This window comes from Eutrema salsugineum, unplaced genomic scaffold, assembly GCF_000478725.1.
Source record: "Eutrema salsugineum unplaced genomic scaffold, Eutsalg1_0 scaffold_3, whole genome shotgun sequence".
Lineage (NCBI taxonomy): Eukaryota > Viridiplantae > Streptophyta > Magnoliopsida > Brassicales > Brassicaceae > Eutrema > Eutrema salsugineum.
In genome coordinates, this window is record NW_006256756.1 from 13,765,625 (window position 1) to 13,837,713 (window position 72,089).

At 38.2% G+C, this 72,089-nt stretch overlaps 5 protein-coding genes across 7 annotated transcripts; 2 read left to right on the forward strand and 3 right to left on the reverse strand.

Moving 5' to 3' along the window:
• Positions 1-52: 52 nt before the first annotated feature.
• On the reverse strand, positions 53-2,634 carry LOC112085458 (uncharacterized protein At3g43530-like). Its single transcript, XM_024154672.1, has 5 exons — positions 2,527-2,634; positions 1,453-2,169; positions 1,100-1,261; positions 548-1,019; positions 53-66 (listed from the first exon to the last, which is right to left on the reverse strand). Exons 1-5 carry the CDS (start codon positions 2,632-2,634, stop codon positions 53-55), a joined length of 1,473 nt encoding a protein of 490 aa, XP_024010440.1.
• A 762-nt stretch (positions 2,635-3,396) lies between these two features.
• On the forward strand, positions 3,397-5,768 carry LOC18014813. Of its 3 annotated transcripts, none has more exons than XM_006397236.2 (3): positions 3,397-3,540; positions 4,090-4,232; positions 4,721-5,768. In XM_006397236.2, exon 3 carries the CDS (start codon positions 4,721-4,723, stop codon positions 5,543-5,545), a length of 825 nt encoding a protein of 274 aa, XP_006397299.1. In that variant the 5' UTR covers positions 3,397-3,540; positions 4,090-4,232; the 3' UTR covers positions 5,546-5,768. The 3 variants fall into 3 exon arrangements, with proteins under 3 accessions (XP_006397299.1, XP_006397300.1, XP_006397298.1); XM_006397235.2 differs by having other exon boundaries at positions 3,420-3,540; positions 4,101-4,232; XM_006397237.2 differs by lacking the exon at positions 4,090-4,232 and having other exon boundaries at positions 3,407-3,540.
• A 22,872-nt stretch (positions 5,769-28,640) lies between these two features.
• LOC112085459 lies at positions 28,641-30,248 on the reverse strand. Its single transcript, XM_024154673.1, has 3 exons — positions 29,652-30,248; positions 28,989-29,540; positions 28,641-28,931 (listed from the first exon to the last, which is right to left on the reverse strand). Exons 1-3 carry the CDS (start codon positions 30,246-30,248, stop codon positions 28,641-28,643), a joined length of 1,440 nt encoding a protein of 479 aa, XP_024010441.1.
• A 5,387-nt stretch (positions 30,249-35,635) lies between these two features.
• On the reverse strand, positions 35,636-36,357 carry LOC18014814. Its single transcript, XM_006397238.1, has 2 exons — positions 35,776-36,357; positions 35,636-35,737 (listed from the first exon to the last, which is right to left on the reverse strand). Exons 1-2 carry the CDS (start codon positions 36,355-36,357, stop codon positions 35,636-35,638), a joined length of 684 nt encoding a protein of 227 aa, XP_006397301.1.
• Positions 36,358-45,130: 8,773 nt separating this feature from the next.
• On the forward strand, positions 45,131-46,996 carry LOC112085460. The gene has a single exon (XM_024154674.1). It carries the CDS (start codon positions 45,131-45,133, stop codon positions 46,994-46,996), a length of 1,866 nt encoding a protein of 621 aa, XP_024010442.1.
• Positions 46,997-72,089: the final 25,093 nt, after the last annotated feature.

The following is a 72,089-nucleotide window of genomic DNA, read 5'->3' on the forward strand; positions in this document are numbered from 1 at the left end:
GTAGTTTTAACTAAAACCTGTTTCACCAAACATAAAAAACCTCCTACTAGTTTCAACCTAAACCATCTACAAGTTTCACCAAAAACCAATAACTAGTTTCAACAAAAACAAAAAAAAACTTGTTTCTTCTACTTCTTTTTTTCAGCCTCTCGTTTCTTCCTTTCTCCTGGTGCCCTTTCTCCTATTCCTAATGAGCTCAGCCGTCCTTTTAGCCTCAGCACTCTTCCGCATACATATTTTGTAGCGTGGTTTCACTCTTCCGCATACATATTTTGTAGCGTGGTTTCTTTGCTGGTGGTTCAGGAGTCTCCGCAGGTACAGGTGTAGGTGCGTTTGTGGTCTCCACTGCAGGTGCAGGTACGTCTGTGGTCTCCTCCGCAGGTACAGGTGCAGGTGCGTCCCTGGTCTCCTACGCAGGTACAGGTGCAGGTGCGTCCCTGGTCTCCTCCGCAGGTACAGGTGCAGGTGCAGGTGCGTCCCTAGTCTCCTAATTTTGTTTTTGAACATACACTTATGAGCGAGGAAAGAAATAAATATCTTTTTTTACCTCTTGCATTTGATCCTCCACCTGTTTCATACACTCTCCCCACATCTTCATACTGAAAATCCATAAAATCTGAATCTCTCCTTTGATCAGCTATTTTCATTTCTACAGACTTCAGTCTTGTGTCCATCTCATGAACCTTCTCATTAATCTTCCTAAACCCTTCTTCCATTTTCTCGTTAATCTTTATAAACCCTTCTTCCATCTTCTTCAACACATCCTCACTTCCTGCCGCTTCAGTATCTGTCGGTTTGGGCAATGGCTGGTCTTCTCGGGATTTAACATCTAATAGGTACAGATCCTTCAAGTGTATCTTCTTCTTTTGCTGGACTAAAATCGTGTGCCAACTATCAACAACAGGGTCAGAAACAGCATCATCCTCTCCTACTTTGAAGTCATCCCATACATGCTCGTCTAGGATGTCAAGCAAGAGTTTGGCTTCTCCATCTTCAGGTACCAAGATACTGATAATATCCTGTTTAACGAAAAACAAAAATTAAATTAAACTAAATCTCTAATAATGTATAAATATAAAATGAAAGGAGACTCCTAAACCTTTGTATCTCCAAGCACTTCATAAATATCAGCTAAAGAAAATCCTGTTTTGCCTGTTCTCTTAAACTTCCACTTGCACATTTTTGGACAATCACCATCTGCATTCCCAACTTTTTCTTGAAATGCTGCTTTTAGAACCGGGATAGATTCAAACGCCAAAATCTGCACATATAATCGTACTAGTTATGCCAGTTCTACCAATAATACCAGTTCAACTAGTTGTACCCGAAACACGAGTTGTACCAATACTACTACCTATACACTATATCAAGTTGAACCAAGAATACTAGTTGTACTAATACTACGATTTTTAGTTTTACAAGTTATACTGAATTTAAAACATATAACATTACCTCTAAAGGCAATATGAACCCCGGAAAAGTCCAATTCCCTCGAACAGATCCTCCAAAATGATCCACCAGATGTGCAACCTCAGCTAAGACGTCATCAAAAGTGAAACGACCCCAGGGAAACGTTTCACACAGATCCAGATCATCCACCACTCGGAGAATGAATGGGTCTATGGATCCACCATATTTCTTGGACTTTCCTTTGATGACAGTTGCTAAGAAGAAAAGTACAACCATCTTCAACCGATCAGTACAACCTTCAATGAAATCCATTGATTCCAGCTTCTCACGCACCTCTTTGACCTCAATATTGGTCTTTCCAAACTGCTCCTCCACAAAATACATACTCCCTAACTGCTCATAGTCGGCTGGATAATGGTGGCAGAATAATCCTGAAAGAAGGCCGTGTTCTCTGATTGAATACCGAACAGGCACACCATTCACAACAAACCAACACTGCCGCTGCTTGTCTGTCACTGCTGTTCGGAGAAGCAACATCCACATTCCCATTAACATTCTATTCTTCTGGATAAACATGTGGACAATATGCTTGAATTGTGGGTGGTTCTCAAACCAGTTTCTCTCTGAGATATCAAGCCTCTTGAAGACTTCCATGAAATTAAAGGTTTCACACCTTGATTGAAGCTTCGGGTATAACCGATACTCGCTTTGCTTGAAGAATAAACCTCGAGGTTCCATCGGTATTGAGACGTCCTCTTGCTGCAATCAAAACGCATAGGATAAGTGAATATAAGTGTATTGGTACAACTAGTATTCTTGGTACAACCAAAACCAAAAAATAAGTTGTACGCGATAATTCCAGTTGTACTAAACTACATTTCGTTCAACCACAAGCAAAAATCAGTTGTACGCGATAATTCCAGTTGTACTAAACTACATTTCGTTCAACCACAAGCAAATATCAGTTGTACGCGATAATTCCAGTTGTACTAAACTACATTTCGTTCAACCACAAGCACAAATCAGTTGTACGCGATAATTCCAGTTGTACTAACCGGTAGACCACAAGCAAAACTCAATTATACACGATAATTCTAGTTGTACTAAACTACATACCGGTTGTAATGGATCAACATTTGAGTTTGAACCCAATCCTTCTTCTGATGCAGTAGCATACTCAGCCTCAGATCTCTCTGGTTGAGAAGGTGAACCCCTAGTCGACATCCTCCAAAAATTCTGAAACAAAAAATCAGAAATCAGTTGGGGTTTAGGGTTGAGGGAAGAAAATCATAAATTCAGGTTTTAATTACTCTTAAGCCTAGAAGATACCTGTTCGGCGATGACGGAAGTGTGAAACGGCGGTGGTGGCAAGCCTAAAACGGCGACGGCGACGACCCTAAATCTGAAGGGTGAAGAGTGGAGAGTGAGTGCGAGTGAGTGGCGGTGAGCGAAGAGTGTGGGGATTTAATCGAAGAGGAAGAAGATGATGGAAGAAGACGAAAATGATGGAAGAAGATGATGAATCGAAGAGTCCGAAAATGATGGAGTATGGAGATAATGGAATCGATCGAAGAAGGGAGACGAAGGAGGCGGGAATAGATCCGGTTTTGGAGGGGGTGGGGTTTAGGTTTAGGTTTGCTTTCTGGTTTAATTAAATTGGTTGGTTTAAAGGTTAGTTTAAAATAATTAAATTGGTTTAATTTAATCATTTCGGTTAATTAAATTGGATCTGGTTTGAGTCCAGTTGGATATGTAATTTGGTTATTCATTAATGGTTTTTTTGTCTTTTTATACCCTTTTGTATTAAAAAGAAAATCAAAAACAAAATATAAAGATAGAAAGAGTATATGAGAATTTCTTATAAGGGAGAGGAATATGTGAGGTTAAGCTCCATTAACCAGAGACTCTACCAAACCCAAGTATCGGGCCTACTACCCCAGAATATTAAATGGGCCTATAACATCTCAAACATCGCCGAAATAGAATAGGCCTTATTAAAACACTGAAATCTCTCGTCGTCAGATTTACACTATCGCTACCGTTGAGACCGCCGCTTAGGGCGTCTCCTCCGCTATCGCCGTAATCAAGCAACCCCTCATCCGTCGGAATCTATCGCTTCCGATTCTCCGGGTATACTCCATATATAAGATACTCGATCTAGTATATTGTCGATCTGTTTCTAGTGAGTTCTTGGGAGTTATTCTTTTATCGTCTTTGTCTTGTCTCGATCTTTCTTCTAAGAGTAGTGTTACAATGATTTGAGTTATCGCTTAATCTTTTCTAATGGTTTTATTGCTTTTGCTTTTTTTTTTGGGTTATACATTCACGCGATCCTTACTTTGTGCCTTTTGTTTTCTCGTTGTTTAATCATTCTGATAGATTGGCCTCTTTGTTTATCTGAGATTTGTGTAGCATTTGCTCTCTTTCTTCTTGCGTTTATGTTTGTATCGTTGGATTATTTGATTAAGAATACTGTTTAATACTGTTGAAATTCTGAGCATTTGCTCTCTTTCAATTAATCGATCATTCAGATCAAAATTATTGTCAAGTGGAGAAATTTGGGTTAGTTAAGAGTTTAAAAATGAGACCAGGATCACTTTTTTTAGGAATCCTGTTTGTTTTCGGATTCTTATTTCTTGTGTGACGTCTGAATTGTCCAAAATCTTATTTTGTTCGAAGTTCATGAGCAGGAAAATCCTGCAGACTTTGCTTGAGCCTATGCTGTCGGTGAGAATCTTGAAAGTTGTGGTTTGTTATCCGCCGTTAAAGCTCTGCTGGCATTAAGATGGGGTGGGTTTGGGTAGGGTGGTGTTTAGGGAAAGGTAAGGATGCTTCACTTACTAAAGAATCATTTAGAATCGTGTTCCTTCATTTGGGTCCAAATGTGTTTTCTTTGGCTTATCGCATCTGCATTGATTAAGGTCTCTTGTAGGATTAGAAGCATTTTTGCCATTCTTTGAACATGATATATTTACGTTACTGTCTTGGATTAGTTTCTGGTTGTTGTGGTACAATTATACTATCTGAGGTTTAACTCCCTTATGGTGGTTTTTGGATCATGATCAAAGATGTGAAACTCTTAGAACTGTCTTATTAGGTCAGGATGTCAGAAATATGCTGATTCTGCAGGATACCCTCTGAGTCCAGCAGAATCATTGAATCATTTCAGAAACAATACTCGTATTTGATGAGTGTTCTAAGTTTGTCATTTGTAATTTTTTATATGAATGTTGATTACTCGAGAAGAGTATTGTAAAGTATATTCTCAATTCTATTTCTTAATATATCTTATAATATTTTATGTTGTCAGATGGGGAGAGTGAATGCAGATGGAGTCCATTATCGGTCTGGAGACAGCCCTTACGCTCTAAACAAAATTAAAAAGGCTATTACCAAAGGAAGCCAGGAGAAGCGACATAGGAAGACTTTGAAAGGAAAAGCTTGGAAGGGTGTGACATGCCCTGTCTGTCTTGAGATCCCTCACAACTCAGTTGTCCTCCTATGCTCATCTTACCACAAAGGATGCCGTCCTTACATGTGTGCCACGGGAAACAGGTTTTCAAACTGTCTAGAGCAGTACAAAAAAGCGTATACTAAGGATGAGAAAAGCGACAAACCACCAGAGCTGTTGTGTCCACTTTGTAGGGGAGAGGTGAAAGGTTGGACTATTGTGGAAGATGCCCGGAAGTATCTGAATTCGAAGAAAAGGGCATGCATGAAAGACAATTGTTCGTTTTTCGGAAACTATAGACAGCTCAGGAAACATGTCAAGTCTGTTCACCCAAGAGCCAAACCAAGAGCCATAGACCCTGTGCTTGAGGAGAAATGGAAGAAGCTTGAAGTTGAGAGAGAGAGGAGTGATGTGATTAGCACAGTCATGTCGTCAACACCTGGGGCTATGGTTTTTGGAGACTATGTGATCGAACCGTACAATGGTGTTTATGGTGATGACCTTGAGTCGGATGATTCTTTGGAAGGTGGATACTTTGATTTGGGATCGCTTGGAGCATTTGACATGGGTCGTCTTCAACCGCGTTCGGTTGCAGCCATCTCGAGCAGGGGACTTCGCAGTTACTTCATGAGCAACCACCGATACCGGAGCAGAGGTGGGCACAGAAGGCGGCAAGCACAATGACTGATACTGGATGATTCTGTGCCTTCCGACCAAAATTAAGCTTTGAGCTTTATGCAGCCGTGATGGGAAGGGCAAGTGGAAACAAAAACAAAGGGTGACTTTATGAGTTAGAGGTTTTGAAGATTGAGTAGGGTCTTGTTCCCTTGACCATTGATTTAAAGAAACGTTTCATATGCTTTGGATACTTTTGTTTCACCCATAAAAATCTCCAGTGGTTTCGTTCTTTAGCTCCTTCATTTTTCTGTGGTTTTAAAATTGGATAATTATTATTTTATTTTCTTGGAAAAAAACATTTTAACTAGACAGTACTAACCAGGTTTAAAATTATACTTGAAATTTGGATTGAAATTTGTTGCTTTTTCTAATATTTTTTAATTGTTTTCACTAAACCTGTATTACATCGTTGAGAAAATTTTGATGAATCAATACCACATTCTCTTCATCAATGTTAATTCTTTTCGTTAGTTTAACTTATTGATGTTAACTTCTTCGAGAATCTAACTAAGAAGTATGGAAAAACGGTTATTAGTACTTTGAACTAGTGGCGGAGCCAAAATATAAATATTCATAATAATGTTTTGATTTAAAAATAATTGTACCTCAAAAGGTAAATATAATCTATTATATTAAAACAAAAACACTTTTAGTACTTGCTTTCAAACATTCTTAAAGTTTTTTTTATGATATTTTATTTTATATTTATATTTAATTTCTGAAAATTAGTTATTAATTTAGATATTTTTATGTTTCCTAAAATCTAGATTATCTTTAACTTAAATTTCCAATTATTGAAAATTTATGATAATTAAATTTAATTAAAAAAATATGTATTTAAATTAATTTAAATTCAAAAAAATCAACAAAAAATATCATTAAATTTTATTACGAAAATTTAGATAATAATTTTAATACTTTAAAATTCCTTAAATACAAGTTAGAATTAATTTTAAATTTTAAATTTAAATAATATTTTTATAATACTGCATAGTAAATAAATATTTTATCATACTTTATCATAATCAATCGGTCTAAAATATCAAATATTTTAGATTAATAAATATTTATATTATACAATAATATGATTGAGCTGATTAGAGTTATATATATATATATATATATATATATATATAAATACATAAGGTTTATGAGTTAATTTATAAAAACATGTAAGATATTAAGATGATTTGAGACAATTAAACTAACAAGTTAGCCAGTTTATATATATACATATACACATTTTTTAATAGCATAAATAGTAAATAAATATTTTATTATATTTTTTCATAATTAATTGGTCTAAATATTCAATATTAGTAAATATTTATAGGGTTATACATTTATAATTATAGTTTTATAGTTTAGTTTGTCAAAACATGTAAGATATTAAAAATGATTTTAGACAACTAAACGGACGGGTTAGCAAATTCATAGATATATAAATTATTTATGTGTAAATCTAAATTCACATAATAACAAAGTTTATAATTAACATTAAATCAATGTATACTTAATTAACGCATACTCTTATTCTACTAATATACAAATTTTCACTGCTTAAAATTAAAACATGATAACAATTTTTTGATTTAAAAAAATAAATAACAAAAACTAATTATATCTAAACAAAAAATTAATGCAACCTATATTAGAAATAAAAAATTCTGTTGCGGACGCACGGAGTTAAAATCTAGTTGTAACTTAAATTGTTGTATCTTAAATAATTGTACCTAAAAATAATCTCTTCTGTTTCGACGCGATTTAACTACTCCAACGAATTGGTACTTGTTCTCACAATGTCGACAAAATGGTACTTCTCCTGACAATGTCGACGAAATGTTCAATCTGATTTTCGATATTATTCTCCATTATTGCTTACATGGGCTAAAATTATAAACTTTTACTGGACTTCTATGTGTGTGGCTCTTTAGAAATAGGGATTTCCCTAAACGTTTTTGGGTTTGTAATATTTTTATTTCTCTTGTCTTAAATATGAAAGCCTTTTCTAAAAAAAATAATTGTATAAATTTTGTTTAAAAATAAAAAAATATGACCTTGAATTCACTCATGTTTTTTAATCATTTTATTAGTGGTTAAATTCAAGCATCTGGTTGTTAATAAAACAATCACTTATAAATGCATCACTAACACTATTACTCTAGGTAATCTTCATAATATTCATTGCAGAGAAGAACGATTGTGATCACAACAGGTAAAATTAAAACATAGCTTCTAAAAATCAATACACTTAATCGTCGTTGAGGTGTCGGCTTCACATGGAATTTTTAAAGCGTTTTGCTTACGTGTTATTATTTAGAAAACCTTTCCTGAATTTTGCTTACATATAATAATTTAACTTAAAATTAACCGATTTAAATTTAAAAACAGAACTGAAAATTAGATTTAACAGTCTCAAATTATTTGGTATGAAATTTACTTAAAACGTACCAGATTTATTTAAACTGAACCAGAATCGTAATGAACCAACCTTATTATAATTTTTATTAGATCAAAATTCACTTAAAACGAACCGAATTTATTTAAACCGAACAAAATCGTAACAAACTGAAATCAGTTTTTTGGATTGGTTTGATCTCCAATCGGAATACCAATTATCGATTTCTTATGATTTTTAACTTATACCGATAATTCTTTTTTTTTGGAGGGCTGGCCGATTTAAGTATTTAGGAAAGAAAAAAAAATAGCTGAAAACCCTAACTTAGTTTGTGGGTATAAACATAGGTTTTATCCTCCACATTTTGTGTCTCGAAGTACCTTCTTCTTTGTTTTATGTTGTTAGAGTTTTTCTTAATATTGGTTGTCAATTATATATACTAGGTGAATATCCGCACGTAACGTGCAGATTTTTCTTTTCAATTATTTCAAATTTATATTTTTGTAAAAGTAAATATAACCATCATTTGTTAGTATGTTATTATAAATTAAAATTTGATTTAAAATATATACTGAATATTATTAAATAATTTAGAGTATATAAAATTAAATTAAAATCCATCGATATTGTTAAATAATTATAACATAAATTCTCTTATTTAACATTTATATAAATGTTATTTAAAAATTAATTAATTTACATAAATAACATTTTAAATGTATATGTTTCATTCTTTTTATTGCTGATGTGTTAGAAAACTGGAGAGAGTTGGTTATCTTTTATATATAAGATATTTTTTACGTTCTTGCATCTTCGCTTGGTTTTTAGTGTAGTTCATTTTTTCTGCTAAAAAATTGACTGATTTTGTTTTTTGTTTTTTTATCGTGTATGTGGCTTTGATTCTAGATATGTTGACTCGAGGTTTTTTATCCACTGCGCCGAGTTTGAGTATGACCGCTAGCTTTTTTTTTTGTTTTTGGTCTCAATTTTATTTCATTAATCTACGTCTCTCCTATTTGATTTCTTTTTTTAAAAAAAATATATCACACTCTTATAGTTTTAATTTGATATATGATATTAGGGAAGAAAATTACTTAAATAATCTATTTTAAAGAAATTAAGACAAAAATCAAAATTACAATGCAAAAGTAAATCGTTCAAATTAAAAATATAAAATTATCAATGTCATAATGTTGAAAGATTTAAATTCAAATGTTGAAAGGAAAAATTTATTAGAAATTTTTCAAAATTATATTATTCAAAAACTTTAAAAATCATAAAATCATTAGCGGGGAAGAACGCATGATGTGGGCAAATACTATTGGTTCGATAAAGGTTTTAATAATGTTAATTAAGGTATATTAAGAGAACATATATAGAAACTGAATAAAAAGATGAACATACATGTGAGTTTTGACCAGTGAAGAAATTGGAGGATATTGATTTCATATTGGTGAATGGATACATAATATGTAGTTGTACTATTCTTTAGAACATAATTATGTGTGAAAGAAGGTGACAAAGGGAGTTTGCCAATAGTAAAGACATTAACAGTGAATGTAAACTGTAAAAAGAAACAAAAATAAAAGGATAAGAAGAAGCATAAGAAGGAAGAGAAAGATTGATAATACAAATAGTAAAGATGTAATATGGTAATAAAGAGAAGATTTATAAGATATACTGGATATCAAGTACAAGAAAATAGTAATAAAGACGTCAGTCCGCTGAACAAAATTAGATTATTTAGATAAAATAAGATATAATAAGTGAAATCAGAACGTCAAGTTTTTTTTTTTTTTAATTTTGTAGCATCATTATCGGGTTGAATGACTCTTTCAGCTCTGTCTCACTTTTAAACATATATATCACAAACCAAAACAACTAAGATAATGAATCACCATAAAGCAAACTAAAATGTTAGATGTTCAGATTTACTAAATTTGACACAAAATGTTGTTGGAATCCAATATTAATAAGTATTTGGATTTGTAATATTGAGTTTGTGTGTGAATAAAAAAAGAAGTTTAATAAGTAAATAGGCCTTATAAGTTCATTTGAGATTTGGGTATGAGCCTATGGAAATGAAATGTTCTCATTAGCTATAACTAAAAGTGGAAATGCATTTATCCCACATTGCTTAGCAAGAAGAGAAAACTCTTGTATATATATGGCCTTATCGCAATAAGGGCCAACAGCATTGTGGAAGTAAAAAGGCATTATACAAAAACACCTACGCGCGCCGCTGCCGCCACCGTCGCCGGTGCCGGTACCGGGCTCGGGCTCGGGCTCGTGCTCGTTGCTTTTTTTAGTTGGCTCTTGAGCTCTTGGGCTCTATATAGCTGGGTGTGGGTCGTAGGCTTCTTAGTTCCTGCGAAATAATTTTTGCATATTCAAAAGATAAATTTTAGGAAATAAAAGATTGTGTCCATATACTAACGGAAGATTTCCGAATCTTTTTACTTGCGAGAAAAAGAAAATATCTCGTGAATATCCCTTTTCGCCAAAGCTTATTCCTTGCGGATCAAACTTAACCTTCCAGTATAAATAGACGCCCTTTTCTCTCATTCTAGATCATCGAATTCTCGAATACACCAAACACACAGCAAATAATTCTTTCCAGAAAATTCCTCTCGTCTTAATATCGTAAATGTCTCGAGAGCTATATCATAGTATTATTTCAGTTTGCAGATTCTATTATGGGTGTTGCATAATAGTCTCATCACGGTTGTATCCTGGAATTCAAAAGTCGCACCATACGGTCACACATTACTAGCGATTTATTGAATTAAGGAAAAAGATCATATCTCGACTCCGTGTTTTCATCTGTTTTCAATTGGTTTTTCAAACTTTCGTTTTAATCTCTTACCTTAACATATCGTATAATATTGCTATTTTCTATTCGTGATTTCAATTGGATTTTTGCGGTCTTACAATCCTAACTTAATAAATCCTTTTCCTGCTTATCGCTTGAATCGGATTGAATATTGCGAAACAGTTTTTATAAACGGTTTTTTGAAAAAACGAGTTTTTCAAATCGATCTACAAAGTCTCTGCGAAAGTTTCTTAGCTATTTCGTAGAACTTTTGATCAGTTGAAAGACGAATCTTCTGAAACGGTTTATGCAGCAGTCATAGACAGGTCCACAAAACGTGTTAGGGTTTAAGAACGTCTTCAAAAGACAATTCTGGGAACACCTATTTTCGAGTTCTAAGAATACCTATTGGTAATATCTGTGGAAACTCAAAGCGAATCATTTTCAGAAAATGCTGTTCATAGCGACTTAAACATTTAATCGCTGATCTGAATCTTGGTTCTCAACACTAACTTTGGTTATTTTCTGTGAACAGATTCAACTATGACTAACGGTGATGTCAACATGACTACCAATGGAAGCTCGGGTGAAGCCAGGATGCCAGCGTCGGTAGCCGCAGGACTTCAGCCCGACAAGTTCGATGGTTCGAACTTTAAGCAGTGGCAAGAAATGATGCACTTCTTTCTGTCGTCAATGCAGCTGAGCAAGTACCTCACAGAGAATCCCTAAGTGGTGCCAGAAGGAAACACAGATGCTATGATTCTGGCTACCGTTTAAGGATGGAAGCATTCAGGCTTCCTATGCAAAGGGCACATCAAAAATCGCCTGGTGGACCAGCTGTTCGATGTGTACAGCGAGGTCAAAACTTCCAAAAAACTTTGGGATGCTTTGGAGAAGAAGTACAAGTCGTACAATGTCGGCTCTGGGAAATTTGCTAGAGCGAAACTCCTCAAGTTTGAGATGGTGGATTCTCGTCATATCATGCCACAAGTGCACGAGCTGGAACTAATCTATCAAGAGATTAGGACTGAAGGAATGAAGCTGTGTGAGACATTCACGGTGAACTGCTTCATTTTGAGAAGCTACCTCCAAGTTGGGCAGACTTCTAAAACTATCTTGCTTACAAGCAAAAGGCCCTGTCTCTGGCAAATCTGATCTCCAGATTGCAGAATGAGTAACTAAAACGTGTCAGAGTTGGAAAAGAAGACTGTCAGATCATGACCCTTGATGCAAACGTGGCTGAATACCGAAAAATGGCAAAGGCAAACCATCCAACAAGGCTGTGCCTAACAAGTTTCCTCCACGAAACAACACTAGCTTCAAGAAGCAAGGTCAAGCACCCTGAAGAACAAGTTCAATGGGGAGTGCAACTACTGCTACAAACTTGGACATAAGTCTTCAGAGTGTCGTCGAAAGGCTAAGTCTAAGAACAACCACGCTCATCTGACCGAAGCAGACCTGTGTGCAATGGTTACAGAGGCTAACTTAGTGGAAGAGAACCCCAATGCGTGGTGGTATGACACAGGTGCTACCACACACATCTGTATTGACAGAGAGATGTTCAGTACCTATCAGAAGTGCAAGACTGATGATCAACTGAAGATGGGAAACATCTCCCAATCCAGGATTGAAGGTACTGAAAAGTTGTGTTGAAAATGACTTCAGGCATGGAGGTTACTCTCAACAACGTGAAGCATGTTCCAGACATGAGGAAGAACATGATCTCTGGTACTCTGATGAGCAAGCATGAATTTGCAATCAACTTTGAGTCTGACAGCTGATACTTAGGAAGAATGATGTTTTCATAGGAAAAGGTTATGTTAAGTCAGGATTGATCAAAATGTCTGTAATGACAATCCTGAAGAAAAACAAAGTTGTACCTGATTCCAAAGATTTTATTAATAAGAATCCAGTTGCTTATGTGGTTGAGTCTTCTAATATTTGGCATGAACGTTTAGGACATGTTAATTACAAGTCTATTCAAAGACTGATGAATTTGAACATGATTCCAAAATGAAAAATTAGCAAAGACAAATGTGAAATTTGTGTCCAAGCAAAGCTCACAAAAACACTATCACCTCATGTTGAACGAACAACAGAACCTCTTGGATTAATCCACACTGATCTGTGCAATTTAAAATATCTACCATCATGAGGTGGTAAAAAGTATTTTGTAACTTTCATTGATGATTGTATAAGGTACTGCTACGTGTACTTGCTGCGTAGTAAAGATGAAGTCTTGGACAAATTCAAAGAGTAAAAACTCGAAGTTGAAAAACAACTAGCAAAGACCATCAAAATGGTCAGAAGTGATAGGGGTGGAGAATATGATGGACCTTTCAATGAGTTTTGTCAGTTAAACGGAATTATCCATCAAACTACAGCCCCCTATTCACCTGAATCCAATGGAGTTGCAGAAATAAAGAACCAAACTCTGAAGGAGATGATGAATGCAATGTTGCAGGAATCTGGGACACCCCAGAATTTGTGGGGGGGGGGGGGGGGAAGCACTGCTCACCACAAATTATATCCTCAACAAAATACCTCATATGGTAACTGGTAAAACACCGTACGAACTTTGGAAAGGTAATGTACCTTCATACAAATACCTGAAAGTGTGGGGGTGCTTAGCAAAAGTCGCAGTGCCACCTCCAAAGAAGGTCAAAATTTGACCTAAGACTGTGGACTGTATCTTTATCGGATATGCTCACAATAGTAGTGCTTATCGATTTCTGGTACATAAGTCAGATGTATCAGATGTCCAACTAAATACTATCATGGAATCAAGGAATGCTTCTTTCTTTGAACACATATTTCCATATAGGGATAAGCAAACTACTAAACGCACTCGTGAAGAGAGAGAGAGATGCAACTATTTCTATGAATGAAATGGAAGTAAAACAGGTTGAAGATGAACCTAGACGAAGCAAAAGAGCTCGTAAGGAAAAATCTTTTGGTGAATATTTCATGATGGTCTTTCTTGTTTAGAATGAACCAAGATCTTACACAGAAGCCATGTCTACACCAGAAGCTCCTTATTGGAAGGATGCTGTCAATAGTGAGATGAGTTCTATAATGCAGAATCATACCTATGAGATAACTGACTTACCTCAAGGATTCAAAGCACTAGGGTGTAAATGGATCTTCAAGACCAAGCTAAAAGCTGATGGTTCTATAGATAAGTACAAGGCACACCTTGTGGTACAAGGATTCAGACAAAAAGAAGGTCTAGATTTCTTTGACACCTATTCTCCAGTTACGAGAATAACTTCGATCAGAATATTGATTGGTGTAGCAGCTTTTCTAAATGGAGATTTAGAAGAAGAGATATACATGAAACAACCTTAAGGTTTCGAGGTTAAGGGTCAAGAACACAAAGTGTGTAGACTCGTGAAATCATTGTATGGACTAAAACAAGCTCCAAAACAATGGTACGAAAAGTTTGACAATGTGATGATGTCAAATGGTTTCAGCATTAATGAATGTGATAAATGCATCTACTACAAATGTACTCCAAATGGATACATATTACTATGTCTGTATGTGGATGGCATGCTGATTATTGGCAGTAACAACGATATCATTCAACAAACCAAGAACATCCTCAATGGAAAATTTGACATGAAAGACATGAGACTTGCAGATGTCATTCTTGGGATTAAAATCATTCGGACTTCAGATGGAATTACTCTGTTTCAAGATAACTATGCTGAAAAGATCCTAGAGAGGTTTAAGACCTACTCGAATGGAACCGCAAAAACTCCAATGGATATGCAAGCTCACCTAACCAAAAACACAGGTGAACCAGTATCACAGGTGGAGTATGCACGGGTATTTGGAAGTCTGCTATACTTGACCAACTGTACAAGACCCGATCTAGCGCATGCGGTAAACGTGTTAAGTCGCTACACAAGTAATCCAGGTCATACTCATTGGAAAGCAATAACTAGAGTGTTGAACTATTTGCGATATACAAAGAGTTATGGGCTGCACTTTCGTAAAGAACCAGCAGTGTTAGAAGGGTACAGTGATGCCAATTGGATTTCAGATTCTAGAAATTCCAAATCCACAAGTGGATATGTCTTTACACTCGCTGGAGCAGCAGTATCCTGGAAATATTCCAAACAGACACTCCTGGCCCGATCAACCATGGAGTCAGAGTTCATAGCTTTAGACAAAGCAGCTGAAGAAGCAGAGTGGCTTCGGAACTTCCTAGAAGATATCCCGATGTGGGAAAAACCAGTGCCAGCATTACGTGTACACTGTGATAGTCAGTCGGCTATTTCTCAGGCACTTAATAATCTGTATATTGGTAAGTCTCGTCACATACGAAGACAATATAAGACCATTAGGCATCTGATCTCAAGTGGTGAACTCACGGTTGATTACATCATGTCAGCAGAAAATTTAGCGGATCCGTTCACCAAAAGCTTGCCGCGAGATCAAATCATTAAATCATCTAAGGGAATGGGTTTATTGCCTACTACAAAAGAGGATGCTTGATGGAAACCCCACCTACGCGATTGGAGATCCCAAAAGGTTGGTTCAAAGGGACAACTAAATCAAGCAGAATCTGAGAAAAGCACTGTAAAATGCTCAATTTCCATGATGATAAACAGTGCTTCCTGTAATTATGTAAGGTTAAGCTTTATGACTTTTAACGAGATAAGACCATAGCCTTCATATACATGTATATAGAGTATAACAGGATACTTTCTGTGTATGTGACAGGTACTTGGCAATCACCTAGTGGGTGTGAAATGATGCTGTTTCTAGGAGGATGAAGAGAAGGCTATACTCTCCAAGTTCACTCATGATAAACCAGGCACGTTCAAGGCCACAATGAACACAATAGAGAACTGAATGCTACGAGAAGACGAAGCTGGGTTATATCTGTTGACGTGGTTTACACCGAAATCCGGGCAGTTCAAGACATCATGTTCATTTCCTGGAGAGTAAATCCGACAGATATTAACAATGAGTGGTTCAAGGCAGAAAAACGCTACTTCCTCAGACACAGTTAGTTTTCGCTTATACTCTCAAAAAGTCCATCTGTCGAGTCTGTAGTCTAGTTTGAGTCTAATCTGCATAGTCTATCGAGTCAGCATATGTGTAATGTCATTTTTATTCATGTGGGGGATTGTTGGAACCCAATATTAATAAGCATTTGGACTTGTAATATTGAGTTTGTGTGTGAATAAAAAATGAAGTTTAATAAGCAAATGAGCCTTATAAATTCATTTGACATTTGGGTGTGAGCCTATGGAAATGAAATGATCTCATTGGCTATAACTAAAAGTGGAAGTGCATTTGTCCCACATTGCTTAGCAAGAAGAGAAACCTCTTGTATATTTATAGCCTTCTCACAATAAGGGTCAATAGCATTATGGAAGTAAAAAGGCATTATGCAAAAACACCTACGCGCGCCGCCACCGCCGTCGCCGGTTCCGGTGCCGGGCTCGGACTCGTTGCTCATTGCTCGTTGCAATTTTTAGTTGGCTCTTGGGTTCTTGGGCTCTTGGGCTCTATATAGCTGGGCGTGGATCGTAGGCTTCTTAGTTCCTGCGAAATAATTTTTGCATATTGAAAGGAAAATCTTAGGAAATAAAAGATTACGTCCATATAATAACGGAAGATTTTCAGCAAATCCCTCTCATCTTAATATCGTAAGTGTCTCGAGAGCTATAACATAGTATTATTTCAGTTCGCAGATTATATTATGGATGTTGCATAATAGTCTCATCACGGTTGTATCTTGGAATTCAAAAGTCGCACCATACGGTCACCCATTACTGGCGATTTATTGAGTTAAGGAAAGAGATCATATTTCGACTCCGTGTTTTCATCTGTTTTCAATTGGTTTTTCAAACTCTCGTTTTAATCTCTCACCTTTAACATATCGTTTATAATATTGCTATTTTTTATTCGTGATTTTAATCGAATTTTTGCGGTCCTACAAATGTAAAACGAACTGAAATCAAAATGAACCGATGAATCTAATTAACTTAGAACAAACCAAAATTATTTAAAATGTATCAATTTTATAAAACCAACTTATACTAAAAGCGATATCAGGTTAATCATGTGATTTGGTTTAAGAATTGAACTTTCTTCTTTACTGTTTATAAAACCAGCATGAACTTTGTTATTTACATAGCTTTCTGAATTACCCTAAGCTTATGAATAGATTCTTCTAGAACATCAGTTGTTAGGTCTTTATATTTGACGAGATTATACAAGAAAATATAGTTCACTCAATGCGTAAGTAAAACTGAGAGGCCCAAGAAAAAACGCTCTGTTTCATATCAGGTACACAAATAGTGCATGTGACTATTGTATATCTGAAACATGTTTTATGTATCAACTCTCATTGGTCTCTGAAAATTGTATAATCCTCACGGGATGCTTTGTGGTCTCGTTATCTAGGCAGTGCACTTAAGCTGTTACAAGGAAATTAATGTCTCACCATCAATCCATGATAGTGGTTTGACCCTGAAACTCAAGTAATTTTATGTTTGACAATATGTGAACACTCTTGCATCGACCAGAAATTATGGTAAATTTAAATACTGGTAACGATCAACATTAATCGAATGTTGGTGTTGTTGCTTCCTGCACAAGTAATTTGAGAATTACATGGATTCGGTAAAAAACCGGATGCAAGCTACAGTGTTAAAGTTTATGAACTGAAAAGGATGTTAGCAACAACCGTTTTGGAAAAAATTTTGTGGGTTCAGAGTTTCAAAAAATTCTGAAGAAGCTTTATATAAATCATAGGAAATTTTTAGGAATTAGAGACATGAAACTGAGACTATGTACAATGGTTTTTTTGTTTAGAGTTTTAGATTTAATCTCAATAAAAAAGTCAAACACCAAAATAACCTCTTTTTTTTCTCTCTCCAATTTTTGCTATTTTTTCACAATTTGATTCTTCCCTTTTAAGCTATTAACGAAAATGTCATTATAAACCCATTATTTTAAATTTTTAAAATATTATTTAAAGTCTCCTTGAACCACCTAAAGCCCATGAACAACCCAAACATGGAATAAATGCTTCTCAACCGATTTTAAAACTGTAATAAGTTAATATGAGAGCTCATATACTCATAACCTTCCTTATTATTTCCTAATTTCTTCTCCAAAACTTTTGGGCTGAGTTACAATATCAAAAGTTATGCATTTTCAGTGATTTCAGCTTCATTGAGACGGGTTGTTTTTTTTTTTGGGTGAAATTCAGAGTTCTGGGTGCATGAGAGACCTAAAAACGAACTCAAAACCGATGTAGGTAATGATACACTTTAATTTTTGGTAATATCTATATCTGTATCGCGAAAATAGACTTTATTTTGAAGTCTACTAGTCAACATCCGGTTAGTTTTGCAATTGACTTTTTAAAAATTTGTAACCAGTAGACTTCAGTAGACTTGATGTGTGTCGTGTTGAGGGTTGTCAAGTTTTACCCTAAATGAAATCAATAGCCGCAAGTGCACAGCTGATCGATTGTAGTACTTAGGGATTGAATCTACAGGGAAGGAGGATCTTTCATGCAAAAGCCTTCGAAAGAAATATAAAGTAAGGAAGTCTAGAACCAAACGGTTTTGTGGGGGTTTTGGTGGTGTGTTTAAAATGTAAAAACGAATCTTAAAGAGAAAATACGGGAATTAAAATGACCTAATAACTAAACTTAGCGAAAACGAGTATAAATGACACCGTTTTATTTCAAGCTTTAGTTCACTATTTTCATTCCCTTTCAATCTGTAAAAGAGGCGCTGGGGTTCAGGGAAGTTTTCTCAGGGGTACGAACGATTCAAAACATTGCTAGAGAGTAAATTTGATAAGATTTTAGCTTAAACTTTTCGAACTGGAGTCACAGACGTATGAATACGCCACTGTCGTGATCATAGACAACTATCTCTCTCAACCCTGACCAGTAGGTTTCCACTCTGGCCCTGGAAAAGAATAGATGCATTATGTTTAAGACTCGTCAGCATTCACAAATCGCCCATAGGTAGGTTTCCACTCCTATGTTTGTTTTGCTCTCCCAAACTAGATCTGACACCGGATGAACACTTTCGTGTCACCAAGCATCTGGATCAGATTGTAGTTCATGACGCTACTCTCATGCAGTAAAAACGAATTCAGAAGAAAAAGTTCTAAGATTCGGCTCAAAAGCTCATGGAATCCTCACCGAACATATAAATCCCCATCAAAAATCCCTTAGTCCCAACAATAAAACTACTCAGACATGATGAACGAAATCAAAAACATAGTATTAAAAAGTAGAATAGAAACCGAAATTGAAAAAGAAAGAACAAGGGTTCAAGAGACAAATCTCTCTCTCCCTAAAATCTAAAACTTAAAAGGTATTCTGAAACAATAAGAGCATATGAGGGCCTATGAATAGGGTTCGTAAACCATGTATTTATAGTGCTCAAGACATCTCTAGGGTCTAGGGTTCCGGAGTTAGCTGGCCGCGGTCGGGATGAGAGTGACCGCGGGAAATGGGTGGCTGGCCGCGGTCGCGGGGCTTCTGACCGCGGGAAATGCTCTATTGGCCGCGGGTAGAAACGCTTGCCGGCTAGTTTACGGGACATCTTGCTCTTCGCGTATCTTTTGATTGAACCGTTGGATTGCCAAGCTGTAAAGTGTGCTGGAAAGCGGTTACTTCCATCTTTAAGATCTCCAAATTTGAGCTGGATCAGACGGTGAGAAGGCCTTCAATCAGGGGTGAACTTCTGACGGTTTGACTCTGAGCTGAAATCTGGTTTTCTATCCATTTTGTTAAGCTTTTCCCTAAGTTACCTGAAAAGAGTCTTGGAACTAAAAATACTAGAAAAACGTAATAAAAGTACTTGAAAGCAATTAAAAACATAGAAAAAGTATTTCAAAACGATCCATAAAAGTGGTCAAAATACGGTGTTATCAACTCCCCCAGACTTAAACCTTTGTTTGTCCTCAAACAAAGTAAAAGCCTAAACTGGTTAAGTGAAAAAAAAAATAGGGAATGCACAAATCTCAGAGACATGAACTCCTAAACTAGGACCAAAGATCGTGCATCAATCCACAACTTAGTCTAGAAAATTCTCACCAATGCACAAAAGATACTAGTCCACTTTTTCCGTCATGCAAAACTTAAACAATCTAAATCTTGATTCCAGTCAACTAGCTCTCTACATTCATTAAGTTCAATAGTGAGTTCTCATTAAAGACATCATCCAAGGTAGACGGCGTTTGACATTAAAAGGGCTGTTTAAGTGGTGGAGTTAAAGTGTTTCGGGTTACCTGATGAATCTGGAGGATGCAATATAACATGCAAAACCGCAAGAGAGATAAGGACCTGTTGATGACCGCAATTTCCAGTCACTTCTTCTTGCCAAATGTTGTTGCATAATCCTTCCTCCTTTGTTGTGAACAGTTATTCCCCCAGACTTAGATTCTTTCCGGGAATCAGAAAATGATCTCCAAAACTCCATGAAATCAGACTCCAGTTGCCTTAGGACTTAAAATTCGATCTCTCTAGACTCTCTAAGGCTTTTATTTCCTTCTTTTCTTATTTTCGGATTTTTTTTTTTTTTTTGAAAAGGAAATGCCTTTTAAAAGGAGAGAGACTAGAGGACGAGATTGTACCAAAATTTGAGATTTTTCTAAGGCAAACTGAGCTTCCTCTTGTGTTGAATCTTTCCGGGAACTTTTCCGGCAAATCGCAGGTCTCTGTCCTTGGTGACTGAAAACTGCGTCGTTCCTCTTTCTCTCCAACGTTTTTGCACTTATCTGCATATAAGACAATAGAAAACAAGAGTGCATGTGGTTTGAAAGAGGATTGGTTAAGGTGGGGAACTAGCTAAAGATGAACTAGCCATTCAGGATCAACAGAGAGTGGTAAAAAGGATAAAGGAGTCCTGAATGTATGATTAGTTTCCCTGGTCTAATGCTTCAATGAGAAAGTTAAGTCCAAATTAAGTCCAAATAAAACAGAGCTAGTGTATCCCTTCATCTAAATTGAAATCATTCAAATTCTTCTGGGGTACTTCGTTTCAAATGTGCTTAGCTACCGCCTAGTCTAGTCCTAAATCATGAATGAGTATGTCACTAGGAACAGTCTAAAAGCACACAGTCAACTATCATTGATTCATGTTCACCATTCCCTTTAAAACATATTTTGTTTTGAAACCAATTTTGAAAAACTTTAAGGAAAATGCAAAAAGTGTAGATAATGCAAGACTCATGAAAGAAAAGTGGTTAGAAAGGGATGAAATCCTCCCCCAGACTTAAATCACACTTTCCTCAGTGTGAAACAAATCGAGATTGGATGAGAAAAATGCATAGATAATCGAATTGGTAAGGCCAAAGAGAACTTACCTGGATCCAGGATGCTGGTGGAGATGAACCGGACCCATTCGAAGAGGTTTGGGAAGGTGATATGTGGTGATGAAGGTGGTGGAAAGTGATGAATGAGGTGGAGTGTGGATTGGTGAGGTAGAATGAGGTGAAATGGGTGGTTTGGGGTCGGGTTTGATCTCAACGACCAGTTGCCGCGGTCAGAAGCCACGCGACCGCGGCAAACCAGTGCTCCGCCGCGGTCAGAAAAACGCGACCGCGGTCGAAGGGGTGTTTCCCGCGGTCATAACACCTGCGACCGCGGGGGCTTATGTCGCGGACTCTTCCTGCTTCTCCTTGGTTCCTACTGGGCCGAGCAGTCAGGGACCATCCTTCTTTTTGGTTTTTTCGGGTTTTTTGATATTTTGGCTTTTGATTAAAAGTTGAAAAAAAAAATTAGAAATTTCCAAAAAATTGAAGTAGACTTCAGAAAGGAGTCTAAAAAAGGTAGACTTTTTCGTGAAGTCTACTTCAATTTTCTGGTCAAACATCGAAAGAATCTTTTTTTTATTAGACTTCCGAGAGAAGTCTATGCTAGAAATCTACACGGTTAGTCAATAGCCCGGTCAAATGAAAAACTAACCTTTTATGTATGAAGTTTACAAGTGAAGTCTACTTACGAAAAAGTCAATGTTTTGGTCAATTGCAAAAATAACTTGTTTATTAAGTAGACTTCTCTCGCAGACTTCCACAGGAAAAAGTAGATTTCTCCTCCTGTCTATGTTTGAAGTCTGTATTAGAAGTATGCTTATTGTATTTATTTTAAAAACGATTTTTTGCACATTTATAAAGTATTTTTTCAATTTTTGGTTTTGAAATGCTTGTTAGCAAGTGAATGAATTACTCAATAATTTTAATTTCATTTAAGTTGATATTTATTGCCGAATCGGATTTTTTGATATTTAAGCTAGTTATCTTATCAAAGTAGACTTCTCCAGCAGCTAATATTAAAGTCTAATTAGGAAGTCTACTTTTTTAATTTATTTTTAAAACGCTTTTCAAAAGTATTTATAATGTTTTTTTTAATTTTTTTAGGTTTTGACATGCGTGTTAGCAAGTGATTGAACTACTCAATGATTTTCAGTTGATTTAAGTCAATATTTATTGTAAAATTGAAGTTTTTGATTTATAAGCTAGTTAGCTTGTAAAAATAGACTTCATTTGCAGTCTACGATTGTTGTCTGCGAACGAAGTCTAATAGCTAGAAAATTTTATTTCTTATGTGTTTGCAATAATATGGTTCATAATTTTATTTGCTAATATAGTTTATTTGCGTGTTTTATTACAGAAAATGGTTCAATTACATAAAAAAATAATAAAAAGTCTGCATAGATTCTAAAAGATTGTAAAGTTAGGCATTTGTAAGTTCTCTTGCTAGTAACACCAACCCATTCTTTTGTTTTTTTTTTTCTTTGGATTTGGCATACTTTGTCATTTCATTCAAAACTGCTGCAACATTCAGTTACTTCAAAAATCAATCCATTCTAGTAACCCCAATCCAAAAATCAATCTATTCTAATAACACCAATCCATTTTTCTTCTATTTTTGTGTGGATTTGGTATATTTTGTGGTTTTAAAACTGGTGCAAAAATCAGTCACTTAAAAAAATTATTTAGAATTAGTTTATGGAACTTTACTTTGCACCATATTGTGAACCATGATTTTTTTGTCCATATAGAATAATTTGATTATGTTACATATTTGATAAAGATACATAAAAATAACGGTTGATGACAATTAAAAGACTACTAAATAACGGTTGATGACAGTTAAAAGACTACTACAGTTGAGGATTATTACAATTAATGACCATTACAAACACAACTGATAATCACTACACAAAAATAGATCACGAGCAAACAAGAAGATCAATTATTTACTCATTGGAGTTCACGGTGGTAGTGGTGAGATGCAGACTTTGAGAAAACAATTGTCCTCGTAGTGGTATAGATGGGCCAGGTGGATTGGGTTCTGTATTTGTAAATGAGCTTAATTGTGGTGTTGGGCCTGTTAGGACAAAACTCCTTAGCCGTCTCTGATGTTGATGGTGGAGAAGATGGAGATGACGGTGATGAATTGTTGTGATTTGTGAGATACTGCAAATGAAAGGATTCAATTTAAGAAGTTTGCTTTTGAAGTCAACTCAAGAAGTCTGCTTTCGGAGATGACGATGATGAATTGTTTAGATTTGTGAGATACTGCAAATAAAAGGAGTAAAAATTAAACATCAACCCCAAGTAACAAATCTAATAAAGAAGAGGAAGAAGAGATTTCCGAGAAACACATAATCACAGATCTGATCACTTTTAGGCACAAACTAACTAAATTCATTCATACTCATTATTTTTATGTTCGTTAGATGAAAAATGACTCTGCAGATATCAAAACAGAGCAAGAAACACATAATCACAGATCTGATTACTAAACTAAATCGAATTAGTTTTGACACTCAGATCTTAGTACATTATGAATAAAAAATAAAATTTCAAAGTGGATCCCAATTAAATAAAACCAAAATTTATGGACAGAACATCAGCTAATTAATAAGTAAAAAGAAGGAACTTGAAAAAGCTAACAATTCGAACTAGACATCAAAGCCATACCCAGACAAAGCTGCACGGCGATGAGGAAGTCGACGGTGGACCTCTTTTGTTGCTCACTACGTTAAGGTCACCTACAGTGAAGATCAAACCAATGTTTCCCTAAAAACAAAAAATAGAGTATAATCTAAAGAGAGATTTCTAACCTGAAACAGCGGAGGAGAAGATCTCGCGTGGAGCTGTTTCGCAAGCAGATATAGAAAAACCGATGTTCTTGTTGAATCTGAAATAACAGAGGGGAAGCGCCGTTTTAGAGGGAGATTTGAGTTTTCTTTTTTACAAAATTAGGATTACAAATCGTGGGTTTCCTTTATATAGGAAGGTACAAGTTTTGGTTAGAATTTTTGATTTAGAATTATTGGTTCAATTTCGGTTTATGTATTGGTTAAGTAATTATTTTTGGTTTTTTTCGTTAATATAAATATTTATTCGGTTTCGTAGACTTCAAGATGAAGTCTACTATTTCTAAGCCATAAATCAGATATTTGACATTCATTATTCAAATTCATAAATTTAAATTTATGAATGTGAAACAATAATTTATATACATTAAAAATAACCATATCTAATTTATAATGGAAAATTTGAAATGAAAATTATTTTTTGTTAATTTTAAAATTAAATTGTATGATTTAATTACATAATAGACTTCACAAGGATTTAAACCGTAGTTAAAATATCCGTTTTTTGTTTGGTCATATAGAATTATATTGTGTTTTCACTACCTATTTAGGTTATTTTTGTCAAATATTACATCAAGAGTCTACTTTTGTATTCAAAATCAATTTTTAGGTTATTTTTAGCAAAAATCTTTTTCTTTAACACCTTCTTTTTGCTCTTTTAACACTCCACATCATCTACTCTCTCTTCCACCTAATAATTCAACACTCACTCACTTTTTATACTGTACCCTACAATTATTATTTTATATTTTATCTTCTTTTATTAAGAATAAACACACAACACAACTAAATAAAGCACAAAACACAAAAATACCGGTAAACAAATAATTAAAAGTTTATTAGAAGCTAATATGAAAAATGTAGTGGAAATTTTTTTTTTTCTGTGTTCAAATTAAGTGACACCAGTCTCTATTTATAGAATATGAAAAATGATTAATTTTGATATAAAAGGTTGAAAAAAATATAATTTTTCTATAAGATAATTGATCTCAAATATTTTAGATGAAAAATAAATATTAGGAATATGCATAGCCAATCAATGACTGTCACATGCTTTTCTTTTTTTCTTAATTTATAATTTCAACATGTTGGATTTTTTCAACCGAATTTATTCCACATCAGATTTTTTTTTTGTTTTCAACTTGCGTGTTCAACAACATAATTATTTTTTTCAACTAGCCATTGTATATAATCTGAGAAGTTAGTGACTGTGAACCAAAAAAAAAATCAAACGTTGAAAGTTAGTGACGAGGTGGAATACAATCTGTATCAGAAGCTAGAAGATATGAAGAAGAGATAGATGGATTGGAATCTGCGCATGAGAAGAAGTCTCAAGGCGTTTTCTATGTATATGAATGAGATGGTGATAAGTGAAAGAACACGAGAATACAATAGAAGAAAGTAATCATCTGCAGACTCAAAAAATGGAAATCGAAGCAGGAGAAATCGACGTTACTGAATCAGATAAACTGTGATATCCCGATTTCCGGTATATGTGAAAAATGTTTATAAGAATTGATTTAGCTATCTATGTCATCAAAGTGCACTTATCTTTTCGGGCACTGGTCTTGAGAGAATTCAAGAGTTAAGCGTGCTTATGCTGGAGCAATCTCAGGATGGGTGACCTACCGGGAAACGGACTGCGGTATTGTGCGAGTGAGGACAAAGCACGGAGAAAGATCACGTGGTGATTGCAGGGATAGTAGACAAGTCTTACGAGCCTCCCGGACCAATGACTCCCGACCGTCGGACAGGGGTGGGCCAATGGGCCTAGAAAGAGGCCAACCGTCGGACAGTAGTGGGCCAACGGGCCTAAGAGAGAAGACGTTGGGCTCACTGGTAGGGGCGGTTGGTGGGCCAACGGGCCTAAGAGAGGACGTTGGGTTCTAGAGTATACGGCGTTGGGCTCACTGGTAAGGGCGGTTAGAGGCGTTCAGAGTTGATAGCCAATCCAGATGAATGGCGGATTTGGGGTCTCATGGATTTGATAGCTGGTCTGTCTGGTTTCCGGAAGGGAAGAAGGGAGCGGGGTCTCACAAGTGGTATCAGACCCAAGGTTAGCCAACCGGCTCTGATCTGGGTGGCGTCTTGGAACGTAGTTAAGGAGAATTCCAGGACGAATTTGATCTGCTCAAAGTTTAATACCTAAGCTACTCTGCAAGAGCACAGATGTGCAGTTGTAGCATAATAGGGGTCGAACCACAGAGACGAGAGATTCACACAATAAACTATATAGGCTTGAATTACCCTAAGTCAAACACAATAAAATTGAAAGCAGCAATGAAAGAAAAACGGTTGTAAATTCGATGGAAAAGAATTAGGCTCAGGGTGTTTCTCAGGAAATCAGAGAATGCAGATTAATCGATAAATCAGGGTTCAGGGTTGAGCACAGTTCTTGAACTCGAATCACAGAATTATAATTAACCAACTTCCGTTGTGAGAATTATCTAAGTTAAAATCTTAGAATTCCAAATTCCTTTGCAAACCCTAAAGCTTTAAACCAGCTTTAATGCTCAAGTTCGATATGTTCACAAAGTATCTAAACTAAATTCCTTTGCGAATAGCTACTTTGCTCACCCTAGGTTCTTTCCAGTTATTCAATTACACTTCCGTGTCAATCAATTAACCTAAGATCTAAGTTCTAGGTGGCCAGTCCAGAATTAGCTTTAAGAACAACCTATGGTGAAGAACTAAATAGATAATGAACCCTAACTAACCAATCAATCTAACATCCAATGAAATCCTTTATGAGAACCCTAAACCTAACAAGCAAACTACTCAGACATGAAGATTGAAGCAATAAACATCATTGAATAGATTGCAGAAAGCAATAAATAGATTAATAAACTGGGGTACAAAATCTTCTCTCTCCGGAACAGAGTTTCAGACTTGTCTCCCCAAAAGCTCTCAAAAACAAAAGTTCTCTTTAAAAAAATCTAAGGTATCGATATAAGGTGGCTAAAAACCTTATTTATAACTTAAAAACACGTTTTGGGCTTCCTTGTAATTATTTGGGAACTTCTGGGCCCAACTCCTTCTTCAAACAGGAGACAAAATCGCCTTTTCCTTATTTCTTTGACAAGTGTCGAGCGTCACTCTCCATGGTGTCGAGCGACACTAAAGCACAAAATCCATACTTGACGAATTTGATCATGATTAAGCTCCAAAGTGCTCCAAAATCTCCAGATAAGCTCCAAACGTACTTAAGCCTGTAAAGACTCCAAAAGACTGGAAAAACACTAGAAAGATTCTATAAATAAGATCTATACCATGTTAAAAACCATAAAAACCATGATATATCAACTCCCCCAGACTTAGCATTTGCTTGACCTCAAGCAAACAGAATACCAAATAAGAGAAAAAGGTTTGAAAACACGGAGACTCAACCTTTCACTGGAACATCGCTTTTGACCGATCACCCTGCAACTCAACTACTGCTTCATCATTCCAAATCGAACCACCATGTACTTCTCCGCAGACATTCACAACTTTCCAGATTAAATCCAAAATTCCACAACATTGTCCATAAACCCTCATCGCTGGATCTCACTGATGATTCAGATGCCAAGAACCTTATAGATTCTTTCCCATACTATACTCAAAAAAATCAGCCATACACACTTTGGTACTTTTCTCTCCCCCAGACTTATTCTTTTCGCATATTCATCATATTTTTCTTTTCTCTTCTTTTTTATGGCATATACTCGATAAGGGTAAATCTGCGAATACTGATGGTGTTTGCCATCGAGTCCCCGAGTTGTCCCCTTACCTTGTATCAAAGGTTTTCGAATAGTGGGGTCATAGGAAACTTTCCTACCCCTCACTTCCTTCCTTTGTGTGATCATTCCAACTTAGAAGTGAAATAATAAGATCCTTGGAAATTTTCCTAACCCTTCACTCCTAAGTGAAAATCATCTCAATCTTTTCGCCTTTTTCTTTCTTTTTTTTTTAGCTTGTCACATGGAAGAGAAGCACCAACATTAGATTTCATACAGGCTTCATTTTTCAAGTATGAACGAGGAATCAAGCTCTAGGAACATCAGTCACATCAATGAGGTAAAAGAAAGAGTTCAGAAATTAGCTCAGGTTAGTGGATTCTGTTGGAAACATGGACGCCTCTAGTCAACTGGTCAGCCTTTGAGTTTTTCATTAGTCGGATCTAGACTGAATCTGCAGCAGTGGTCACTTAGATGAAAGGTCAGCACAATAATTCCAGGAAAAGCATCATAATCTCCAACAGGTTTTGACTCAAAAACGTTTTGACACGTCTGACTCTTAAGAAAAAACAAACACAATGTCAGTGACTACCTCCCCCAGACTTAAACAACACTGTCCCCAGTGTTATCTAGCCCGAAGGTGGTGAAACAAAAGAAAGGAAACAGAGAAACGCAGTAAAAATGGAAAACTTACCTGGCTGCAATGATGGTGTCAAGCGACACCGATGATGGTGTCGTGCGACACTTGTTATCCTCGTACCGAATTGCAGCAGACCAATCCGAATTTCTGGTTTAACTCCGGTTTCCTGATTTCCTAATTTTTTTTTTTTTGACTGGTGTCGACCGACTCTGATGGTGGTGTCGATCGACACCAACCACTTCGTATCTGCTACATCTAAAACACCAAAACGAAAAACGAAAGTTAGCTGAAACAAAAAGACTTATGTACAGACTTACCAGTGGATTGCCTTCCACCAATCACTTGTTTTAAGTCATTAGCTTGACTATGGATAGACTATGCATCTGGTGGTTCAGAGAGTGGCAAAGAATGCCTCTGTAAAAGTTGTCTCATCCATGGTGGTGTGTAAGCGTTGTGCGCATGAGGTCGTCCAAGGAATGCAGGAATAGCACCAGGGTGAGATCTGTGTTTGGGTGGCTTCAACCTATTCCCTGCAATATCATCAGTTGAAAAACCAAGAGCTCTTTGCTTTAGTGGAGATGAATGGAATGAGATGTTTGGAGCTTCCTGATCAACAGCAGCTACTGGTTCTGTAGATGTCTTAGTCAACTCAGGTTGATCTATCACCTTCTCAGCATCAAACACATTCTGATCTCAAACTATCACTTCAGGTATTGCACTGACTTGGAATGTCTGACCATCTATGGTTGAATCCTTCAGCTTCTCCATCTTGAAAGTCATGATGGTATCTCCCAAGTGGAGATCAAGGTTACCATGCTGTACATCAATTACCGCTCCAGCTGTAGCTAAAAACGATCTTCCCAAGATAAGAGGATCTTTGGGTTCCTCTCCATATTTCAGAACCACGAAATCTGTAGGAATTATGCAATCACCAACTTTAATCGGAACATCCTCCAAGATACCTTTTGGGATTCTTTTAGATCGATCTGCTAGGATCAAAGAGATCTTAGTTGACTTGAAGTCACTCATCCCAAGGCTAACAGCTACAGAATATGGCATGAGGTTGAAACTCGAACCAAGATCACATAGCGATCTCTTGAACCTCTCTGAGAAGATAGAGCAGTCCAAAACAAAGCTTCCTGGGTCCGAGAGCTTCTCTAGAATCTTATTCTGAATCACAGCATTGACCTGTTCAGAAATCATCATCACTCCTTCCTCATGACTCAGATTATTAGTCACCATCCTCTTCACATAGTGTCTGAGAGTAGGAGCAATCTTCACAGCATCAACCAAAGGAATCTCAATCACAAGCTTCTCCATCAAAGCCTTGTATCTAGCATCGTCTAACTCCTGCTTAGATTTCCTAGGACTCCTTGGGTAGGGAACCTTAGGTTTGTAAACCCTTTCTTCTGTTGGTTTTGGATTCTGAACAACTTCAGCTTCGCTCTGCGATTGGTGTCGCGCGACACTAGTTGTGGTGTCGCTCGACACTGGCTCTGCAGTTTCGAAATTTTCTTCAGATTCGTCAAACGCCACGATTTCATCCTCAGAAACACCCTTTTTAAGCACAGGAGTCAACTTTTTACCACTCCTTAACGAGATGGCACTGCAGTAATGCCTAGGATTGGTATCAGTCTTTCCAGGAAAGAATCCTTCTTGCCTTTTTATAGATTCTGCAGTCTGAGCAACCTGAGTATCAAGCTTCTTGACATGAGTGTTCAGAACTTCAATTTTTCCATTCAGATCCAGATACAAAGTATCAATCTTCCCATTAAAGTCCACAGTCATCTTCTGCTGACCTTCCAAGATCTGTTCCAGCATAGACTTCACCTCATTATCTAGAGTTTGAGTAGGAGGAGAACCATAGTTCCTTGAAAAACTGTTGTTGGAGTAGGATGTCTGGTACTGAGGTTTGGAGTTATAGCCAGAATAGTTCTGGTTACCTGTGAAGGTACTCCTCTGATTATTTCCACTGTAATTCATGTTTCCTGGCTGAGTACCAAATCTCTAACCCTGAAATCCAGCTCCATTGATGAAGTTAACATCCTCTTCCTCAAGTGCTTCATCTGGTTCGAAATTCTTAACCTCTGCAGCGTATCGAACGGACTTCTTACCCACTAGAAGGCTATGCACAGAGTCTAGCTTAGCTTTCACCTCAGCAATCTGCGATCCATCCATGTTTCCACCCTGCTTCTTTCGCTGATAGTCTGCATTCTTGGTACTATTGCTAGATGCCAAGTTCTCAATAAGCACAACAGCGTCTTCAGGGTATCTGGTGTTGAAGTTCCCATTGCTCGCAGCATCAAGAGCCATCTGATACCTCCAATCAAATCCTCTGAAGAAAATAACTAGCAGCTGAACATCACTGAAACCATGATGTGCACAATCTCTCTGATATGACTTGAATCTCACCCAAGCAGCCTTGAATGCTTCAGTTGGTCCTTGAGAAAACGTTGAGATTTTGAGTCTCAGTTCTTCAGACCTGGCATCGTCATAGAAGTTGTGCAGGAAGGCGTTCCTGGTCTCTTCCCATGTAGTCAGCGAACCTGGTTCCAACTGCTTCAGCCAGTTAGCTGCTTCTCCAGCAAGAGAGTATGGGAACAGCTTACAGAAGAGGAAATCATTGGACACTCCATTGTATTTGATGCTGGTGACCAAGTCCTCAAACCTCTCAATATGATCCATCAGGTGCTCATGAGAAAGACCAGGGAAAGGATGCTGACCTAGAAGAGTGTAATACACAGGCTTGAGCTCAAAATCGTTCCTTTGAAACGCAGGAGCCCGAATCGCAGACCGATTTGCATAGAATTGCTCAGGTCTGTTGTAGTCACCCAGCGTCCTGATGATGTTACCCTCTCCATCAAGTCGCTAGCCTCTCTCATTACACACATGACCATCTTGGTCTCTCCAGACACCAGCATCATCACGAACCAATGCCAATGCGTTCTCCATCTTTTCTAGTTTCTGAGACAAATAGAAAGAACAATGTAAGTAACAAAACAACAATAAAATTAAGAAAAACAACGGGTGTCGCGCGACACCACTGCTGGTGTCGCTCGACACTAAGAATATTTAGTCGAAACTCAAGAACTAAAGTTTAATGGCGAAAATCAAGTCCCCGGCAACGGCGCCAAAACTTTATCTGCTCAAAGTTTAATCCCTAAGCTACTCTGCAAGAGCACAGATGTGCAGTTGTAGTATAATAGGGGTCAAACCACAGAGACGAGAGATTCGCACAATAAACTATATAGGCTTGAATTACGCTAAGTCAAACACAATAAAATTGAAAGCAGCAATGAAAGAAAAACGGTTGTAAACTTGATGGAAAAGAATTAGGCTCAAGGTGTTTCTCAGGAAATCAGAGAATGCAGATTAATCGATAAATCAGGGTTCAGGGTTGAGCACAGTTCTTGAACTTGAATCACAGAATTATAATTAACCAACTTCCGTTGTGAGAATTATCTAAGTTAAAATCTTAGAATTCCAAATTCCTTTGCAAACCCTAAAGATTTAAACCAGCTTTAATGCTCAAGTTCGATATGTTCATAAAGTATCTAAACCAAATTCCTTTGCGAATAGCTGCTTTGCTCACCCTAGGTTCTTTCCAATTATTCAATTACACTTCCGTGTCAATCAATTAACCTAAGATCTAAGTTCTAGGTGGCCAGTCCAGAATTAGCTTTAAGAACAACCCATGGTGAAGAACTAAATAGATTATGAACCCTAACTAACCAATCAATCTAACATCCAATGAAATCCTTTATGAGAACCCTAAACCTAACAAGCAAACTACTCAGACATGAATATTGATGCAATAAACATCAATGAATAGATTGCAGAAAGCAATAAATAGATTGATAAACAGGGGTTCGAAATCTTCTCTCTCCGGAACAGAGTTTCAGACTTGTCTCCCCAAAAGCTCTAAAAAACAAAAGTTCTCTTAAAGAAAATCTAAGGTATCGATATAAGGTGGCTAAAAACCCTATTCATAACTTAAAAACACGTTTTGGGCTTCTTTGTAATTATTTGGGAACTTCTGGGCCCAAGTCCTTCTTCAAACAGGAGACAAAATCGCATTTTCCTTATTTCTTTGACAAGTGTCGAGCGTCACTCTCCATGGTGTCGAGCGACACTAAAGCACAAAATCCATACTTGACGAATTTGATCCTGATTAAGTTTCAAAGTGCTCCAAAATCTCCAGATAAGCTCCAAACGTACCTAAGCCTGTAAAGACTCCAAAAGACTCGAAAAACACTAGAAAGATTCTATGAATAAGATCTATACCATGGTTAAAAACCATAAAAACCATGATATATCAGAATTCCTTGGAAGTCGGGGTGAATTGTGAAATTCCGATTTTCGGTATATGTGAAAAAGGCTTATAAGAAAAGATTTGACTATCTATGTCATCAAAGTGCACTTATCTTTTCAGGCACTGTCTTGAGAGAACTCCAGAGTTAAGATGTACACATTTTTTCTGTGAACTTTGGTTGATGTTGTGCCTCTAATTTATTTATTTACTTTTGACATTTAATAGATTGAAAAGATAAAATATTTGATTGCTCAAGCAAATCATAGTCTTTTTTTTTTGGTGATATTTCTAGCTAGTGGACTGAAAAATACATTATAAAAAAAAAATGGAACTGGTCCAAGCATTCAAAATGTTGAAACTATCAATTCTAATAATGAATTTGGTCATGGCTCTGATGACTATAATGAATTTTTGGTTTCTTTATCGCTTATACATTGGGTTTATACCATGTTATTTTTTTCAGGCTCTTTTGCGGTTTTGATTTTGGTTTCACTGGATCAAATCTAAATTGCATGAATTCCTTGAGTTTTGATGTTTTGAAGCATGCATTTGGCACTTGGAAAATTATTAAGCAGTGGTTCTGTGGAGAGAAAACTCGTGATATTAGTGATAATGGGATTGTTTCTGATGCTGGGATACTTAGAGAAGCCATTTTGAAGCATGGAGGTTGGTGGCACGAGCAATGTTTGGGCTACAATGAACAGTTTGCTTGCATAGATACCAATGAGGACAAAAGTTAGTGGATTTTTAGTATCTTTAGCTATGTGGAGGAAGTTAAAGATGAACTTATGCGAGATAAAGGTTGACTTACTACGCCAAGAGTCATTCTGGTCCGTAAAAGAGAAATAAAACTCAGGCTCTTGGATGTGGAGGAAAATAATTAAGTTGCGATCTATAACCAAGTTGCTTCATCGAGCGAAACTAAGTGTGGGAAAGAGACTTGTTTTGGCATGATCATTGGTTTCTTTTAGGCAGGATATGAGACATCTTTGGAGCGAGAGGTTGCATTGATTTGGGCATAAGCATCTCTGTAACGGTAGATAAAGTAATGTGAAACCATCATTGAAGAAGTCATAGAACTATGTTGTTAAATAAAGTGGACGACGAGATAGTGAAAATCAGAGCTTTGTCAAAAAAAGAAGACATAATGCTATAGAAGAAGAAACCCGACAAATACACAAGTAAGTTCATTTCGAATAACACGTGGAATCTCATACGGGAAAAATATATGAGGTATGAGTGGCATAAGGTGGTATAGTTCACTCATGCTACACCTAAGTTTCCCTTGATGTGGGTAGCAATACATGACAGATTAGCCACGATGGACCACATGGTGAATTGAAACTCTAACATAGATGCATCATGTGTTTTTTGTCAACATCCAATGAAGACAAAATCACATTTGTTTTTCTACTATGTATTTGGCTCAGGTATGCGAAGTGATGACATGCATTCACAACATGATACACATGATACCAATGAATGATACCTCTACAAATCACGAAGAGCATATAAATTCTTTTGTTACAGTTATATAAGAAACATTGATAAATTTATTGAATGAGTTCTCATTAAATAAAACTAATAAAAAAATAGACAGACAAAAGTATTGATAATATTTTAAATAATGATAATCAACTTTTGTACCGATATTTTTTGGAGAAAAGACTTAATGGTACAAATCTTTGATTTTTTCAACCACCAATTTAGTGGAGCCAATGAAGATTGTTGAAAAATCCAAGTTTAAAACACTTCTATTTTTGATGCAACTACAATTTCTGCTTGATATTAAGTTTAGATTTACTTAACTATACAAATTCATTGCTTGATTCACATGTTACATGAGTGACGGAGAGCAAAATAAATTTCATTTGTAATTGTATAAGAATTAGTTTGGATGGAATTGTGGATTGGATTTTTATTAAAAAAAATTAATCAAAAATTTAGACATCAAAAAATATTAATAGATGTTTAAACAATGATAATAGACTTCAATTAAAATTTGATTATAGTGGAAAATTTCATTAATAATTAGATCACTCAGTTTATCTGTGAATGAATATTAACTTTTAGATTACTTCTTCGATGACCCAATCAAATTTTTGGTTTAGTATAAAATAATAAAAAATTAAAAAATCAATAATGTATTTTATAAAAAATTTATTAAAAATTTTAATGTTGTCTTACTTATAAGTTTTTGTAGCCAGTACACGGTGCGAACCCGTTAGCTAGTAAATAATATATGCATTACATATATACCCAGACAATTCAGTGTAGTTTCTTAATTAGCCAAGATATTTAGATGATGCTCACTAATTACTGATTGATATGGAATTACGTTAATGCTGAAGTTATGCGATTCTAATCCCAATAGAATTTATTTCACACAGTTGGTAAAATCTTGACTAATGAGATATATATCGAGAGCTTTGACGGGTAATACCGAATCATTTGTACTACTACTACTAACCACACTCCACACGCTATCTCATGGTGAGATCTAGAGTGTCCATATGTGAGTGATCAATTCCATTCTGTCATCTTTCCAAAGAACCTGGATCTCTGCAAAAGTTATTTGATAAGATGAAAAATTTGATTATTGATGATTAATGTATGTAAGCGGATGATTCTAGAAATCGGGTAAGGCGGGGCCTAGGTGGCCAACTTTATTTTTATTTTTAGTCTAGGTGGCCAAAATAGAGGCTTAACATTGCTAGAGTTTAGACGCTGCAATTTCGTTATAATTGGTGTAACAAATCGGTATAGATTGGTTCTAGGAACTCGTCCCGTTAGAGAGTTGCTCGCCCATGGTTTTTTTATTACGATATCGGTTGAAAAGAATAATAAAAATTAGTAACAACGAAGAGAAAGAATAATATTCGCACAAAAAAAGAGATAATAATAAAAATTTAAAAATAAAAAGGTAAGTAAAAAAAAAAGAGTTATCGCGTAGTAAGATTCAATTGTTTCATCATTCTCCACGACCCATGTCTGCTTTTACTTCTCTGATTCTTCACTAAACAGAGGCATACTTCACCAAATCCAGCATCATTCAACATCAACTACCACCACCATCATCATCTTTCTCTTGCAAACTACTTAGACAGCAAGATCTTTCTGTCTGAACCAGCAAACCTTTCTTTTTCTTCATCATCATCATCTACTCTTCTCCAAACCCTTTATAATTTGATCATTAACATCATCGTCCTCATAGTCATCATCATTGTGATCCTCATGATTGGATTCTTGGAGTGCAAGTAAAGGCATGGAATTAGGGTTTATCCAAGTGGAGAAGTGGGAAGCTGAACATTCTTTTCTCCTTAGCTTATTAGCAATAAGCAATGTCCTCCTCTTGTTGACTGGATTCTCCGCTTTTTCCAGATCCTTGGCGCTGCTGCTGTTGGTCGCTTCCATTAAATTCGCAAACGATTTCGATTTCCCCATGTAATAGCTCGATAATCCTCTCTTAATAGACAGAGAGTCTTCTAAAGAGGAAATAAACGAAGTAAGTGCTCCCCCTTCTTGGAAGGAAATGGAGTTGTCTTCTTCCTCCTCGTTTTCGCTATTCTCTCCGATTGACGATGCGCTTTCCTCCGACAACTCCTCCTGGGATTTACTACTTACCCTGAATCCGATCCCGATCTGGGATCCACTGCGTCTTGTTTCATTCGCCAAAGACAGAGCCACCGGTACAGCCTTACCCTGCGCCGCTACGCCGCTACGATCCCTAACGTACGCCGCCATGCCGATTCTAAATGACGAACCCACCATAACCTCCATTTAATATACCGGTATATTTCTGCTGATTACGATACGAAGAAATAGAAAGAGAAACCACAAAAATAGTAAAGCTCAAACACCACTCAACGAGAAAAATGGAAGAAATATGAGGAAAGGATCAATTCTCATTTAAATTCTCATTTAAATTATAATGACAACTATAAAAAAAAAAATTCTCATTTAAATTATAATGACAACTAAAAAAAAAAAAAAAATTCTCATTTAAATTATAATGACAACTATCCTGTAGGAGATATCATAGGGATTGAGTAATCAATTTGAATGATGCTCTTTCCTTTTACATGATTTTACTCAGTTTGATTTATATCTCTATATTATTATTTGAGTAGACATTTCATAAATGAACCTTTATTTGTAAGATATTACATAATATTTTACATAAATAAACATTTATTTATAAAATATTACATAAATAAAATATAGAAAGTCAATTAAATATATATGGATATAAATCAAAAGTATATTTAGTTTCTTTACTTATTAAAATATTAAAATATATTTTATTATTTTAAATAATAATCAATCCATATATATGAAAAAATTAATTTAAACTTTTGCAATATTTTTCATTTGTATTTTCATTATTATTTAGTATCATTTTTGAAAATCAGTTCAATTAATTATTTATATAAAAAATGAAATTATGTTTTCAAAATTTAAATTATTTTTTTTTAACAGGTTGGCCAAAAAATAGTTTAGTAAATTGTGAAACATATTAAGTAGCCGGGTTTTTCCATTTTGACAATCCTATATATAATCATTGTTAACACATATTATATAAGTTATTAACTAAAAATGATAGTTTGATCTCTAATAAAATATTCACAATTAAATTTTTATTTTATGAATATATATATATATATATATTAGATTTTAATCCATGTTGGTATGTATATAAGTATATATATATATATATTAATATCATGTCACTTTCATATTTAAAAAAGCTACTAATAATTAAACCGCATAATAATATATATACAAGTAAATATCGGTTATGTGATATTTATATAGGTATTGTTATCTAATTGTCACTAATTTTATTTATTTATATTTTTTGGTAAAGAACTTTTGTCACCAATTTAATTTAACAAAAAATTAAATTAAATTTAAAGATAATTAAAAAAAACATTACCCCGCATAATATGCGGGTTAATTCCTAGTATTATACAAAGGATTTACCCGCCCAGAAGATAATTTTTTGACCTTCAATTATGTTAAATAATTTTGTAAAAACATTTATTTTATAAAAACAATTATTTTGCAAAAATAGTTATTTTGTGAATTTTATAAAATGAGTTGATCTGTATATAGAGTCATTTTTATTTTTTTGGTTTGAATTGTAAAAAATGAGTTAATCCGTATATGAAGTTATTTTATAAGCGGTTAAAGCAAAATAAACTGTTTATTTAACAAGTTGGTATTAAACTAATATATTATTGAGGCTAATACACAAAATATTATAATATTATAATCATTAAATCTAATTTGTATTGCTTAATAACTGAGGTTTATAATCTGTCCACAAACTATAAAAAAGTAGTTTTATATTCTTTAACAATATATGTAGATAAATATAATATTCTTTAAATGTAGGTTTGATATAAAATTAATTAAAATACAACAAACTATATTTAATTTTAAAAGAAAAATTATAATATTTAGTAGATTAAATATACCACCCTTTTAAAAAACTAATATTTTGAATTGCGAATTTTTTTTTGGTAGATATTAAAAAATTAGAATCATAATCCGTTTATATCGAACTAACCCGTTTACTTAACATGTTTACTGGATTAAAATATAAAGCTAATTACAATATGTAATGTTTAATAACTCTCACTTCACAACACACTTTTTTAATTCAAAATCAATTTTCTCATGTCAAATTTTTGGAAAAATAACTAAAACATTTATTTTTGTATATAATCAAGTAAATATAACAGATTATAGTAAAACTTTTTCACCATTTTATTATATCATAACTTTTAGTTTTGATTTTTATATTATTTAATTGTGATTTTTTTTTCACATTTTTTAATTAACTATACTTTATGATATCATTTGAAATAAAAAATATAAAAAACTACCATATTTTTGAATACAAAAATTAAATAATAAATATATTCTATTAAATGAGGAACAAAGACTTTTCTTATTTTTTTCAATAAATTTGAAAGATATCCTTTATTATTTTGATTATTCTTTGTTATTTATAATAGGATATCATGTAATATTTTACAAAATAAAAGTTATTTCGTTAAATGTCTACTTAAATAATAATATAGAGATTTAGTTCCGTTTGCTCTGTTTTAATTATGTTTCTATCTCTGTTTTTTTCCTTTAAATTTGTATTAATTATATCGACTGCATCGGTCTTGAAAATTGTTTTAATATTTTGGATCCCAATATACTCATCGGTCTCTGTTGGACACCTTATCCAGTTCCCTTTGTATTTATATGATGTTTAAGGTTTTTCACACAAAAATTATGAGACTCTCTGTACAATACAAATTTTAACCTTCTCTAATTGAATTAATTTTTGTATTAGAAATTGTGATAAAAATAAGGGCAAATGAAGTCATTTTATGACAATTTTTGTATTGATTTGTGAAAACATCAAATAATGTAGAACAAATTAAAAAACATTTAAAACATCATATAAATAAGAACAGAGGAAGTACTATATTAAGTATTGTATAATATGAGTTAAAAGATTTAGACTTGAAATTTGCTAATATGATTAAATATGATCCGTATACAGCATAATTTTTTTTAAAATTATAATCACTACAAAAAGTATGATTTACATCATTTATTTTCTATACTTGCATTATATATATGATATAAAATAATTTTACATCACTTAAATAAGTGATTCTGAAAGTGGTGATGCAAATGTTTTACATCCGTTAAGCAATTGAAGTAAATATTTGCATCGGTTAAGCAAGTGATATAAATATTTGCATCAATTAAGCAAACAATGTCAATATAATTGCATCAATTATTTTAATCGATGTTAATTTGTGTCGGTTGCAAAAATGATGATAAAGATTTGCTTCAATTAATATAAGGGATGGTAATGTTATATTATAATTATCAACTATAAATATATGTAATCATTTTAAGTTAGTACTAACTTTTATAAATTAATTTAATATTAATTAATAATTTTTATAAATAATTTAAGTATTTTATATATAATGAAACATTAATATTGATTTTTAGAGTTTGCAAATAAATCATAGTTATATATAAGAAATCAAACTTCTCAGCTTCTTTCTTAGTTATTAATGTGGGACAAACATCAAAGATAATTAAATTAGCATCATTTTTTGATTGATGTAATATTTGTATCATTCTCTTAATTGATGTTAACAAAAACATATAGTTACATCAATTATCTAAGTAATGTGCATTCCTATTTTTGTATCACTTTTCATAAAGTGATATAAATTAATAAAAGTTTGTATCTGTTTAAGGGAGTTTTGGTCTTTTTGTGAGGACAAGTCTCCTGCAAAATCGAAAAACACGTGAAGGCCTAGAAAATACAATGTAAGTGTGTTTTCTGAAGGCTCTCTAATGCTTAACTCAGAAAACAACCAAAAAGACTACCAAGTGGCTAATTTGCGAGGATAAAGAAATCAGAAAACTATGAAAGGAAAGTGGACCAAGCGTTCCTTAGAAGGGTGGAATCGACTCGGGCCTTTGATTAGTGATGGACTTTTTGAGGTGAAAAGAGAGAAAAGGAAGAGTTTGTTGGTGGAAATGTTCCACAGTTTAGGAACCGCCGTGGAGAAGAAGTGAAGAGATGGTCGAAATAGTGACCGGAAAGTATAAAGTGCTAGTGCTTAAGACTCACAAGTATCTAGAGAGATATTATGAACCTTAAGATAGCTAAGAAAGTATCTATCCCCTTCCTCGTTAAAAGGAACAAAGTATTTATAGGATTTTACCTGACCCAGATTAGTATACTGGATTGATCCATGGATAGTGAGTCGGGTGGGTCAGTCCACGATCCGACTTGACTGGGTTCGAATCTTGTACTTGCGTCATACTTCTGACGGTCTCACCAACTTTCTTTGGCATGTTCTGTCTGCTACGAGAACGCTCCTTGGCGCATCCCTTTCGCCCTTAGTGTATGGGTTGGATCGGTGATTCAGGCGCGGTAGGGCTCTCGCTGAACATATGATTTTCTCTCTAGTTCCTGTGAAAGGTCACAGTCGCCTGACACGTGTAAGAAAGATGCATTAAATGTCAATCTTGTGGGTTTGTAAGGATATGAGCACTCAAATCAGACTAATGTGAATTGTCGAATGGAGGGAAATTTGAATAGTATTTCCCGCTTTTAGGTTTACCCATACATGGCTTGGATCCCTCGATACTGGGACCGAGCTCCCAGGGTTTGCTTAAATGGACGACTTCGCTATCCGGGTACCTGTGCGGGTCATTCTTCCTTACATCCTGACCCTTCCGGATCACTGAGTTTAGGTCTATGACATAGAGAACGTGACATCTCTACCACTCAGTTTCCAACCTCCTTGTCTGTAACAACATTGTCTGCGCTGTCATATACGAGGAACCCAAGAACATGTGGTCTCTCGTGCCAGATCTCTCAAATCCGAATCGATTCGAGACCTGGTGCTACATGCTTAGGTCCTATTGGATCGTAATCCTAATATGAATCCTAATTTGGTCCAGGTGGGCCGTACCTGGAAAAAAGTCTTGGATGCCACGTGCAAGTACGCGATATGTCCAGGTAGGAAATATTGAATTTATCCCCAAAAATTTGTCCTCCACTTTGCGGGTTAGCAAAGCTAGCCCGTGATATGGAAGTTATCCTTGCTGGGAACAAACACCTTCCCCCTCTCATTAGGCGTACCTGACTGGACATTCTTGATAACACTGTATTTGTACCAATTTTTACCATTGATTTCAAATGCCTTTTCAAAGGTTTTAATCAGTTTTAGGAACTTTTATTATGATTTTCATGTATTGTAGTTTCAAGGCTCTTTTCAGAAATTTAGGGAAAATGATGGCAAAATGGAAGAAAACCACTTTTTCAGCTCAGAGTCAGACCGTCAGAAGTTCAGCCTCAAATGAAAACTTTCTCACCATCCGATCCAGCTCAAATTTGGTGACAATCAAGAGGAGACAACCAGCTTTGCATAGCACTTTACATCCCGAAGATCCAACGGTGCAATCAAAAGATACATGGAAAACAATTTGACCCAATTCATCGGCCCCAAAAGACTCTCACCCGCGGTAAAACTACATTTTACCTGCCCTGGAAGAATTTCACCCCCGGTGGACCTAAGGACGAGCCACAAAACCCAACATAATAGCTCGCCATTCCTCTTCAGAGAAACCCTAAATGAGACCTGGAAGACCCTATGACCTATAAATGCATTTCTTAACAGTCCTAAATGGGTGTGTGATCCTGTAATGAGATTTTGAGCCACCAAACTTTGTTTTTCTAGGGTTAGGCGATGGTGATAACACCGTATTTTGACCACTTTTATGGATCGTTTTGAAATACTTTTTCTATGTTTTTAATTGCTTTTAAGTACTTTTATCACGTTTTTCTAGTATTTGTAGTTCCAAGACTCTTTTCAGGTAACTTAGGAAAAACTTAACAAAATAGATAGAAGACCAGATTATCAGCTCAGAGTCAAACCGTCAGAAGTTCACCCCCGATTGAAGGCCTTCTCGCCGTCTGATCCAGCTTAAATTTGGAGATCTTAAATATGGAAGTATCAGCTTTCCAGCACACTTTACAGCTTGGCAATCCAACGGTTCAATCAAAAGATACACGAAGAGCAAGATGTCCCGTAAACCAGCCGGCAAGCATTTCCACCCGCGGCCAACAGGCCATTTCCCGCGGTCACAAGCATCCCGACCGCGGCCAGCCACCCATTTCCCGCAGTCACGCACTTCCCGACCGCGGCCGGCCAACTCCGAGTTTGAAGGCCCATTTCTGAAGCCCGTATCATTTTCCTAGCCTCAATTCTGGAACCCTAGACACCAGAGAGTATTGGAGACTATAAATACATATCATTTATGTCGTTTTTAAGAAGGGAAGAAGAGAGACGAAATATTTTATACAAATTTTACTTTAAGCTTTGTTTTTAGGTTTTAGGGAGAGAGAGATCTATCTCTTGAACCCTTGTTTTTTCTTTTTCAATTTTGGTTTCTGTTCTACTTTTTAATACTATGTTTTTGATTTCGTTTATCATGTCTGAGTAGTTTTATTGTTGGGTCTAAGGGATTTTTGATGGGGATACATATGTTCGATGAGGATTCCATGAGCTATTGAGCTGAATCTTAGAACTTTTTCTTCTGAATTCATTTTTACTGCATGAGAGTAGCGTCATGAACTACAATCTGATCCAGATGCTTGGTGACACGAAAGTGTTCATCCGGTGTCAGATCTAGTTTGGGAAAGCAAAACAAACATAGGAGTGGAAACCTACCTATGAGCGATTTGTGAATGCTGACGAGGCTTAAACATAATGCATCTCTTCTTTTCCAAGGCCAGAGTGGAATCCTACTGGTCAGGGTTGAGAGAGATAGTTGTCTATGATCACGACAGTGGCGTATTCATACGTCCGTGACTCCAGTTCGAAAAGTTTAAGCTAAGATCTTATCAAATTTACTCTCTAGCAATGTTTTGAATCGTTCATACCCCTGAGAAAACTTCCCTGAACCCCAACGCTTTCTTTCTTATAGATTTACACCGATTTTCATTCAAGCTTTAGACTAGTATCTTTACTCTTTCAATCGATTTTCATTTAAGCAATTAGGTTTAGCCGTTTTTCTCATTTTTACCCATTTTTGTTAAGTTAAGTTATTAGGTCATTTTAATTCCCGTATTCTCTCTTTAGATTCGTTTTTACGTTTTAAACACACCACCAAAACCCTCACAAAACTCGGATGGTTCTAGACTTCCTTACTTTATATTTCTTTCGAAGGCTTTTGCAGGAAAGATCCTCATTCCCTGTGGATTCTATCCCTAAGTACTACAATCGATCAGCTGTGCACTTGCGGCTATTGATTTCATTTAGGGTAAAACTTGACAACCCTCACGCAGCAGACACATCAAGTTTTTGGCACCGTTGCCGGGGAAGGCACGCGTTTTTTTTTTCCGAAAAACCCTAAGAATGGTTGGTAAATCGACTCTAGGACCCCTTTTTCTACATATTTCCTTTTTCGGTTATTTTGTTTCCATTTCAGAAGCAATGGATCCTATAAATTGAAATCCATACTATGAGGGAGGGTTTTACAACAGTCATCAAGCCACCAGACGCAGAGAAGAACACCAAGCCTGAGATCTTAGCTACATGGATCGATACAGCCAGCCAAATCATCCATACCACCGACGCAGAGAGCATGTTCGACGCCGGGAAGATCCTTATGGTCCTCCTCCGACCTACTTCGAGCGACACGCCTATAATCCTCCACCGCAGAACCCTAATCAACAAGAGGACAACTTGAGGATCAGCAGACGTTTGGGACGCCTCGAAGGAATGATAAACCAGTTCATTGATCAGCAGATTCTTACCGAAAACACCCTGCTCAAGAGAATTGATTCAATCTCTGAAGAGTTCAACAGAAAATTTGATGATCTGGCCAATCATGTTCGAGTTCTGGAAGAAAAAACCCACAAGGACGCACAAACACTAGCTGGGATGATCCACCAAGTCGCAACAGAGCAGACAAGATAAGGGTATGATATCATACAAAACTCAAGTGATATTGTCGAATCGAAGCAAGAGATGAAAGAAGTCAGGGAATCCGCCTCCTGGTATAGAGAGAAGACAGACGAAGAGTTGCAGGAGATTGAGCACAGGCTGAACAAACTCGAGCTCAAGGTACGGGAGATTGATGCAAGAATGGAACAGATGCCCAACATTGAGCAAATTGTGAGATTTTCTAAGAAATCTCCCAAAGATCCTGATGAAGATGCACAACAACGCCCTGGTGTGAGTTCATATGATGCTGGTCTACCAAATAAAGAAGCTGGAGAGGTTCGTATCAAGTACAAGAAGGAAGAAGCCACTACAAGAAAACATGAAATTGGCGACTGCATTTTACGACTGTTTTAACAGTCGTAACGTTTTACAACTGTTTGACGACTACACCCCGACGAAATAGTGACTGACTAGTAATAGTTGTCAAACAGTCGCTAATTAGTATTAAATACAAACAGTCGTATTTTGGTCGTTAATTACCGACCAATGTACGACGTATTTGTCGAGTCGCTTGATAAAAAACACGTGTTTTAACTTTTGTGGTAGGTGTACCGGTTTTTTGCGACTAAAACACGGCAGTCACTATTTAGACGCAAATCGGTAGCAAATTAGTCGTAAAATTTTCTATATATACAGATCCACGCATCTTCTTTTCATTCACTCACAATCACAATCTAAAAGCTCTGAAATTCTGGAGAGCGTTTCTAGATATAATGTCTGGAAATTTCAGTAATAATAATAATAATAGAGAGTGGATGTATAAACGGATCGACGAAGAAACGGAAAATTTCCATTCAGAATTTGTATCTGGAGTAGAACAATTTATGAATTTTGCGAACAACCAGACTCTAACGCAGAGTAATGGCGGTAAATTTTACTGTCCTTGTAGTGTTTGCAAAAATAATAAATTTTTGCCGGGAAAAAAAATTTGGAACCATCTCTTTAGTAAAGGGTTCATGCCAGATTACTATATTTGGTATAAGCATGGGAAAGAAATTACTATGGATTATGGAACTAGTTATGGTAATATAACTCATTTAAATTGGAGTGAAGAAAATGTGGGTAATGTAGTAGGAGATAGATATGTGGATATGGTGAATGATGCATTTCATGGTAATTATCATCAAGATGATACATATCATCAAGATGATACATATCATCAAGAAGATAGTTATCAGAATGTACAAGAACCGGTGCGTAACCATCCTCAACAATTTTACGACTTGTTAGAAGCTGGGAAAAAACCATTATATGATGGTTGTCATGAAGGTCACTCGCAGTTATCTTTAGCTGCTCGGTTCATGCAAAATAAAGTAGATTATAATATGAGTGAAAAGTGTGTGGATTCGTGGGCATCTTTGTTTACGGAGTATTTACCAGAAGGAAATCAGTCAACCAGGTCACATTACGAGACAGAGAAATTGATGGGTAATTTGGGGCTTCCATTTCACAAAATTGATGTTTGTATTAACAATTGTATGATCTTCTGGAAAGAAGATGAAATGTGGGAGGAGTGTAAATTCTGTCAGTCACCAAGATATAAGCCTAACGAAGGACGACGTTCACGAACCAGAATACCATATAGTCGTATGTGGTATCTACCTATTGGTGATAGATTGAAGAGGCTGTATCAGAGCCAGAAGACTGCGGCGGCAATGAGATGGCATGCTGAGCACCAAGCAAAGGAGGGTGAAATGTGTCATCCCTCTGATGCTGCAGAGTGGAAATATTTTCAAGATTTACATCCCCGGTTTGCTGAAGAACCCCGTACCGTTTATCTTGGATTATGTACAGATGGATTCAATCCATTTGGCATGTCTCGTAATCATTCGTTATGGCCTGTGATCTTGACTCCTTATAATTTACCCCCTGGTATGTGCATGAAGACTGAGTACTTGTTCCTCACAATATTGAATTCTGGGCCAAATCATCCGCGTGCCAGTCTCGATATCTTCCTCCGGCCTCTTGTCGAGGAATTAAAAGAATTATGGTCAACTGGTATCGATGCATATGATGTATCTTTGCAGCAGAATTTCAAATTAAAGGCTGTGCTGATGTGGACGATAAGCGACTTTCCCGCGTATGGCATGTTGTCAGGATGGATGACCCATGGTAGATTGGCTTGTCCAATTTGTTTGGACGATACAAAGGCATTCTATCTGCCTAATGGAAGAAAGACGTGTTGGTTTGATTGTCATAGAAGGTTTCTCCCCCATGGTCATCCAGTACGAAAGAATAGAAAAGACTTTTTGAAGGGTAGACAAGCTATAAATGAGTCACCACCAGAGTCTTTGACAAGTGAACAAGTTTATAGTGAGTGCATAGAAACTGTCAATCCTGCAAAAACGTCTGACTGCGGTGGCAACGGTCATGAAAAAAAGATGCCTGGATATGGGAAGTGGCATAACTGGCACAAAGAAAGTATATTTTGGGAGTTGCCTTACTGGAGGGACCTCAATCTCCGACATAATCTTGATGTGATGCATATAGAGAAGAATTTCTTTGATAACATCATGAATACTCTAATGAGTGTGCCAGGTAAATCGAAAGACACTATAAAGTCAAGATTGGATATAGAACGATTCTGTGATCGGGCACACTTACATGTTGATGAAAATGGGCAAGCCCCTTTTCCGGTATATACATTGGAAGAAGCTGATAAAAGAAGATTATTGGAATGTGTGAAAGCAGTACAATTCCCAGATGGTTATGCGTCAGACTTAGCTGCTTGTATTGATATTGAAAAAGTAAAGCTTGCCGGCATGAAGAGTCATGACTGCCATGTTTTTATGGAACGGCTACTTTCATTTATCTTTGCAGAACTCTTGGACCGTAACGTCCACCTTGCATTATCAGGTACTTTATAGTCTATTTAATAGTACTTGTATAATATATGTTTATAGTAATTTATTTATAATTGGACTTTAATATATTTAGGTATTGGAGGATTCTTTCGTGACTTATGTTCAAGAACTTTGCAAAAAAACAGGGTCCAAATCCTAAAACAAAACATAGTCCTAATCTTATGCAATTTGGAGAAGATTTTTCCACCATCATTTTTCGACGTAATGGAGCATTTGCCTATACATCTTCCTTATGAAGCTGAATTAGGAGGTCCTGTGCAGTATAGGTGGATGTATCCTTTTGAAAGGTTTTTCAAAAAACTGAAAGCAAAAGCGAAGAACAAAAGATATGCATCAGGATCGATTGTTGAATCATATATCAGCGACGAGATTGCTTATTTTACGGAGCACTACTTTTCCGATCATATACAAACAAAATCAAGGTAAACTCCAAATGGATAATTCATATTTATAAGTCAATATTGGCCACAGGATAATTTTACATTAACATGTGAATTTATATTTATTTTTATGTAATGGGAAAGGTTAACAAGATTTGACGAAGGTGAAGCCCCTGTATATGATGTCCCCGGAGTTCCTGATATATTTACTCACGTAGGTCGGCCAAGTGGGCAAATGCATGAAATATGGCTTTCAGAAAAAGATCACAAAATTGCACATGCATATGTTTTGCGAAATTGCGATTACTTTCAACCATTTGAGAGGTATATCGAATTTTATCCTTGTCAGATATATGTAATCTATAATCATTTCTTGTATAATATATGTTTGTGGTGGACAGGATGTTCGAAGATTACATTTGCACAAAATATCCACAACTCTCTGATAAAGAAATTTCTGCAAAAAGAGCGGATGAATATCCTTCATGGGTGAAAGATTACGTATGTTTTCTAGCTATATTTTTACTAACTATGGACGTTTTCCATCAACGGATTAATAATCAATCCATATTTACATGTGCAGGTTACTTACTGGAACACTACAAACCCTTTTCCTATTTGGGTTCAGGATATAGTTCACGGACCAGTCAATAAAGCAAAAACCTGGCCAATTTACTTTACGAGAGGATATTTGTTTCATACACGGCACCATGGCATGGGACGGAAGACATGTAACTTTGGAGTGTGTGTTAAAGGAGAAAACTACACTGATGCATCTGATGAAGCTGATTTTTACGGGATCTTAAATGATATCATACAACTCGAGTATGAGGGGATGACAAATCTGAAAATTACACTTTTCAAATGTGAGTGGTATGACCCTGTAATTGGTAGAGGCATTCGAAGGAGCAATGGTGGTCTCGTTGACATTCTTTCATCAAGAAAGTATAATAAATACAAACCATTTATTCTAGGTAAAAATGATATAAATTGAATATACAAATTAAAGCAATACATTTAATGTTTTTAGTTTTTAAATTATATTTGTATTCTACAGCCTCCCAAGCAGATCAAGTTTGTTATATTCCATATCCATACCGGAAAAAACCAAAGCAGCTGTGGCTAAACGTCTTAAAAGTGAATCCAAGAGGGAATATTTCAGGACAATATGAAGACAAAGAACCAACTCTCTTGCAACAAGATAATGATGATGGCGTTATGCTGACCACAATTGAAGATATCGTTGTTGAAAATCGAGTACATAGGGTAAACCCAATAAATCTCGATTACGATGTCGGAGATGCAGAACCAGAAGATGAGTTTAGATGTAATTTGTCATCATCTGATGATGATGATGAAGATGAAGAGGATCCTTACTAATATGTGTCTGTTTATGAATAAAATTGCTGAATGAAATTGTTGTATTGTAAGATAAACTGTGTTTGTTTTTTAAAAAAAAACTTAAAAATTAACGACTGATTTCCGACTCCTTTACTACTAATAGCCCAAAATTTAACCCGCAAACAAAGCCCACCTGTAATCCCATTATCAGGCCCATTATTTAGACTAAGTCCACTAATATACTTAGTCGTTTTCAACCTTAATCCCGAGAAATCCCCAAATCCATTCTAAAACCTAACCCTAATTTCCCACAAAAATCCCCAAATCCATTCTCTTCCCCAAATCCCCAATTTCGACCAAAATGCACTGTTAATTGATACTAGCATCCTTAATCGACCGCTATTCCCGACAATCCCGACGAAAAACCCATCCCGACGAAACCCTGAATCGATCCCGACGAAAAACCCATCCCGAAATTCCCGACGAGCATCGTTCCCAAGCCGATTCTGTGATTCCGATGGGTGGCCGTGGAAGGAAGAAACGCGGAGGAGCACGAGGAGGAGCAGCCATAACCAGTCGAGCATCGACTCCCTTACCCAGTCGGTATGAGTTCATACCGGCGACATCTCCACCACCGCTAGGCCCGACCAACGGCCCACACATGTAAGAGATTATCCACCGCCGATGGAGCTCTTCCAGAACTCGCAACAAGGAGCACCTGAGTCTCAACCACCGCCTCAACCTAGAAGGTCAGAACATTCTCAAACTCGGTTCTCTCCATCTCCTCAACACCGGTTGCAAGAGCAATCTCATCGGCAGCATTCTGCATCACCTCAATCGCAGCACCAAGGAGCTTCTAGAGCTTCTTATTTCTCACAAAACCGAGCCTCTCCATTATCTCAAGAAGGAGGTAATTCTCCACACTCTCAACAAGCTCATTATGACGGTGAAGAAGCTGCATTCCAAGAACCTTCAGATGAAGACCAGCTAAGTATTCTAAATGCCTTGCTCACGAAGTCTGGGAGAGAGGCTTACACTACGGTACTATCTCCCATAGAGAAACCGGGTACAACGTGGTAAGTCTTTTTTACTCTAGCTTCATTTGTTTCATTCTTCAAATGATGGCTCGATGACTGCTTGCTTTGTTTTCTTTGTATCCAGGTTTGGCCGTGACAAGTCCTCTCTTACCCGGAAGATTACCAAGGTATTCACCAACAAGTTTGATGGCCCTTTCTACAGCTGGAGTCGTGTGCCTCGTGATAGACAAGAGCGTTACTTCATAGAATTCGCGGTAAGATCATCCTTTTTCATTTACATGGTTTTGTTTTGTTTTTGTAACTATGTCTTATTCTAACATCATCTCTTTGTCTCTTGTTGTTGTAGAAAACCCACACCTGGGATCCCTTGATCACTGGTGTGGTTCAAGAAAAATTTGAGAGCATTTGCAAAAGCCGGATGAAGGATATGGTCAGCACCGTAAGGACATCAAGAGTGCAACCTAACTGGATCGGGGATACACTCTGGGAACAAATGACTGCCTATTGGGACACAGAAAAATCTAAAGATAAGAGTTCAACAACTTCAGCTGCTCGGTTGTCTGAACGTGGTGGTCTTGGACCTCAGGTTCACTTCTCAGGACAGAAATCCTATCTGCAAATCCAGCAAGAAATGGTAACTTTCTATTCTGTTATTCTTTAATAAGTGTTAGTTTTAGGAAATATGATTAATAACTTACCCGCTGACATATTTTGGTTTATAATTTCAGGAAGAGGAATTAGGTAGACTGGTGAGTCTTGGTGAGGTATTCATCAGGACTCACACAAAAAAGGATGGGAGTTATGTGGATGGAAAGGCAAAGAGAGTGGCTGAGACTTACCAGAAAAACTTGGAAGCCAAGTTGTCTGCCCTAAACCCTGAAAGCTCAGACAATCCTGAGGGTACATCACCTCGTCGAGAGCTAACTGTGGAAGAGCAGAACGACTTGTTTCTACAGGTAAGGTTCTCTATTCTTTTATGGATTTGTCTTGCTTTTCATTTGATTCTAACATTGTTTTAGTTTAATGAATCATATGTCTGACTCTTTTTTTTGTATTCGCAGTCGACTATTATGAGTGAAAGAGGTGTACCTTATGGAGTTGGTAGCCTCTCTCACTTGTACGTCAATGGCAAGAGGAAGTACCCAGGAAGCTCTGCATCCTACGGCACTCTGCAGGAACAGCTTCAACAAGCTCAACACCAAATAGAGCTCCAAGCGGCTGAGAATGCAAGGCGTGAAGCAGAGTTTGCCAAAGCTTCAGCTGCACAAGAAGCCAAGATCGAGAAGCTCACCATGGTTGAAAGGTACTTGACACAAACTGATCCACGGTTCAATGATTTTTTGGCTAGTCAAACTACTCCATCGACCATTCATGCTGCGAAGTCTACCACTCAACAACCTGATGATCCGCCGGCTGATCCGACAACACATGTAACTCAAACATCAAGTACCACCTTAGATGTGTAGGTCTCTTCTCACTTTTTTTTTTTTATGTCTCGGAACCTTAATTAGGACTCTTTTTAATGTCTCGGAAACTTTAGAAGAGTATGTCTCTTCTCATTTTGTACTTCTCTATAATGGTTGTATATAGAAACCATTTGAGATTTTTTGGGTTTAAATTAATGATGATGATGAATGTATTGGTTTTTGGCTTTTAAAATATTGATCATGGTTTTAGTATTCAAATGAGCATTTTATAGCACTGTTTATAAACAGGTTTCAAAATTGGGAGTTTCTAAATAGCAAATTCCAAATTACAAAAACGATGATCAAAATAGTCACTAAACAGTCTTAAATTTGCGGAAAAAGGTCACAGATCAGTCACAATTCAGTCGTAAAAGTGCAACAAAGTACTGTTCATTTTCCGACAACAGTAGTGAAACAGTCGCAAATAAGTAGGTAAATATGTCACAATACAGTCGTCAAATGGTCGTTTATTTAACGTCTAAATAACGACTGCTTATTTAACGACTAAATTGCTACTACGTTGATATTAAGAGTACGACTGCATTTTAGTCGTAAACGAGTCGCAAATTTAGTCATAAATTAGTCACTATATTTGCCGACGGATTTACGACTACGTTACGTCAGTTTATATCACGCGCAATTTAGTCGTAAAATAGTCCCCAAATTACGACTATTTCACGACTGTAGTAATTAGCGACTAAGAATTCCCGACTACTTCTTTTAGTCGCTAATCAGACGTAAATTTCCGATTTGCGACTATTTTCCAACGTTTTCTGGTGTCGCTAAATTCGTGTATTCTTGTAGTGAGCGGACTATGAACAAATCATATCCGGAGCCACGGGTCCGACCGCAGCCAAGGCTCCTTTTCCCGCGGTCACGACGCCTCTGACCGCGGGAGTTGGTCGTTCAGATTCACCTCCGGGATTTGAAAGAAAAATAATACATCTTCTGTCCCAACTTCAACCTCCAGCACCTAAAAAAGCAACTCAGGGAGAAGAAAACCAAGTTTCATATGAAGAAACAAATTGGCAGGAATCATTACCTTGTATGATTGCAAAAGAATGTGTTGAAGATTCAGCTGACTCTTCAATCCAAGAAGACCCAATATGCAGCAAGATAAAGATGCCATACATCGTTTGAATCATTGAATACGACGCTGCAGCTTTCTTTTGTGAGTCCTATTCTGCGTTTGAGACACCAGCCAGCACTTACAGAGAAAGGCAAGTTCGAACTCTCCATAAGGTCAAGACTGTAGGTCAGTTTCTCATCTCTTGTTCTATTAGAGGAGAAATGTTTAAAAACGTGCTTTGTGATTCTGGAGCTTGTCTTAACATGATGTCCAAGGCAATTGATTTGAGACTTGGTATTAAACACCTGCGCAGGACTAGAGCAAAGATTAGCCTAGCTGATGATTCCAATGCAACACCTCAAGGAATAGCTCATGACATTCCTTTGAGAATAGGAGATTGCATCGTGCCTGTCGACTTCTGCATTGTCGAAACAAGAGACGCAACACATCCAGTGATTCTCGGATGGTATTTTCTAACAACTTCCGGAGCTATAATGGACTGGCCAAACCGAAGGATTTCGTTTGCTAATATCGACAAAGATGTTTTTACAGAAGCTGTCCCATACAACAGCAAAGCAGGAAAACGTTCTGCAACAGAAGAGTTTGAAGAAGAGCTTTGGAGTGACGAAGAACCTTCTAGGCAAAGCAAGGATATGTCGAAAAAGACTTGTCTCAGGACAAGTTCTTCTTCATTGGACTAAGCCATGTCCAACACCAAAGTCGAGCTAAACGACTTAAAACAGAAGCGCTTAATGGGAGGCAACCCATTTAGGTATTGTTTTCCTTATGATTTTTTTTTTCTTTTTCCATAGATCTTTTTCTTTTTCTTAGTTTCAGGTGTTTCTTATAAAACAAAAAAGCAAAAAAAATAAAATAATAAAAAATAAAAAAAAACCGAAAAGACCAAAAAGAAGGATGGTCCCAGACTGCTCGGCCCAGCAAGAACCAAGGAGAAGCAGGAAACAGGCCGCGATATAAGCCTCCGCGGTCGCAGGTGTTCTGACCGCGGGAAATAGCCTTTCGACCGCGGCCGCGGCAGATGGTCGTTGAGACGAATCCCGATCCAAAACCACCCACTTCACCTCATTCCACCTCACCAATCCCCACTCCACCTCATTCATCACTTCCCACCACCTCATCACCACCTATCACCTTCCCAAACCTCTACAAATGAATCCGGTCCAGCACCACCAGTATCCCGGATCCAGGTAAGTTCTCTTTGGCCTTACCAATTCGATTATCTATGCATTTTTCTCATCCAATCTCGACTTGTTTCACACTGAGGATAGTGTGATTTAAGTCTGGGGGAGGATTTCTGAAACACCCCATCCCAAACTCTAAGCCCGTGGAGGTTGTTCCCGGTCGGACCGCTATACGGCTCCGACCCCATCAGTCCAATTTTAGGGTCAAGTCCTTTGTTTAAGTCATATTCGATATGTGTATTCTGAGATTCACTAAGTTAGAGTCAATATGTATTATTAGAAGACATAAACAGATATTTTATTGATAACTAAAAGGATTCATTACAACTTATGAGTCTGCATATAAGCTATTATAAGAGTACATGATCCTATCTATCCGTTTCAATACACCACTCATCCGCTTGGCTAACTGGTCCGCGCGCCTAGGCCAAATCCCTTCCTGGATCACCATCCTTTCCTGAAAGGTCAATAGTACAAGTCTATGCAATTTTGGCTAAGTATTATTCATGCACATGATTGCATTTCATGCTTATGATTCCCGACCCTGTTTTTAACCCACGACGACTATTTCTAATCCGGTTCATAGGTCGGTCTTGGGCTGTCCGAGTTTTGGCGAGAACCGTTCTATCTCCCAAGCCACTCGGCTGACGCGCCAACCGGATCCGGTCAATAACTAACACGACTCTATGCCTACCATCACCGGCCCAGTCTTAATTCCATGGCCGGCGATCTTTTGAGATTTCGGCCGAGATACATGGTCGGATCGGCCTAGCCCATACTTCGGCCGATCGTCGTATATCCTCGGTCGAATCCGTTATTCCTTCCACCGCCACTAACCATCCGTTCGGCCTAGCCCATACTTTGGCCGATCATCCGAATAGCGCGCAGAAATAACAACTTAACCGTACGCTCCTATCTATGAACGCACCTTAGAGATTCACGGTCGTAATTCCCTTGCCGCGCCGCGCTCTCTCGTCCTCTTTCCTACCGCAACCCGCACCAGTCGCTCCGTGCGGTTCCCTTCCGCCGGTCTCTCGGTCACGGCCTTCGTTCTCTCGGTCACTCGAATTTTGGGCAGAGTTTGTCCCTTTGTTTTTGCGCACCCGAAAATGTGGCCCAAGGGGTCTATTTATAGACTTTCCCTTGTGGTAACCACTTTGGGCGAACAGGTGCGAGTTTTTGGCCGAACATGTGCATTGATTGGGCGCATAGACTTTGCAACCTTTCGGCCATAACCGCCCATAACCATCCCAGTCCAGCTAGTTCACTGGCCACCCAGCTAGACAAACTGTCTTACTCTTAATCCAGCTGAGCTGAGCTTCCCGGCAGCTGGTCCATCTAGCTTAGCTCACCTTTCCAACTCTCTTTAGCTCGGCCCTCCTTACTGAGCTATCTTTCTCTTCTTTTTCCTGGCTAAGTCCGACATTAACTAGACTTAACCCTCATTCCGGACCATGGCTTGTGTGTTCTTAGACTCTCGGTCATTATTCCCCATCTCACGGCTATGGTCCATCCCGGCGACCCTATTGCGGATCGGGGACGTTACAAGTCTCCCCCTTGGCTAAGGGGTAGAACCTTGTTCCATTCTTCGAACCACTCGGGATAATCAGCCATCATCCGATACTCTGTTTCCCAAGTTTCTTCTTCCACACCGTTATTTTCCCAAACGACTTTGACCATCGGAATCATCTTTTTCCTTGTTGCTTTTTCCATCTTGTCGATGATCCGGACTGGTCTTGTTTCCACAGTCAGATTCCCTTTAAGGTCTGAAGGAATCTCGGTCAGGACTTTATCTTGATCTGTTAAGCACTTCCTTAGTTGGGATACATGGAAAACATTGTGAAATGCTTCCATCGCCGGTGGTAAATCCAACTTGTATGCGACTGCCCCAACCCTTTCCATAATTCGGAATGGTCCTATGTACCTTGGATCAAGCTTTCCCCTCTTGGAAGTCCGTGCCCTTCCTTTGAACGTGATCATCTTCAGATAGACCAGATCGCCCACCGCGAACTCAAGGTCTTTCCGACGCTTGTCCGCATAGCTTTTCTGTCTGTCTTGGGCTTCCTTCGTTTTTATCTCTAGGAACTTGATTCTTTCCGTGGTTTCCTCCACAATAGCCGGTCCAATTGCACTCCGTTCTCCCACTTGGGTCCAACAAAGTGGTGTTCGGCACGGCCGTCCATATAAGGCTTCATACGGCGACATCCCAATGCTGGCTTGGAAACTGTTGTTGTAGGCGAATTCGGCTAAGGAAAAATACTTCTCCCATGACCCGCCCCAATCCAGAACACAAGCCTGTAACATGTCTTCAAGGATTTGTATGGTCCGTTCTGACTGTCCGTCTGTCTGCGGATGGTAAGCCGTACTCATGTTCACTCTTGTCCCTAAGGCCTTTTGAAAAGCCCTCTAGAAGAAAGATGTGAACCGCGAATCCCGGTCTGAGACTATGCTTGCCGGAACACCATGCAACCGTACTATCTCATCCAGATACCTGACCACAATCTGCTCAACACCATCCGTCTTTTTAAGTGAGCGGACTTAGTTAATCGATCCACCACAACCCAGACCGCATCACGTCTGGTCCTTGTTCGGGGAAAACCAGTCACGAAATCCATCATTACATGGTCCCATTTTCACTCCGGAATGGGTAAACTCTGTAGCAACCCACTCGGGACTTGATGTTCCGCCTTCACCAGTTGACAAGTAGGACATCTTGCCACCCACTCAGCCACGTCCCTTTTCATCCCGACCCAATGATAATACCGTTTCAGATACTGGTACATCTTGTTAAGTCCAGGATGAATCGAGAACTTAGACTGATGCGCCTCCCTAAGGATTTCTTCCTTTAACTCCTTCACCTCTGGAACACATACCCGGCCATTAACCACAATGGTGCCATTGTTTGAGGTTTGGTACTCCGTCTTCCCATTCTGCACTGCCTTACACAAGACCTCTCATCTTTTCCTTGTGCAATCCGAATCCGAGTAAGCAGGTCAGCTTGCTCTGCCGCCCCTAAGCCCAACGGTTCCGGTTCGGTGGACAAGGCATTAAGGCGCAATATCCCAATCATGTTTACTAGCATCTCCGCTTCATTTCCGCAGCCACTTCAGACCGTCTTCTGCTTAGAGCATCCGCGACTAAGTTAGCTTTACCAGGATGGTCAGCTATATCCAAGTCGTAATCCGCCACAAGTTCCATCCACCGCCTTTGCCTTAGGTTTAATTCAGGCTGCGTGAGGATGTACTTCAGACTCTTATGGTCGGTGAAGATTTGCACTTTGGCTCCATAGAGGTACGATCGCCATATCTTAAGTGCGAAGACTACTGCCGCCATTTCCAAGTCATGGGTTGGATAATTCCCTTCATGTTTCCGTAACTGCTTTGATGCATAGGCGATCACCTTGCCTTTTTGCATAAGGACATATCCCAGCCCGTTTATAGATGCATCCGTGTACACCACATACGGCTCGTCTGTTTCCGGTAAGGCTAGAACCGGTGCGCTTGTTAATTTCTCCTTCAGCCCGGCGAAACTCTTTTCCTTTGTCCACGTGAATTTCACATCCTTCCCAGTCAACCGCGTCAATGACTTGGCCAAACTCGAGAATCCATTCACAAACTTCCTGTAATATCCCGCCAAGCCGAGAAAAATCCTTATTTCCGAGGCGTTCTTGGGTCTTGGCCATTCTTCAATGGCTTTAATCTTCTCCGGATCCACTGATACACCTTGGTCCGAGACAATATGTCCTAGAAATCCAATTCTCCGTTGCCAAAAGCTACACTTGCTCAATTTCGCATATAGCTTTTGGTCCCTTAGTCGCTGCAACACCGCCCTCACATGACCTTGATGCGTTTCTCGGTCCTTTGAATAAACAAGAATGTTATCGATGAAAATGATAACAAACTCGTCCAGACAATCACGGAAAATCTCATTCATCATCTTCATGAAGGCTGCTGGTGCGTTGGTCAATCCGAATGGCATAACCACAAATTCAAAGTGGCCATACCTAGTCCGGAAAGCCGTCTTGCGCACATCCGTAGGCTCTATGGGAATCTGATGATAACCCGAAGCCAAATCCACCTTTGAGAACACCGTCGCCCCTTTCAACTGATCCAGTAACTCGTCTATCCAAGGCAATGGGTACTTGTTCTTAACAGTTACTCGGTTAAGCCCTCGGTAGTCGATGCACAGCCTAAAGCTTTCGTCTTTCTTCTTAACAAATAGAACCGGCGCTCCCCATGGTGAACTACTTGGCCTGATAAATCCCTTTTCCAGTAGCTCTTCCAACTGTTTCTTAAGCTCAACCATCTCCGCCGGAGCCATCCGGTAAGGCGCCTTCGAGAGTGGGGTCGTTGCCGGTTCAAATTCTATCGTAAATGGATCGGACCGGTCAGGTGGTAAACCTGTTAAGGCCTGGAACACATCTGCGAATTCATTGACTACCGGGATTTCCTTGATCTCGGCACCCTTGCCCACTTCGGCCGACGTGATTGTGGCCAAGTAAGCCTCACAACCTTTCTCTAGCATCCTTTCTGCTTGGATTGCTGAGACAATCAAACTTCCTGAAGTTGGGCGAATTCCTTGAAACTCCAACTTTCCAGCATCCCGCTCAAACCGCACCCGTCCCCGGTAACAGTCTAGCGTTGCTTTATGTTTTTCCAGCCAATCCATTCCCAATATCACTTCGTGATGCTTGAGTCGGACTATGACCAGGTCCGCCGGTAGGTTCACACCCCCTATCATTACCAAGATGTCATGGACTGTTCCCTGCGAGAACATGACCTGACCACCTGCGGCATTGACTATCCCACAGTCTTTCCCAGGTTCTCTACAGAACCTGCCTTTTCCTATCATTTCCGGGCTCACAAAACTATGTGTAGCTCCGGTAGCAAATAAGACGTGTGTTGACACATAGCCTATCTCTAGGATCCCTACACATTTTTCCTAAATGCTAAGTTCCCTATCCTTTCTACCCTGATGCAATGCCATGCCCGAAATTTAAATTATTGAATAGGCTAGGAAACTTACCAGTGATCTCACTATAACTTCCGGCCTCATCAATTTCCTTGGACAACTCGTACACCCGGGGTGCCACAGCCTGTCTCTTATCTTGCCGTGTGTCCCCGCTACGGATTTCCTCTTTGTTCCATCCGTATTTCAGCTTGCAGCTTAGGACATTCCTTCTTGAAATGTCCGGCCTTTCCGCAATAGACACAGGATCTTTTCTCATTTTTAACCTTGAGCTGCCCTTGCTCAATCCGCGGACAGCTTTGAACCGTGTGGTCCTTGCTTCCGCACTTGGCACATTCTCCAACCATTTTCCAGCATGTACCCCCATGCTTCTTTCCGCAAGTCGCACATTCCCTTTGTTTAGCCGAGGCTTGACCGCCTTCACCGACCTGATCCCATTTCCGTTTCCTGTTATCCACGATCTTACTCGCCCGAGTTGGGACGTGTCGGGGATCTTTCCTTATTTTCCTCTTCAATGCTGGACTCAACAGCCGCAGCCCGTTCCACTAATTCCGCAACCGATCTGAAGGTGCGTGAGGAGCAATGGGTTCGGAGTTCTCCTCTTAAGCTGCGGAGGAAACGCCGGATCTGTGTATCCTCCTTCACCAATTCCCCTCCAACACACCGTCGCAGACGGTTGAATTCCACCTCGTACTCCCGGACAGTCCGGTTTCCTTGTGTTAATTCCAGGAATTGCTGTTCGAGTCTATCCCAAGCTTCCGAAGGAAAGTACTTTTGGTTGAACTCCACCTCGAACTCGGCAAAAGTATCAATTCCTCCCGAGCGTTTTTCCACTGATACCCACTGATGTGTGCTGTCGTGAGTGTCGAGGGTTGTCAAGTTTTACCCTAATTGAAATCAATAGCCGCAAGTGCACAGCTGATCAATTGTAGTACTTAGGGATCGAATCCACAGGGAAGGAGGATCTTTTGCTGCAAAAAGCCTTTGAAATAAGTTAAAGTAAGGAAGTCTAGAACAAAAACGGTTTTGTGGGGGTTCGGTAGTGTGTTTAAAATGTAAAAACGAAATATTAAAAGAGAATCCGGAAATTAAATGACGTAATAATTAAACTTAACGAAAATGACTAAAAATGATAAAAACGAATATTCTAATGCTTAAATGAAAATGAACTAAAAAGGAAAGACAATATTGAACTAAGGCTTTACAGAAAATCGGTGTAAAACAATGGAGAAGAAACGTTGGGGTTCAGGGAAGTTTTCTCAGGGGTACGAACGATTCAAAACATTGCTAGAGAGGAAATTTTGTAAGATCTTAGCTTAAACTTTTCGAACTGGAGTCACAGACGTATGAATACGCCACTGTCGTGATCATAGACAACTATCTCTCTCAACCCTGACCAGTAGGTTTCCACTCTGGCCCTGGAAGAGAAGAGATGCATTATGTTTAAGACTCGTCCTAATTCACAAATTGCCCATAGGTAGGTTTCCACTCCTATGTTTTTTTTGCTCTCCCAAACTAGATCTGATACCTGATGAACACTTTCGTGTCACCAAGCATCTGGATCAGATTGTAGTTCATGACGCTACTCTCATGCAATAAAAACGAATTCAGAAGAAAAAGTTCTAAGATTCGGCTCAAAAGCTCATGGAATCCTCATCGAACATATAAATCCCCATAGAAAATCTCTTAATCCCAACAATAAACCTACTCAGACATAATGAACAAAATCAAAGACATAGTATTAAGATGTAGAATAGAAATCGAAATTGAAAAAGAAAGAACAAGGGTTCAAGAGAACAAATCTCTCTCTCCCTAAATCTAAAGCAAAAACAATAAAAGTATGAAGTAATGATAGATGGTATTAGGTTCTAGGTTACATTATATCTAGGGCTCCTAAGACATGTATTTATAGTGCTCAAGACCTCTCTGGACGTCACTTAGGGTTTCTCCAAATGTGGGCTTCAGAAATGGGCTTTTTGGGCTTGGACTTTAATGGCCGCGGTCGGGAGTGCTCTGACCGCGGGGAATGGGTGGTTTGCCGCGGTCGGGATGCTCCTGACCGCGGGAAAATGCTTGTTGGCCGCGGGTGGAAACGCTTGCCGGCTTGTTTCTGGGACATCTTGCTCTTCGCGTATCTTTTGATTGAACCGTTGGATTGCCAAACTGTAAAGTGTGCTGGAAAGCTGATATTTCCATCTTTAAGGTCTCCAAATTTGGGCTGGATCAGACGGTGAGAATGCCTTCAATTGGGGGTGAACTTCTGACGGTTTGACTCTGAGCTGAAATCTGGTTTTCTATCCATTTTGTTAAGCTTTTCCCTAAGTTACCTGAAAAGAGTCTTGGAACTACAAATACTAGAAAAATGTAATAAAAGTACTTGAAAGCAATTAAAAACATAAAAAAAGTATTTCAAAACGATCCATAAAAGTGGTCAAAATACGGTGTTATCAACTCCCCCAGACTTAAACCTTTGTTTGTCCTCAAACAAAGCAAAAGCCTAAACTAGTTAAGTGAAAACAAAAATAGGAAATGCACAAATCTCAGAGACATGAACTCCTAAACTAGGACCAAAGATCGTGCATCAATCCACAACTTAGTCTAGAAAATTCTCACCAATACACAAGAGATACTAGTCCACTTTTTCCGTCATGCAAAACTTAAACAATATAAATCTTGATTCCAGTCAACTAGCTCTCTACATTCATTAAGTTCAATAGTGAGTTCTCATTAAAGACATCATCCAGGGTAGACGGCGTTTGGCATTAAAGGGCTATTTAAGTGGTGGAGTTAAAGTGTTTTGGGTTACCTGAAGATCTGGAGGATGCAAGATAATATGCAAAACCGCAAGAGAGATAAGGACCTGTTGATGACCACAATTTTCAATCACTTCTTCTTGCCAAATGTTGTTGCATAATCCTTCCTCCTTTGTTGTAAACAGCTGTTCCCCCAGACTTAGATTCTTTCCGGGAATCAGAAAACAATCTCCAAAACCCCATAAAATCGAACTCCAGTTGCCTTGGGACTTAAAATTCGACCTCTCTAGACTCTCTAAGGCTTTTATTTCCTTTCTTTTATTATTTTTGGATTTTTTTTTTTTTTTTGGAAAGGAAATGCCTTTTAAAGAGAGAGAGACTAGAGGACGAGATTGTACCAAAATTTGAGATTTTTCTAAGGCAAACTGAGCTTCCTCTTGTGTTGAATCCTTCCAGGAACTTTTCCGGCAAATCACAGGTCTCTGTCCTTTGTGACTGAAAACTGCGTTGTTCCTCTTTCTCTCCAACATTTTTGCACTTATCTGCATATAAGACAATAGAAAACAAGAGTGCATGTGGTTTGAAAGAGGATTGGTTAAGGTGGGGAACTAGCTAAAGATGAACTAGCCATTCAGGATCAACAGAGAGTGGTAAAAGGATAAAGGAGTCCTGAATGTATGATTCGTTTCCCTGGTCTAATGCTTCAATGAGAAAATTAAGTCCAAATTAAGTCCAAATAAAACAGAGCTAGTGTATCCCTTTATCTAAATCGAAATCATTCAAATTCCTCTGGGGTACTTCGTTTCAAATGTGCTTAGCTACCACCTAGTCTAGTCCTAAATCATGAATGAGCATGTCACTAGGAACAGTCTAAAGCACACAGTCAACTATCATTGATTCATGTTCACCATTCCCTTTAAAACGTATTTTGTTTTGAAAACCGATTTTGAAAAACTTTAAGGAAAATGCAAAAATGTAGATAATGCAAGACTCATGAAAGAAAGGTGGTTAGAAAAGGATGAAATCCTCCCTCAGACTTAAATCACACTGTCCTCAGTGTGAAAAAAGTCGAGATTGGATGAGAAAAATGCATAAATAATCGAATTGGTAAGGACAAGGAGAACTTACCTGGATCCGGGATGCTGGTGGAGGTGAACCGGATTCATTCGAAGGGGTTTGGGAAGGTGATTAGGTGGTGATGAAGGTGGTGAAGGGTGATGAATGAGGTGGACTGGGGATTGGTGAGGTGAAATGAGGTGAAAGGGGTGGTTTGGGTCGGGTTTGGATCTCAACGACCAAGTGCCGTGGTCAGGGGCTGCACGACCGCGACAATCAAGCACTTGGCCGCGGTCAGGATTACGCGACCGCGGCCGACGGTAGGTTTCCCACGGTCAGAACGTCTGCGACCGCGGGGGCTTATATCGCGGCCTCTTCCTGCTTCTCCTTGGTTCCTGCTGGGCCGAGCAGTCAGGTCCCATCCTTCTTTTTGGTTTTTTCTGGTTTTTTGATTTTTTTTTTTGGCTTTTTTGTTTTATAAGAAACACCTGAAACTAAAAAAAAGAAAAAGATCAAAAGAAAAAGAAAGAAAAATCCTAAAGAAAACAATACCTAAATGGGTTGCCTCCCATTAAGCGCTTTTGTTTTAAGTCGTTTAGCTCGACTTTTGGTGTTGGACGTGACTTATTCCAATGAAGAAGACCTTGTCCTGAGACAAGTCTTTTTCGACATCTCCTTGCTTTGCTTAGCAGGTTCTTCGTCACTCTAAAGCTCTTCTTCAAACTCTTCTGCTGCAGAACGTTTTCCTGCTTTGCTGTTGTATGGAACAACTTCTGTGAAGACATCTTTGTCGATATTAGCAAATGAAATCCTCCGGTTTGGCCAGTCCATTATAACTCCGGAAGTTTCTAGAAAAGACCATCCGAGAATCCCTGGATATGTTGCATCTCTTGTTTCGACAATGTAGAAGTCGACAGGCACTATGCAATCTCCTATTCTCAAAGGAATTTCATGAGCTATTCCTTGAGGTGTTGCATTTGAATCATCAGCTAGACTAATCTTTGCTCTAGTCCTGCGCAGGAGTCTAATACCAAGTCTCAAAGCAATTGCCTTGGACATCATGTTAAGACAAGCTCCAGAATCACATAGCACGTTTTTAAACATCTCTCCTCTAATAGAACAAGAGATGAGAAACTGACCTACAGTCTTGACCTTATGGAGAGTTCGAACTTGCCTTTCTCTGTAGGTGTTGGCTGGTGTCTCGAACGCAGACTATGATTCACAAAAGAAAGCTGCAGCGTCGTATTCAATGATTCAAACGATGTATGGCATCTTTATCTCGCTGCATATTGGGTCTTCTTGGATTGAAGAGTCAGCTGAATCTTCAACACATTCCTTTGCCATCATACAAGGTAATGATTCATGCCAATCTGGTTCTTCATCTGAAACTTGGTTTTCTTCTTCCTGAGTTGCTTTTTTAGGTGCTGGAGGCTGAAGTTGGGACAGAAGGTGTATTATTTTCCTCTCAAAACCCGGAGGAGCATCTGAGCGACCAACTCCCGCGGTCAGAGGAGTCACGACCGCGGGAAACAAGGCATTGGCTGCGGTCGGAAAGCTTGGATCCGCGGCTTCGGATGAAATCTGCTCATAGTCCGTCTCTTCCTTCTTGTACTTGATACGGACCTCTCCAGCTTCTTTATTGGGTAGACTAGCATCATATGAACTCATACCAGAGCGTTGTTGTGCATCTTCATCAGGATCTTTGGGAGATTTCTTAGAAAATCTCTCAATTTGCTCAATGTTGGGCATCTGCTCCATTCTTGCATCGATCTCCCGTGCTTTGAGCTCGAGTCTGTTCAGCCTGTGTTCGATCTCTTGCAACTCTTCGTCTGTCTTCTCTCTATACCAGGAGGTGGACTCTCTGACTTCTTTAATCTCCTGTTTTGATTCAGCAATATCACTTGAGTTTTGTATGATGTCATACCCTTGTCTTGTCTGCTCTGTTGCGACTTGGTGGATCATCCCAGCTAGTGTTTGTGAGTCCTTGTGGGTTTGCTCTTCCAAAACTCGAACATGATTGGCCATCTCATCGAATTTTTTGTTGAACTCTTCAGAGATTGAATCAATTTTCTTGAGCAGGGTGTTCTCGGTGAGAATCTGCTGATCAAGGAACTAGTTAATCATTCCTTCGAGGCGTCCCAAACGTCTGCTGATCCTCAAGTTGTCCTCTTGCTGATTAGGGTTCTGAAGTGGAGGATTATAGGCGTGTGGCTCGAAGTAGGTTGGAGGAGGGCCATAAGGATCTTCCCGGCGTCGAACAGTCTCTCTGCGCCGGTGGTAAGGGTGGTTTGGCTGGCTGTATCGATCCATGTAGCTAAAATTTCGGGCTTGGTGTTCTTCTCTGTGTCTGGTGGCTTGAGGAGTGTTATAGAAACCTTCCTCATAGTGTATATTTTGATTTATAGGATCCATATCTTCTGAAATGGAAACAAAATAACCGAAAAATGGAAAGTTGCAGAAAAGGGGGTTCTAGAGTCGATTTACTAACCTTTCTCGGGGTTTTGCAGAAAAGAAAACGCGTGCCTTCCCCGGCAACGGCACCAAAAACTTGATGTGTGCTGTCGTGAGTGTCGAGGGTTGTCAAGTTTTACCCTAATTGAAATCAATAGCCGCAAGTGCACAGCTGATCAATTGTAGTACTTAGGGATCGAATCCACAGGGAAGGAGGATCTTTTGCTGCAAAAAGCTTTTGAAATAAATTAAAGTAAGGAAGTCTAGAACAAAAACGGTTTTGTGGGGGTTTGGTAGTGTGTTTAAAATGTAAAAACGAAATATTAAAAGAGAATACGGGAATTAAATGACGTAATAACTAAACTTAACGAAAATGACTAAAATTGATAAAAACAAATATTCTAATGCTTAAATGAAAATGAACTAAAAAGGAAAGACAATATTGAACTAAGGCTTTACAGAAAATCGGTGTAAAACAATGGAGAAGAAACGTTGGGGTTCAGGGAAGTTTTCTCAGGGGTACGAACGATTCAAAACATTGCTAGAGAGGAAATTTTGTAAGATCTTAGCTTAAACTTTTCGAACTGGAGTCACAGACGTATGAATACGCCACTGTCGTGATCATAGACAACTATCTCTCTCAACCCTGACCAGTAGGTTTCCACTCTGGCCCTGGAAGAGAAGAGATGCATTATGTTTAAGACTCGTCCTAATTCACAAATCGCCCATAGGTAGGTTTCCACTCCTATGTTTGTTTTGCTCTCCCAAACTAGATCTGATACCTGATGAACACTTTTGTGTCACCAAGCATCTGGATCAGATTGTAGTTCATGATGCTACTCTCATGCAGTAAAAACGAATTCAGAAGAAAAAGTTCTAAGATACGGCTCAAAAGCTCATGGAATCCTCATCGAACATATAAATCCCCATCGAAAATCGCTTAATCCCAACAATAAAACTACTCAGACATAATGAATGAAATCAAAGACATAGTATTAAGATGTAGAATAGAAATCAAAATTGAAAAAGAAAGAACAAGGGTTCAAGAGAACAAATCTCTCTCTCCCTAAAATCTAAAGCAAAAACAATAAAAGTATGAAGTAATGATAGATGTTATTAGGTTCTAGGTTACACGATATCTAGGGCTCCTAAGACATGTATTTATAGTGCTCAAGACCTCTCTAGACGTCACTTAGGGTTTCTCCAAATGTGGGCTTCAGAAATGGGCTTTTTGGGCTTGGAGTTTGATGGCCGCGGTCGGGAGTGCTCTGATCGCAGGGAATGGGTGGTTTGCCGCGGTCGGGATGCTCCTGACCGCGGGAAAATGCTTGTTGGCCGCGGGTGGAAGTACTGGCCAGCTGGTTTACGGGACATCTTGCTCTTCGCGTATCTTTTGATTGAACCGTTGGATTGCCAAGCTGTAAATTGGAATGGAAAGCTGATACTTCCATCTTTAAGGTCTCCAAATTTGAGCTGGATCAGACGGTGAGAAGGCCTTCAATCAGGGGTGAACTTCTGACGGTTTGACTCTGAGCTGAAATCTGGTTTTCTGTCCATTTTGTTAAGGTTTTCCCTAAGTTACCTGAAAAGAGTCTTGAAACTACAAATACTAGAAAAACGTGATAAAAGTACTTAAAAGCAATTAAAAACATAGAAAAAGTATTTCGAAACGATCCATAAAATTGGTCAAAATACGGTGTTATCACCCACCAATTGTGTGCATCTCCTTCAAGAAAATGGACCGCAATGTCCTTCTTGTAATCTTCCGGGCATCTTGTGGATCGAAAATTTCGGACTAGGCGGTTTCTCCACTCATCCGCCTCAATCGGGTCAGAACTACCCTGGAATTGCCTAGTTCCAAGCCTGGCCATGTGATCCAACACGACCAAATAGTCCACCTTCTTTGTCGGCTTTGTCGGTGATGAGTCGAGTTCCACCACCTCCGCAGCCCTGCCTTCCTTCTCTGCTACGATCAGAATGGCCGTACGGATCCTTGTGGATTGCCCATCGGACAGGTTTCCTGCTGGTGTTGCAGCCTGACTCAGGACCGTCAGTTGCGTCATTATAGCCTGGAGAGTTTGCCACATCTCCGCAGGCGTTGGTACTGCGGTCTGGTTTCCCGTTCCAGCCGCCGCACCTTCCTTATTCCCAGCACCTTTATCCGATGTCTCGGCAAAGTCCTCACGATCCTTCGCCTCCTGACCATCCCGGTCAACCATCGGTCTTTTCCCGTTGCTCTTCTCTCTTTCCCCAGCCTCAGGTCCGGTGGGGTTGAGAGCAGGCTGATCCTCCACATTGGCCTGACTTGGTTTGGCCGTCTCCTTATTCTTTTTACTTTTTCCCGTCTTGTTGCTTTTACCCATCTGCAGAAATCATTTAGTTAGCGCACCCTAACTATTAACCAAGATTTCTAGACAAGCCTAAGCAACAACCTAATGCGAGACCCTTTAGCCGATGAGTGGTGTACCCAAAACCCAACAGAACCGTCCTAGGAGCAAGCATGCTCTGATACCAACTTGAAACACCCCATCCCGAACTCTAAGCCCGTGGAGGTTGTTCCCGGTCGGACCGCTATACAGCTCCGACCCCATCAGTCCAATTTTAGGGTCAAGTCCTTTTTTTAAGTCATATTCGATATGTGTATTCTGAGATTCACTAAGTTAGAGTCAATATGTATTATTAGAAGACAGAAACGGATATTTTATTGATAACTAAAAGGATCATGTACTCTTATAAGCTATTATAAGAGTACATGATCCTATCTATCCGTTTCAATACACCACTCATCCGCTTGGCTAACTGGTCTGCGCGCCTAGGCCAAATCCCTTCCTGGATCACCATCCTTTCCTGAAAGGTCAATAGTATAAGTCAATGCAATTTTGGCTAAGTATTATTCATGCACATGAATGCATTTCATGCTTATGATTCCCGACCCTATTTCTAACCCACGGTGACTATTTCTAACCCGGTTCATAGGTCGGCCTTGGGCTGTCCGAGTTTTGGCGGGAACCGTTCTGTCTCCCAAGCCACTCGGCTGTCGCGCCAACCGGATCCGGTCAATAACTAACACGACTCTATGTGTACCATCACCGGTCCAGTCTTAATTCCAGTGCCGGCGATCTTTTGATATTTCGGCCGAGATACATGGTCGGATCGGCCTAGCCCATACTTCGGCCGATCGTCGCATATCCTCGGTCGAATCCGTTATTCCTTCCACCGCCACTAACCATCCGTTCGGCCTAGCCCATACTTTGGCCGATCATCCGAATAGCGCGCTGAAATAACAACTTAACCGTATGCTCCTATCTATGAACGCACCTTAGAGATTCACGGTCGTAATTCCCTTGCCGTGCTGCGCTCTCTCGTCCTCTTTCCTACCGCGACCCGCACCAGTCGCTCCACGCAGTTCCCTTCCGCCGGTCTCTCGATCACTGCCTTCGTTCTCTCGGTCACTCGAATTTTGGGCAGAGTTTGTCCCTTTGTTTTTGCGTACCCAAAAATGTGGCCCAAGGGGTCTATTTATAGACTTTCCCTTGCGGTAACCACTTTGGGCGAACATGTGCGAGTTTTTGGCCGAACAGGTGCATTGATTGGGCGCATAGACTTTGCAACCTTTCGGCCATAACCGCCCATAACCACCCCAGTCCAGCTAGTTCACTGGCCACCCAGCTAGACCAACTGTCTTACTCTTAATCCAGCTGAGCTGAGCTTCCCGGCAGCTGGTCTAGCTAGCTTAGCTCACCTTTCCAACTCTTTTTAGCTCGGCCCTCCTTACTTAGCTATCTTTCTCTTCTTTTTCCTGGCTAAGTCCCACATTAACTAGAATTAACCCTCATTCCGGACCATGGCTTGTGTGTTCTTAGACTCTCGGTCATTATTCCCCATCTCACGGCCATGGTCCGTCCCGGCAACCCTATTGCGGATCAGGGACGTTAAAATTTCATCCCTTTCTAACCACTTTTCTTTCATGAGTCTTGCATTATCTACACTTTTTGTATTTTCCTTAAAGTTTTTCATAATTGGTTTTCAAAACAAAATACGTTTTTAAGGGAATGGTGAACATGAATCAATGATAGTTGACTGTGTGCTTTTAGACTGTTCCTAGTGACATGCTCATTCATGATTTAGGACTAGACTAGGCGGTAGCTAAACACATTTGAAACGAAGTACCCCAGAGGAATTTGAATGATTTCGATTTGGATGAAGGAATACACTAGCTCTGTTTTATTTGGACTTAATTTGGACTTAATTTTCCCATTGAAACATTAGACCAAGGAAACAAATCATACATTCAGGACTCCTCTACCCTTTTTACCACTCTCTGTTGATCCTGAATGGTTAGTTCATCTTTAGCTAGTTCCCACCTTAACCAATCCTCTTTCAAACCACATGGACTCTTGTTTTCTATTGTCTTATATGCAGATATGTGTAAAAACGTTGGAGAGAAAGAGGAACGACGCAGTCTTCAGTCACCAAAGACAGAGACCCGTGATTTGCCGAAAAAGTTTCCGGAAGGATTCAACACAAAGAGAAAGCTCAGTTTGTCTTAGAAAAATCTCAAATTTTGGTACAATCTCGTCCTCTAGTCTCTCTCTCTTTAAAAGGCATTTCCTTTTCGTTTAAAAAAAAAATCCGAAAATAAGAAAAGAATGGCACTACAAGAAAACAATGGTTTTCCGACGGTCCATTACGACGGATTTGAAATCGTCGTAAATTTGCGACGATTTTACGACGATTTTACGTCTAATTTAAAAACCGTCGTAAAACCGTCGTATAAAAAATCGTCGTAAACTCGACGTACAATTTACGACGAATTACGACGATTATACATCGATAACGAGAGATTTGCTAGTAAATGTAAAGTCGTCGTATATTCGTCGTAATTTTGCGACGACTTTACGACGACTTTGTTTCGATGTACATATTACGACGATTGTACGTCGAAAAAGGAGTTAGGTGAAAAACATTTAAAACATGTGTACCTAACAATTGTAGATTATCGCAAAATCGTCGTAAACTTGTCGTAATATGATTGGTGAATGTAAAACCGTCGTAAAAAGTCGTCGTAAAAGCGATGTAAAGCCCGAAATTTTCCTATAAATAGATCTTCATTCCTTCATTCAATCACAACACATCATCATTCAAACATAAGAGCATCTTCATCTTGGAGACCCATTGTAGGTCTCTTAAATTTTAGTATAGTGTTGTAAATCCTTATATATTGGGTTGTCCATTGCTGAAAACCCGAATTAAGATATTACTTTGAATCAAAGAAGTAATAATATTATAAGGTTAATTTACTTCATTCACGTGGCTAGACGTGACACAAGAGACCACCTATATATAGTTATTGTCTAATCAATAAAAAGAGATATTATTTTGAGTTTATTTTCAAGATGTCTATATACGAGCTAAGAAGTTGGATGTATATGCGTAAAGATTCAGATGGGGCGTTGACAGAAGAATTCAAGAACGGGTTAGAAATATTTATGTATCAGGCTACAAATATGGAGAGAACGAAAGATAGTGGGAAGATGTTTTGTCCTTGTTTGAAATGCAAGAATACGAGGTATACACTAACCAAAACCGTGTGGACGCATTTATTAAATAGAGGGTTTATGCCGCAATATTTTGTTTGGTATCTACATGGAGAAGGATATGGCAGTAATACTCATGGGAATGCTGGTAGTAGTAGTAATTACCAAAGTCATGTTGATATTGATGAATCGAATTATGGTCATCAGCCTAATCAGTATCAATATGATCAAAGTGTAGATCATGATAGGATGCACGAAATGGTGACTGATGCATTTCATGAAACCCATACTGGTAATGCTGTTGAGGAACCTAGGATGATGTCAATTAAAACAGATCATAACCTGGCTGAGGTTTGCATGGATGATTGGGCTGATCTTCTGAAGGAGTATCTACCGGAGGATAACTTGGCAGCGGGAACATACTACGAAATTCAGAAGTTGATTTTTAGTCTTGGTTTACCTTCTGAGATGATAGATGTATGTGTTGACAATTGTATGATTTTTTGGAAAGACGATGATCAGCTGGAGGAATGTCGATTTTGCCATAAACCAAGATACAGGCCTCAAACTGGTGGGCGTAAAAGGATACCGTACCAACGTATGTGGTATCTCCCTATAACTGATAGGTTAAAACGGCTTTATCAATCTGAAAGGACAGCTGCATCAATGAGATGGCATGCGGAACATACACAAGTAGATGGAGAAGTTGTTCATCCATCAGATGCAAAGGCATGGAAACACTTCAATACGGTATACCCAGATTTTGCTAAGTTCAAACGGAATGTCTATCTTGGTCTGTGCACTGATGGTTTTAGTCCATTTGGTATGTCTGGTAGACAATATTCATTATGGCCAGTAATCCTAACTCCTTATAACCTTCCTCCAGATTTGTGCATGCAAAAGGAATTTCTTTTCCTAAGTATTTTGGTTCCAGGTCCAAATCATCCGAAGCGAGCTCTCGATGTATTTCTTCAGCCACTCATCCATGAGTTGAATCAGTTATGGTATACTGGCGTTCGTACATATGACTGTTCTACGAGGAAGAATTTTACTATGCGGGCTGTGCTTATGTGGACAATAAGCGATTTCCCCGCTTACGGTATGCTATCAGGCTGGACTACACATGGGAGGCTATCTTGTCCTTATTGTCTTCATCGAACTGATGCGTTTCAGCTAAAACATGGTAGAAAAACTTGTTGGTTTGATTGTCACCGAAGGTTTTTACCGGATAACCATCCATATCGGAGGAACAAGAGGTTATTTTTGAAGAACAAAAGTGTACGTGTTCCTCCTTCCGTTAATTTAACAGGAGCTGATATACAGGCGCAAATAGATCATTGGAGGGCAGAAGAAACAGTAACTCGTGGGGGAAACTGGCACACTCCTACAAATATGCCTAAAGGTTATGGAGTTCATCATAATTGGCACAAGAAAAGTATCTTCTGGCAACTACCTTATTGGAAAGATCATCTGCTCAGACACAATCTTGATGTCATGCACATTGAAAAAAACTTTTTTGATAACATCATGCATACAATTATGAACGTAGCGGGAAGAACAAAAGACAATGGTAAATCAAGATTGGATTTGCCTGATTTATGCAACAGAAGTGAGTTGCATCTGAGAAACGGGAAAGCACCAGTTCCTGTATTTCGGTTGAGTGCAGATCAAAAGTCAGCACTGTTCAGATGGGTTTCTTCTGACGTTAAATTTCCTGATGGGTATGTCTCTAATCTTTCCAAATCTGTTGAGAAGGGGGTAAAGTTTGCTGGGATGAAAAGCCATGACTGCCATGTCTTTATGCAACGATTATTTCCATTTGCATTTGCTGAACTC

Bases quoted from the DNA above. Each gene is read 5' to 3' on its own strand.
- LOC112085460 (XM_024154674.1), top strand. From the start codon at position 45,131: ATGGATTATGGAACTAGTTATGGTAATATAACTCATTTAAATTGGAGT.
- LOC18014813 (XM_006397236.2), top strand. From the start codon at position 4,721: ATGGGGAGAGTGAATGCAGATGGAGTCCATTATCGGTCTGGAGACAGC.
- LOC112085459 (XM_024154673.1), bottom strand. From the start codon at position 30,248: ATGAATTACAGTGGAAATAATCAGAGGAGTACCTTCACAGGTAACCAG. The intron at 29,541-29,651 runs GTTCCCTACCCA...GATGCTGTGAAG, and splicing joins AAAGGGTTTACAAACCTAAG to ATTGCTCCTACTCTCAGACA. The intron at 28,932-28,988 runs GTCAGTGCAATA...GATGCTGAGAAG, and splicing joins TAGATGGTCAGACATTCCAA to GTGATAGATCAACCTGAGTT.
- LOC18014814 (XM_006397238.1), bottom strand. From the start codon at position 36,357: ATGGAGGTTATGGTGGGTTCGTCATTTAGAATCGGCATGGCGGCGTAC. The intron at 35,738-35,775 runs GTTAATGATCAA...GGAGAAGAGTAG, and splicing joins ATGACTATGAGGACGATGAT to ATGATGATGATGAAGAAAAA.
- LOC112085458 (XM_024154672.1), bottom strand. From the start codon at position 2,634: ATGTCGACTAGGGGTTCACCTTCTCAACCAGAGAGATCTGAGGCTGAG. The intron at 2,170-2,526 runs GTATGTAGTTTA...TTTTGATTGCAG, and splicing joins ATGTTGATCCATTACAACCG to CAAGAGGACGTCTCAATACC. The intron at 1,262-1,452 runs GTAATGTTATAT...TTATATGTGCAG, and splicing joins GGTTCATATTGCCTTTAGAG to ATTTTGGCGTTTGAATCTAT.